The sequence below is a fragment of the Zingiber officinale genome, chromosome 5B (assembly GCF_018446385.1).
Source record: "Zingiber officinale cultivar Zhangliang chromosome 5B, Zo_v1.1, whole genome shotgun sequence".
Taxonomy (NCBI): Eukaryota; Viridiplantae; Streptophyta; class Magnoliopsida; order Zingiberales; family Zingiberaceae; genus Zingiber; species Zingiber officinale.
In genome coordinates, this window is record NC_055995.1 from 37,257,709 (window position 1) to 37,321,398 (window position 63,690).

General features: G+C 41.0%; 1 protein-coding gene and 1 pseudogene across 1 annotated transcript; both read left to right on the top strand.

The window, feature by feature from the left end:
* The first annotated feature begins 11,115 nt into the window (after window positions 1–11,115).
* LOC121986609 lies at window positions 11,116–58,316 on the top strand (annotated as a pseudogene).
* Window positions 58,317–58,926: 610 nt separating this feature from the next.
* On the top strand, window positions 58,927–60,362 carry LOC121984359 (probable strigolactone esterase DAD2). The gene is made up of 2 exons (XM_042537251.1): window positions 58,927–59,574; window positions 59,676–60,362. The coding sequence occupies exons 1-2, from the start codon at window positions 59,120–59,122 to the stop codon at window positions 60,109–60,111; spliced, it is 891 nt and encodes a 296-aa protein (XP_042393185.1). The 5' UTR covers window positions 58,927–59,119; the 3' UTR covers window positions 60,112–60,362.
* The last annotated feature ends 3,328 nt before the right edge of the window (window positions 60,363–63,690 follow it).

Consider the following 63,690-nt stretch of genomic DNA (forward strand, 5'->3'; position numbering starts at 1 on the left):
AGGATTGATGTGGAGAAACGTCTTGGTAAAAGTATCAAGACACTACGGTCTGACCGTGGTGGCGAATACCTCTTTGGAGAGTTTAGGAATTACTTATTAGAAGTCGGGATCCAATCCCAATTGTCTGCACCTGGTACACCCCAACAGAATGGTGTGGCAGAAAGAAGGAATAGGACTCTTATGGAAATGGTTAGATCGATGATGAGTTATTCAGAATTACCAAATTCATTTTGGGGATATGCTTTGGAAACAGCAGTGTACATTCTGAATATGGTACCTTCTAAAACAGTTCCTTCTACTCCCATGGAATTGTGGAATGAGCATAAGCCTAGTCTAAGTCATATCCGGATATGGGGTAGTCCAACACATGTGCTGAAGAGAGATACTGACAAGTTGGAATCACATACAGAAGTTTGTCTATTTGTGGGATATCCTAAGGGAATGAAAGGTGGTTTGTTTTATAATCCTAAAAATCAGAAGATCATTGTTAGCACCAATGCTCAATTTCTAGAAGAAGATTATGTAATGAACCATAAGCCCATAAGTGAAATTGTTCTAGAAGAAATTAGAGAGGGCACGTCTACTTTAGTACCAACAGTACAAGATGAAGTACCACATGAAACTGCAACACATGTCACAAATGATGCACAGTTACAGACAATGTCTCGTCGTAGTGGGTGGGTTGTGAGGCAACCTGAGAGATTTATGTTTTTGGGAGAATCTTCAGATTTTATCCTGGGTAAACATGAACCTGATCCCCGGACATATGACGAAGCACTCCAAAATAAAGATGCAGTATCTTGGTAAAAGACAATGAATTTTGAAATAGAATCTATGTATTCTAATAAGGTCTGGAAGCTTGTAGGACCACCAAATAGTATAAAAACCGTTGTGTGCAAGTGGATCTACAAAAGGAAAAGAGGGACAGACGGGAAGGTAGAGACCTTCAAAGTAAGGCTTGTTGCGAAAGGGTACACTCAGAAAGAAGGAATCGATTATGAGGAAACTTTTTCGCCGGTAGTCATGCTTAAGTCTATCCGGATACTCTTATCTATTGCCGCTCATATGGATTATGAGGTTTGGCAAATGGATATCAAGACAACTTTCCTTAATGGAAGTCTTGAAGAAAACATCCATATGAAGCAACCAGAGGGGTTCATTGAAAAAGGCAAAGAGCATCTAGTGTGCAAGCTCAATCGATTCATTTATGGACTGAAGCAAGCTTCAAGATCTTGGAACATCTGGTTTAATGAAGTAATCCAGTCATACGGATTTATTTAGTGCCCGGATGAGTCTTGTGTATACAAGAAGTATAACAGAAACGTGGTGGTATTTCTTGTACTATATGTAGATGATATTTTGTTAATTAGCAACAATGTCAAAGTGTTATCGGACGTAAGGGTATGGTTGTCCAAAAAATTCGATATGAAGGACTTAGGAGAATGTGCACACATTCTTGGGATCAAAGTCATAAGGGATCGCAAGAAAAGGATGTTGTGCTTATCTCAAGCTTCATATATAGATACAATCCTTGCTCGTTTTAGCATGCAAAACTCCAAGAAAGGTTTCTTACCTTTTCGACATGGAGTAGCTTTATCTAAAGAGATGTCTCCGAAGACATCAAAGGAGATAGAGGACATGAAGACAGTTCCTTATGCTTCGGCTGTGGGAAGCTTAATGTATGCAATGCTGTGTACGAGACTGGATATCTATTTTGCCATAGGCATGGTTAGCAGATATCAAAGTAACCCTGGATAAGGACATTGGACTGCTGTAAAGCATATATTGAAGTACCTAAGAAGGACTAGAGATTATATGCTAGTTTACCAAGCAGATGATTTACTCCCTGTGGGTTACACGGATTCAAACTTTCAATCAGATAAGGACAATATGTGTGAGGTAAGTACATTTAAATGTAAATAATTGATCACTATGTAGAGGAGATACTTTGGATTGTATGACGGGGGGCCTTTAGTAACAAAAGATATCCCTTTAATCGGACTTTTTAGAGTATCTCCTTAAAACAGGGCTTAATCTTCTACAAGGGATTGATTGACTTAATAGGTTTTTCTCAACATAATGTTAGAAAGTGACATATGTAATCTAGAGATTGTAAAATCGAGGGGCCCCTAGTGACAGAGAGTATCCCTTTAACCAAATTTTATATGTTACCTCTTTACTTAATAGCATTAATTTAACATTAAAAAGTAATCTATAAAACTCTAGAGATTATATGATAGGTGGACCCTTAGTGATAGAGAGTATTATTTTAACTAGACTTTCTAGAATTACTTTATTATTTAATAGCATTAAAAATTAGTGTAAACTCTCTAATGCAATCTTTGTGAGGTCGTATAGGTAATTTGGTTAGAATCTCTACAAGAGTATAAGCATGGAGGTAAGGAGATGAAAAATGCATATGGTCATTAACTAGCATCATAGCAAAACTAAAATCCATATGGTAATTATAACAAAATAATTAGAATAATTCTAATACTAATTTGATTTGATTTGATGATTTTATTCGATCAATACTGATAATTTTCTTTTATCCTTTGACAAACTTAACGGGAGATCTTTGACATTGATTTTGTCTGTTAATTTATTGAAACATTATCTGGATAATGGTTCAATAAAGATATTAGCGATTTGATCTTTAGCAAAAATATAAGAGACAAATAACTGTTGAGTTGTCACACGTTCACGAACAAAATGAAAATCAATTTTTACATATTTTGTACGAGTATGAAAGATTGGATTAGTTGTAAGATGTGTTGCTCCAATATTGTCGCACTAAATTTTTGGCACAATATTTGATGTAAGATGAAGTTTAGAAAGAAGTGATTGAATCCAAATAATTTTAGATGTTATATTGTCTATAGCTCTATATTCGACCTAAGTGCTTAAACGAAATACCGTAAGTTGCTTTTTCAAATTCCATGAGATAAGATTTTGTCAAAGAAATATTGCATATCCACTTATAGAATGTCTATCTTCAAGAGAACTTGCCTAATCTGCATTTCTATATGCATGTAAATTTTGAGATAATTGATGATATAAAAGAAGACCATGTAAAATAGTATATTTGAGATAACGAAGTATTCTTTTTGTATTATCCTAATTTTTCTCAGTTGGAGCATGCATAAATTAACAAGCACGATTTACTGTAAAAGTAATATCAGGTTGTGTGATAGTGACATATTGTAAGGGTTCAACAATGTTTCAATAAATCTGTAGATTGGACAGAGCAGGAGAAGATGAAGTTATAGAGTTACTTATAGCAATTGGAGTAGAAACTGGACGTGCTCCATCCATTTTAGCTCTTTAGAGAATTCTAGTAATATATTTGCTTTGAGAGAAAAGATAGTCTTCCTCATGTGGTGTCACGCCCCAGGTAGTCCCTGGCCGAAGAAATTTTGGCAGCATCTCCCCTGTACGGGTGACAATATGAATCTCAGTATACATATATCTATACCTCGGCCACACTCGGCCGGAACAATACAATACAAATAAGAAACAACCACGCAGTTTATATCAATATTCCACACAGCTCAACATATAATCAATCCACGCAGTTTAATAGGGAAGAACGATATAAAACCAACGAAGATATACGTACACATCCTACTCCACTACAACGAAGAAAACAAATCCACGAAGTAGTGTGAAACTCTGCAGCAGAAAACAAAAGCAGCAAACCCAAAGGTTCGACATAAAGTCCACAATACAAACCCACAATACAAGTATACGTGTAAAAGTGAATACAGAAAACGATATCTAGAAATCCTCGCGACCAAGGGGCTAGCGACTGGAATCTCTCCTGACGGCCTCAACCTGAAAAAAATAGTAACAACGGGGTGAGTTCAAGAACTCAGCAGGTAAACCAATAGACATGTACAGCAATATATATCCACCAGTAATAACCTATGGTACAGTACACTAAACCATAGAGCCTACAGTACAGTCTCCTAACAGTACAGCCTACGGTACGGTCTCCTAACAGTATAACAGATATGCATAGCTGAAATAAACTGTAATAACCAGCAATAGGCATAAAGTACAGTCTATAGCAAGAATAATAAGAAATGCATAACTGAAATAAACTGTACTCACCTGCGAGGCTTGGGCAACTGACTGTCAACATACAGAGATAAAATAGTCAGAGCAAAAGCATGTATCTTGTATGCATGTCAATCATATGCAATCACCAAAATGCATCAATCATAACGAATGCAATCCGTGCATATGATGCAATATGACATGGTCACCCCTGTCAACCAGTCAGCCATCTCACACACAATGGTGAGACCGAGTGGGTAGGATTGTGACACCGTGCACTCTGCCATCACTGCCCCTGAAGAGTGACCGAGTGGACGGGATGCTGTCGGAGTACACCTATCCTCCTACCTCAAACATAGTGAGGGAGCGCAATGCTCTCAACTCCCGGTACGCGATGACGGGGAGGGATCCCTGTCTGCTACCACGCTGCAGTCACACTACCCATGAGCGGACCAGCGGAGCACTACAGAGCTACTGCCATACACACCCTACTGTGCTGGGCCACTACCCATGCAGTGAACACGTTGTGTGCAGGCCTATGTAGCCGGCCGACGAGCTCAACAATAATGGAGTCGTCAATCGCCCAGCATGCAATCATGCGATATGGTGCATGCGGCTACAATATGTCATACCTGAACATAGCCTCCTCCATATATGTGTGTGTCCAAAAGGTAAACGCATATATATATAACCATGATATAAACAGCATGAATCCAAAGACATCACATATAACAATGATATAAGCATCATGAATCCAAGAGCATGTATCACACATGAACAGCAACTAATCCAGTAGAGTAGAGCACTATAGATATGCATCTCTATGAACATATATACACATGGCAAGAGATATAATATCCAATCATGAAGTAAAGCAACTAGCAGATGAAGCATGTGATAGGTATCAACTAGCTAAAACCAGGGAAGAAATAATCTACTATCTACCACTAGTAAATATATATAAGCTACACATATCATAAGACATTATCAAAAGATAAGTCAAAGGGTACCCGCCTCAAATAGAAGGTACGATCAAGCAATCCAAGGCCAAGACGCCTGTCTCGAATCAGAGTCCTGTGTCAAACAAACAATATATATTTTATTTAGCTAAATCCAAAGGAATAGCTAAATAAAATCCCTAAAACTAAATTAGGGCAAAACCCTAATTCATACAATCTCAACCTACCTAATTAACTCTAACGGTCAATTAGGATTAGTTACCTAATCCCTAATCACCAATAGGTTAGAAATCTAAACTTAGATTAAATCTAATAGTTGACTAGGGTTAAATGTCTTAACCCTAATTATTCCATTAGATTAATCTAGGTAAGTAAATCTAGTCACAATCAATAAAATCCTTAATTCAAATGTACACATCATGCATCAACTAATCAGGGATTAATCCAATGGCTTTCTAATCCAATACATGACTCTACTTCATCAACATGAAACCTAATTCCTCTAGAACATGTATCAATTAATACACAATACCTCAAGCTCCGCCAACAAGAGTGCTGCCGAAAGGAGGTCCTGCTGAATGAGCTACTGGATCAGTGAGCAACCCACAGCACCATTTCAAGCCTCGGAACAGATCCTCACTGGAAACTATCTTGACAATCCGATCAAGTTGAGGAGATCACTGATAGAGTGCAAACCTCCTAGACTCTGCCCGACAACTCAAGAACAACCTCACGGAACCCCTCCAATCTGTGACCTAATTCAGCCACAAAAGAATGAGGATCAAGATCTGATAGGATAAAAATCTAGCACCAAAGATCCAAAGGGCAAAGCTCCGGCGATGGATTTAAGGCATGGATTGAAACAAGAACGCAACAGAAGGTTCGATTGCTTACCTTTGAAGCCCTAATCGCCCCTTCCACGCCGGCGATCGGGTGGCACGGCTCGATCCAGATCCGGCCAAGGAAGAGATGGATCGCACTGTGAGCAGTGCGAGGAGAGGGAAAGCGAGGTCAATTAATTGAGAGACGACGTGAATCTGGCTTCTCACCGTGCCCTAGCCACCAAGGAATCCCCGTTCGGCCGCAGGCACCACCGGAGCAGACTCCTCAGCCGAAGATTTGAGAAGAGTAGGTCAGGATGATTCGAACCTCCTGGTTCGATCGCCGGAAAGCTCCAGCGATAAGCTCCTCTGACCTCGGCGCCGAGTCGTCTGCGAGAGAGAGGGAGAACAGAGGAAGAAGAGAAGAGTCGGGGAAGAGATCAGTTCGGGTTCGGCTATGGGTTTAGGGGAAGAATAAGAAAATAGAAAAGTATTTATATTTAAAACTTTTCCTCACTTAAACGGGTATCCCAAACAGGCCTATTCCGCGCATACCGAACGATCCCCTCAAAACCCTCCGTACGAGTTCCGAAAAATTCCCAGAAAATTTCTAAAAATTCCGGAAAAATTCTATAAGGCTATTTTCCAAATAACCCTATTAATTAAATTTTTCGAGATCTCACATCCTCCCCTACTAATAAAAATTTGGTCCCCAAATTTCGCTATAACCAAAGAAACACTAAAATATAACCAAACAGTATAAATGCTGAAAGGAACTCTAACCCCCATACCTCAAGTAAAAAGATGAGGGTATCGAGCTCGGATCGTATCCTCCAGCTCCCACGTAGCCTCCTCGTCAGAATGATGCTGCCATCCGACTTTAACCAGTCGGACAGTCTTGTTCCGCAGCTGACGCTCTCTACGGTCCAGAATCCGTACCGGAACCTCCTCGTAAGTAACATCAGGCTGAATAGGAACAGATATATCTGACAGAACATGTGCCGGATCGGATACGTATCTCCTCAGCATAGATACATGGAACACATCATGAATGCCGGCTAGAGATGGTGGTAGCGCCAGACGGTAAGCTACTGCTCCAATCCTCTCCAAGATCTGGAATGGTCTAATATATCGGGGAGCTAGCTTACCTCGGAGACCAAATCTCTTCACCCCTTTCGTGGGTGAAACTCTAAGAAATACGTGATCACCAATGGAGAACTCCAGAGGTCTCCGTCTCTGATCAGCATAACTCTTCTGACGGTCCTGAGCCTCTGACATCCTCCGTCTGATAGTGCGAACTAACTCGCATCTCTTGAGCTCTCGAGGTCCTATCAGTTTGGGCCTCCCCAACCTCTTCCCGGAGGATGGGTGTCAAACAAGGCCTACCATACAACGCCTCAAGCGGTGCCATCTGGATAGCGAATGATAGGCGTTGTTGTAGGCGAACTCCACTAATGGCGGTGGTCCTCCCAGCGCCTCCGAAGTCCATGACACAAGACCTCGGCAAGTCCTCCAATGTCTGAATAGTCCGCTCACGGCGCCCATCATGCGGATGGAATGCCGTCTTGAAGCAGTGTGTGCCCAAGGCTGCTGAGACTGCGAATCGGGACGTGAACCGTGGGTCTCTATCTGATATGATGCTGAAAGGAACACCATGTAATCTAATAATCTCACGACAATATAACTCTGCTAATCGATCCAGAGAATCAGTCTTCCGGATCGCTAAAAAGTGTGCCGATTTGGTTAATCGATCAACGATTACCCAAATCGCATCATGGCCTCGTCGAGTCCTAGGCAGTCCTACCACAAAATCCATAGTAATATGCTCCCACTTCCACTCTGGAATAGGGATCCTCTGAAGTAAACCAGCAGGTCTCTGGTGCTCAGCCTTCACCTGCTGACAGATAAGACATCTAGCAACAAACTCCGCGATGTCCTTCTTCATACCGTTCCACCAATAGGAACGCCTCAAATCCCGGTACATACGGGTCCCACCTGGGTGGATAGCAAATCTAGAACGATGAGCCTCCTGAAGTAACTCCTCCATGACCGGGTGAGACTGAGGTACACACAATCTGCCTCGGAAATAAACAATACCCTCGTCATCTCGTGTAAACTCGGTCTGCTGTCCGGAAGCTATCTGGCTGCTAATGAACTGTAAATGCTGATCTCCGGCCTGGGCCTCTCGAATCCTCATCCTGATCGACGACTGAGCAACCATGGTAACAAGAATACCCTGCTCTGTCCGTCCCTGCTCCTCAAGGCCCAACTCGGTGAATCCCTGAATCAAGTCCGTGACTGTAACTCGATGACAAGCTAAAGTCCCTCTGGACTTCCTGCTCAGTGCATCAGCAACCACATTAGCTTTACCCGGATGGTAGCTAATAGTACAATCATAATCCTTCAGGAACTCCATCCATCTCCTCTGTCGGAGATTGAGTTCCTTCTGGGTGAAAATATATTTGAGACTCTTATGATCAGTAAGAATCTCAAAAGTAATACCATAAAGATGATGTCGCCAAATCTTCAAAGCAAAGATAATAGCAGCTAGCTCTAAATCATGTACTGGGTAGTTCTTCTCATGCTCCTTCAACTGACGAGAAGCATAGGAGACTACCCTACCGTGCTGCATCAAAACAGCGCCCAAGCCCTGAAGAGATGCGTCTGTGTAAAGTACGAATCCGTCATCACCAGAAGGTAAAACCAAGACTGGTGCTGATACTAATCTCCGCTTCAGCTCCTGGAAGCTGGTCTCACAAGCCTCTGACCACGTGAATTTCACGCCTTTCCGGATGGCATAGCAATGCTGGAGAAACCCTCAACGAATCGTCGGTAATATCCAGCCAAGCCCAAGAAACTGTGAATCTCCTGGACTGACTTCGGCTGCTCCCAGCTAGTGATAGCCTCGATCTTCTGAGGATCTACTGAAATACCTCGGCTAGAAACCACATGTCCTAGAAAACCAACTGAGGGAAGCCAAAATGCACACTTACTGAACTTCGCATACAGATGATGTTGTCGCAGAGTCTCCAAGACTATACGAAGATGCTGCGCATGCTCCTCCTCGGAACACGAATAGATCAATATATCATCGATAAACACAATAACAAACTGATCTAGGTACTCCAGAAAGATACAGTTCATCAGATCCATAAATACTGCAGGAGCATTGGTAAGCCCAAATGACATTACCAAAAACTCGTAATGTCCGTATCTGGTGCGGAATGCTGTCTTCTGAATATCAGAATCTCTGACTCTCAGCTGATGATATCCAGACCGCAGATCAATCTTGGAATACACTGATGTATCTCTAAGCTGATCAAATAAATCCTCAATTCGTGGCAAGGGGTACTTATTTCTGACAGTCACTACATTCAGCTGCCTATAATCGATGCACAACCTCAGAGTACCTTCCTTCTTCTTGACGAATAGTACAGGAGAGCCCCACGGAGATACACTAGGGCGAATAAATCCCTATCTAATAACTCCGGAGTTGAACCTTGATTCGTCCAACTCTTTCGGTGTCATACGATATGGAGCTTTCGATGTTGGTGCAGTCCACGGAATCAGCTCAATAGCAAACTCCACTTGCCTTCGAGGAGGCAAACCTGGAAGCTCGTCTAGAAATATGTCCGGATACTCTCGGACCACCAGAACGTCTAAGAGTTGAGGACTACTGTTGTCATCCGCATTAATCAAAGATAATAGAAATCACTGACATCCATGTGATAGCAGTTTCTGCGCCTGTATCGCAGAAATGGTCGATATCCCATCGTCTCGATGCGGTGAAATCCCAAGAGGGTTGGTTCGGAGGTCGAACGTAACCACCCTCTTCGGCAATCAACTGTGGCATGATAAGCAGACAACCAATCCATGCCAAGGATAATATCGAACTCGACCATTTCCAATACTAACAAATCTACCATGAGTATAATGCTACCAAAATCTAACGGACAACCTCTGACCTCCTGAGTGACATCCAAGGTATCACCAGATGGTAAGGAGACGGTCAGTCGTCGCGGTCTTTGAGAAGGTAGTCTACCAATCTCTCTCATAAATGCACAAGATATAAAAGAATGTGAACTACCTGTATCAATTAGCATATCAGCAGAAAATGCATAAAGTAAAATCGTACCGCGGAAAACGGATCCGTCGGCCCGCTGTGCATCCTCTCTGGTGACTGCGTGAACTCGCCCAATATCTGACGGTGGGAGAGGCGGTAGCACTGCCAAAGGCTGCTGCATCTGAGTCTGCGCCTGCCACTGAGTCGGTACTGGATACTGAGTCAGAGCTGGGGCTATGGGCTGTAGTATGTACTGAACTGGTGGCTGGGGCTGTAACTGATACTGACCCTGAGTCAGATACTGCGGTCCAGAAATAGAACTCTGAGACTCCATAAGAACACCGGAATGCTCCTGACCATACATGCCATATGCAGCTGCCGCAGGCCGGACTGACCAAACTGTCCTCCCGCAACAGAAACTCCGGAAGCTACATGCTGAGTCTTCAGCGAACAGTCTCGGATGACGTGGCCAGGCAGTTTGCAATAATAGCAACCTGACTGTCCCAAGGAGCAAGCAGAAACCATGTGATCTCGGGATCCGCATCGGGTACAGTGAGGATCACCGGTGGACCGTGTCCGGTTCCGCTGAGTAGACCGGGAACGTCCAGATGAAGATCGTCCTGACTTCTGGGGTCGGCCAGATGCCCCAGAAGTACCCTGACCCGTCTGAGTGCGACTGCTCTGCTGCTGTCCCGTAGTCTGTGGCTGCTGGCTCTGTCCGGAAGTCCGATCAGTCTGCTTCCTCTTCTTATCTGCATTCACTCTCTGATGAGTAGACTCAATCATGAGAGCTCTATCCAGTGTCTCGGTGTATGATGACGTACTAAAACCAGACATCTTCAGCTGAAGATGCCCGTCCAGTCCCTGGACAAACTGAAGCATACGAGATCTGTCATCGGCCACTAACTCAGGACAGAATCTGGCCAGCCGATTAAATTCGGCATTATAATCCATCACTGAGCGGTTATTCTGTCGAAGACAAAGAAAATCCTGCCGAAGAGTCATCTGATATGCTCGAGGAAAATACTGACTCTCAAATGCCTCCCTAAATCTCGTCCAGGTAATATGCTGGTCGCCTATGATAGAGCGCTGTGTGTCCCACCAGATCTCTGCCCCATCTCGCAGGTGGTAAGCAGCCAGCTCGGCCTTCTCCCACTCGGAGCAAGCCATGTAAAAGAATGCCCGCTCCATAGTCTCAATCCAGGACTGAGCTATGCTCGGATCAGTCTCCCCGCGGAATAATGTGAATCGGCTCTTCGCCGACTCTGCTAAGGCTGGGATCCGTGCACGTGCTGTAACTATGTCAGTGGGCATCGCTGCAGCACTGGGCAGAACCACTGGGACTGCTCCTATAGGTAGTACTGATGGCGGAACTACTGAGTAGACATATGTAGGGGCCACTGAGGGTACGGTGGGTGGTACCGGGTAAGAAACAGCCGGTGCTGCCGGTACTGGTGCCGAATATGTAGTAATCGGCACATGTGTCTGCGGTGCCGAGTACGCGGTAGCAGGCACAGCTAGAGAGGGTGTCGGGTACTCTGCGGGTACAGCTGATGGGGGAGGTGCTGAATATGCCGACGGGGGTACCACGGGTGGTACAGTCGAGGTAGGTACCTCTGACGTCGGAACTATCGGGATCTGATACGCAGACGTACCCACAATGACCTGAGGAGTCTGCCCCTGGCGGACAGGCTCAGCTCTAGCAGACCTCTCTGAAGACTCTGTCTCAGGAGAATCTAACGGCCTCTTACGTGGCCGCCCACGTCTCGGTGCCGGTACACGTGTAGGTGGCATATCTGTAAAGAAATGTTACCCAAATATCACTACAAGTATAAGAACTGAAAAATTACCTAAATTACCTATTTGCCGTCTGGAGATATCCTGTCGCTGCTTAGCCCCGAATAGATCCAATAAAACCTCGTCAAAATGCCTCGGAATTCCGAAACGAGAAAATCGACGGAAACCCGTACAATCCGAAAATATCCAGATACGCACGCAAAACTCGTAAGAACCAGTATCAGAACTGCTCTGATACCAAATAAATTGTCACGCCCCAGGTAGTCCCTGGCCGAAGAAATTTCGACAGCATCTCCCCTGTACGGGTGACAATATGAATCTCAGTATACATATATCTATACATCGGCCACACTCGGCCGGAACAATACAATACAAATAAGAAACAACCACGCAGTTTATATCAATATTCCACACAACTCAACATATAATCAATCCACGCAGTTTAATAGGGAAGAACGATATAAAACCAACGAAGATATACGTACACATCCTACTCCACTACAACGAAGAAAACAAATCCACGAAGTAGTGTGAAACTCTGCAGCGGAAAACAAAAGCAGCAAACCCAAAGGTTCGACATAAAGTCCACAATACAAACCCACAATACAAGTATACGTGTAAAAGCGAATACAGAAAACGATATCTAGAAATCCTCGCGACCAAGGGGCTAGCGACTGGAATCTCTCCTGACGGCCTCAACACGAAAAAATAGTAACGACGGGGTGAGTTCAAGAACTCAGCAGGTAAACCAATAGCCATGTACAGCAATATATATCCACCAGTAATAACCTATGGTACAGTACACTAAACCATAGAGCCTACAGTACAGTCTCCTAACAGTACAACCTAAGGTACGGTCTCCTAACAGTATACAGATATGCATAGCCGAAATAAACTGTAATAACCAGCAATAGGCATAAAGTACAGTCTATAGCAAGAATAATAAGAAAATGCATAACTGAAATAAACTGTACTCACCTGCGAGGCTTGGGCAACTGACTGTCAACATACAGAGATAAAAATAGTCAGAGCAAAAGCATGTATCATGTATGCATGTCAATCATATGCAATCACCAAAATGCATCAATCATAACGAATGCAATCCGTGCATATGATGCAATATGACATGGTCACCCCTGACGCCAGTTAGCATCTCACACACAATGGTGAGACCGCGTGGGTAGGCTGTGACACCGTGCACTCTGCCATCACTGCCCCTGAAGAGTGACCGAGTGGACGGGATGCTGTCGGAGTACACCTATCCTCCTACCTCAAACATAGTGAGGGAGCGCAATGCTCTCAACTCCCGGTACGCGATGACGGGGAGGGATCCCTGTCTGCTACCACGCTGCAGTCACACTACCCATGAGCGGACCAGCGGAGCACTACAGAGCTACTGCCATACACACCCTACTGTGCTGTGCCACTACCCATGCAGTGAACACGTTGTGTGCAGGCCTATGTAGCCGGCCGACGAGCTCAACAATAATGGAGTCGTCAATCGCCCAGCATGCAATCATGCGATATGGTGCATGCGGCTACAATATGTCATACCTGAACATAGCCTCCTCCATATATGTGTGTGTCCAAAAGGTAAACGCATATATATATAACCATGATATAAACAGCATGAATCCAAAGACATCACATATAACAATGATATAAGCATCATGAATCCAAGAGCATGTATCACACATGAACAGCAACTAATCCAGTAGAGTAGAGCACTATAGATATGCATCTCTATGAACATATATACACATGGCAAGAGATATAATATCCAATCCTGAAGTAAAGCAACTAGCAGATGAAGCATGTGATAGGTATCAACTAGCTAAAACCAGGGAAGAAATAATCTACTATCTACCACTAGTAAATATATATAAGCTACACATATCATAAGACATTATCAAAAGATAAGTCAAAGGGTACCCGCCTCAAATAGAAGGTACAAAGCAATCCAAGGCCGAGACGCCTGTCTCGAATCAGAGTCCTGTGTCAAACAAACAATATATATTTTATTTAGCTAAATCCAAAGGAATAGCTAAATAAAATCTCTAAAACTAAATTAGGGCAAAACCCTAATTCATACAATCTCAACCTACCTAATTAACTCTAACGGTCAATTAGGATTAGTTACCTAATCCCTAATCACCAATAGGTTAGAAATCTAAACTTAGATTAAATCTAATAGTTGACTAGGGTTAAATGTCTTAACCCTAATTATTCCATTAGATTAATCTAGGCAAGTAAATCTAGTCACAATCAATAAAATCCTTAATTCAAATGTACACATCATGCATCAACTAATCAGGGATTAATCCAATGCCTTTCTAATCCAATACATGACTCTACTTCATCAACATGAAACCTAATTCCTCTAGAACATGTATCAATTAATACACAATACCTCAAGCTCCGCCAACAAGAGTGCTGCCGAAAGGAGGTCCTGCTGAATGAGCTACTGGATCAGTGAGCAACCCACAGCACCATTTCAAGCCTCGGAACAGATCCTCACTGGAAACTATCTTGACAATCCGATCAAGTTGAGGAGATCACTGATAGAGTGCAAACCTCCTAGACTCTGCCCGACAACTCAAGAACAACCTCACGGAACCCCTCCAATCTGTGACCTAATTCAGCCACAAAAAGAATGAGGATCAAGATCTGATAGGATAAAAATCTAGCACCAAAGATCCAAAGGGCAAAGCTCCGGCGATGGATTTAAGGCATGGATTGAAACAAGAACGCAACAGAAGGTTCGATTGCTTACCTTTGAAGCCCTAATCGCCCCTTCCACGCCGGCGATCGGGTGGCACGGCTCGATCCAGATCCGGCCAAGGAAGAGATGGATCGCACTGTGAGCAGTGCGAGGAGAGGGAAAGCGAGGTCAATTAATTGAGAGACGACGTGAATCTGGCTTCTCACCGTGCCCTAGCCACCAAGGAATCCCCGTTCGGCCGCAGGCACCACCGGAGCAGACTCCTCAGCCGAAGATTTGAGAAGAGTAGGTCAGGATGATTCGAACCTCCTGGTTCGATCGCCGGCAAGCTCCGGCGATAAGCTCCTCTGACCTCGGCGCCGAGTCGTCTGCGAGAGAGAGGGAGAACAGAGGAAGAAGAGAAGAGTCGGGGAAGAGATCAGTTCGGGTTCGGCTATGGGTTTAGGGGAAGAATAAGAAAAAAGAAAAGTATTTATATTTAAAACTTTTCCTCACTTAAACGGGTATCCCAAACAGGCTTATTCCGCGCATACCGAACGATCCCCTCAAAACCCTCCGTACGAGTTCCGAAAAATTCCCAGAAAATTTCTAAAAATTCCGGAAAAATTCTATAAGGCTATTTTCCAAATAACCCTATTAATTAAATTTTCCGAGATCTCACATGTGGAATAAGTTCGATACCAAGAAAAAAATGAGCATTATCCAAATCTCGAGTAAGAAATTCTTAATTGAGAAGACTTAATAAAGTTATGATACCTTATGATCATTACCGGTTATTAGGATGTCATCCACATAAATAAGAAAAAAATATCATAAAACATCATTTATTTATAAAATATAGACGAGTCAATCTTTGATTCAGAAAATCGTTGAGCTTGTAACCAATTAGATATTCGATGAAACCATGCACGAGGAGCTTGTCGAAGACATATAAGGATTTCTTAAGTTGACAAACATGAGATGGAAATTGTAGATAAATGAACCTAGGTGATTGTTCCATAAATACAATTTCCTCAAGATGACCATAAAGAAGCGTATTTGAAATGTCTAATTGTCATACAGGCCAATTAAAACTAACAGATATTGATAACAATAGTCTGACAGATGTAATTTTGATGACTATGCTAAAAGTGTCATTGAAGTCAATACCTGGTTGTTAACTAAATCTTTTGGTTGCAAGTCGAGCTTTGTGCCTTTCAAGAGAATCATCAGCTCGATGCTTAAGATGGAATACCCATTTAGATCCCACAACATTCATGAAGGGAGTGCGTGGAACTAGGCTCCATGTTCCATTGCGAAGAAGTGCATCAAATTCTGTAGTCATTGCACTACGCCAATTTGGATCCTTGCTCGCTTGTATAAAATAAGTTGGTTCAATAGATTTTGAAGAGACCACTAGAGCTATTAGAAGGGGATGTCGAGTTGTCATCGATGGGCATCGTGCATATATATCACTCAAGGGAAGCATGCTACGAGGAGGATCGATGGGCATCGTGCATATATATTGTTGATGCAATCGACTTCCTAGGTTTTAATGTCAGAAAAATATGTTTAAGTAAGAATGTTTTAGTATGGAGCTTGATCTAGTGAAGTCCTAGTTGTAGGCTAGGCAAGGGAAGTCCTAGTTGGAGGCTAGGCAAGGAGAGAAATCTCGATATATCGTGGAAGCCAGGTGGATAGGTCTGGAGGACTTGATCCCTGGGTAGTCGAATACTGAGTCCTAGTTGTAGGCTAGGTAAGGGAAATCTTGGTATGTCGTGGAAGCCAGGTGGATAGGTCTGGAGGACTTGATCCCTAGGTAGCCGAATACTGAGTCTTGGTGAGTGAAGCCAAGTGGAGAAAATCGTATGGGGTGGTAACCTTAGGTAACGAGAAGTCTTGGAGGAGTGAACTCCAAGCAAGGTTGATCAGATGGTTCTGGTCGACCGCGCGCGATCGATCGGACCAGCGGATCTTGGTAAATCTAGGTTTAGGTTTACTATTATTGCTGTTGACTAATATGGTATTGCAGGAAAAGTCTTAGTGGATCAAGCGATCAGACACTGAGCAGACAAAAGACCAAACATGTCTAGAGGATCATGTTTGGCAGGTAAGTTGAGGTATGCAACTGGAAGAGCGACAGTGAGGTCGGGTTCCTAAAGGGAACAACCTAAGGTCGCTGATCCAACTAAAGAAACCGGGAAGGTTTCTAAGTTGAGATCAAGACAGTCCTAACTGTCATACTCATGCATTATATATTACTGTGCTAACCTTTGTGTTGCAGGGATACTTTGCTTAACACTGTGTTGCAGGTTTGGCCGGATCGGTCGACCGAACCAAAGGATCGGTCGACCGAACCAAAGGATCGGTCGACCGAACCAAGATGACTCAGCACATATCAGTTTAATCAGCAACGATCAGATGTAGAAGGAAAATACACTGATCGGTCAACCGAACCCGAGGATCGGTTGACCGAACCATCAATATTAAAGGCGCAGTAAATGCAGTTCACGGCAAATCTCGACGAACAGGGAAGGAACCTGTTCGGTCGACCGAATAGAGGGATCGGTCGACCGAACCATTGAAGGCAAATTAAAGCACAATTACGAGCCAGCGTCAGATTGCCAGCTGGAGGTGATCAGAGCTGGTTCGGTCGACCGAACAAGGGATCGGTCGACCGAATCTTCAGTACCCCTATAAAACCAAGCTCGAAGACAGAGGCAAAGATAACTCTTCTAATCATCTCAAAAGTTCTTCTTCACGTACGGATTGTGCTACACATCTTCAACAGCTCAGCAAGTCACTCCGTCCGGAAGTACTGACCAATCTACATTCTACGCATACTATTGTCGGTATACTTATTTTATATTGCACTTAATTGTAAATAAGATAATAGGCTTGTTACTATCTTATTCCATTGTACTTGTACGATCTGCTTCTCTCCAAGGACTTCAGAGAGAAGAGTTTTAGTGCTTTGCCCATTGGTGCGGTCAAGGACCGCGGGCCTTCGAGTAGGAGTCGAGTTAGGCTCCGAACGAAGTAAATCAACGTGTCTCTCTCTTTACTTTCCGCTGCACATTTCTGATTTGAATTTGAAAAGAAAAGTTTTTTAAAGGCGCGATATTCACCCCCCCTCTATCGCTTCAAACGATCTATCAATTGGTATCAGAGTCTCGTTAGCTCTGAAATAACTTAACTATTTTTCAAAGCATTTTAAAACTTTTTTCTTTTCTTTTAGTATATTCTTTTTTCTTCTTATCTTTATCTTTCAAGCACTACTAATCCCAAGGCGAAAGTCTTGGAAATATTTTTCTTTTAAATCTTTTCTTGCAAGAATGTCGATATCATATCAAGAAGGACGAAGTATCTATGACCCTCCACCGTACGATCAAGTCTACTTCAATTCCTGGAGGCAAATGATGGAATGCTTCATTGGAAGCAACAATTTCGACAACTGGATCGCACTAAGACAACCTTCTCGAAACTCAGAATCGAACACAAAGGTAATGAATATGTTGATAGATATTTTGCCTAATGAAGTCTTGTGTCAATTAGAAGGTTACAAGAACGCATTCGAGATGTGGACCAAATTGATCAAGCTTCACGAGACTCCGTCGAGGCTAGAAGATCAAGGCAAAAACGAATTCGAACTTGAATCCCAATCCGAAGAGCTATCCTCAAAACCAGATCTAGAAGAACAAGATCAAATCAGCTTCATCGCACTAGTGGCTGAGGAGGAGGCTGATGGATTCGAACCTGAGTCCGACCAAACACTCGAGCCTAAATCTGAAATGACAATGGTCAAGGGGGAGAATCCTAATATGGATTCAAAAGGTAATCTTGTAAATACAAAATTTAAAGAACACATAATATGTTTTAATTGCAGTGAAAAGGGGCACTACAAAAATAAATGTCCAATGAATAAATTCGCACAACTGGAGGCAAAGGAGGAACCGATGCCTGGAGTCCGGAAAAAGAAGGACCACATCGAATGTTTCAAGTGCAAAAAGATGGGGCATTACAAATCTCAATGTCCAGAGAGAAGACCCAAGGATTCAGGGGGAGCAAATATGGTAAATAAATTTATGTTACATGAAAAATTGAATGCTTTAGATCCTTTTTGTTTGAATTATAATTTGAATTTGAAAAAGCATGAAAATCCTACATTAACATTACTTAACAAAAATAATAAAAACTTAATTAATTCAAACATAATTAAAATTGACCAAATTAACTCAAACCTTACTCAAGACTCAGATCTATTTAATCAATATATTCAAGATAATTCAAATCAAAATAATAATTATCGAAAATTAACTAATAGTAAACAGAACTTAACTAAAAATTTAGAAAGTAAAAACAAGAAATTAAACTATAAATCAAACTTTAGAAAACTAGGAAAACAAAATAATGTTTTGAAAAATAAAATTAATAAATTAGAAAACATTATTAATAATTTTATAAACTCACAAAATCTAGATTTAAATTATAAATCAAAACCAAATTTAAAGCAAAATTTTCATAAACTTAATTATAATAATGTACCTTTTAATTATTAAACTAAATAATATAATAATAATAATAATAATAATAATAATAATAACAACAATAACAACAATAATAACAATAATAATAAATAAATATGAAAACAACAAGGCTAAATAATAATAAATAATAACGATAGTAATATTAAATAATAACAATTTAAATAAAACAACAATAACAATAAAAATAAAACAACAATAACAAAACGAGAATATTAATAAACAATTTGTATCATGAGTTGTTTGAATTGTTTGACTTGCCATGTTCATGCATACTTATCTATTATTTAACATGTCATGCATCTTTTCTATATGCTAATAGTTTAGAACGGTTAGTTAAAAAGGTTTACCAAACCCTAACAACATAGCGCCGGAATGGATTGGGATGATAGTACGTCAAGGAAACTTTGTCGAAGGCATGCCTAGGCTGAATATGGAATTCTACCTGGTGCACTAGACTTAGTGGATCTGACCGAAGCTACCCCAGTTAAACATGGGCTAATTAGACCAAAGCTTAGTATTAAGTTTTTTGGGCAGGAACAGTTTGGAAAGTCTTCAGCAAGTGGTCTAATGATATTCAAGTAGGTCATATGCCTCGCCACTGAACTGAAACTTATCCTTAGGACGCCTGCTTGATTAACCCAAAGTTAAGTTTGAATCTAACATGGGTTCAATAACCTTTTTCAATAAAATCTAATTCAAACTAAATTAATTCAAATTCAATTAATTCTAACTTAATTTAAACCTAATTCAAACCTAATTCAAATCTGATTCAAACCGAATTATTTTTAAAACTTAATTAAAACTATTTTAAAAACTTAATTAAAATTATTTTAAAAACTTAATTAAAATTTATTTTAAAAAACTTAATTAAAATTATTTTAAAAACTTAATTAAAATTATTTTAAAAACTTAATTAAAATTTATTTTAAAAAACTTAATTAAATTTATTTTAAAATATTTTAAAAACTTAATTAAAATTTATTTTAAAAAACTTAATTAAATTTATTTTAAAAACTTAATTAAATTTATTTTAAAAACTTAATTAAAATTATTTTAAAAACTTAATTAAAATTTATTTTAAAAAACTTAATTAAAATTATTTTAAAAACTTAATTAAAATTATTTTTAAAACTTAATTAAAATTTATTTTAAAAAACTTAATTAAATTTATTTAAAAAAAACATAATTAAATTTATTTTAAAAAAATTAATTAAAATTATTTTAAAAACTTAATTAAAATTATTTTAAAAACTTAATTAAAATTATTTTAAAAACTTAATTAAAATTATTTTAAAAACTTAATTAAAATTATTTTAAAAAAAACATAATTAAAATTATTTTAAAAACTTAATTAAAATTATTTTTAAAAAAATTAATTAAAATTATTTTTAAAACTTAATTAAAATTATTTTAAAACTTATTTTAAAACTCAATTAAAAACTTAATTATTTAATTATTTTAAACTTAATTAAAAACTTAAAATTAATCAAAATTATTTTAAACAATAAATAAATTAATTTAACTTTAACCTTTAAAAAGTAATTAATTAAACTTAAATAATCATACTCAATTGAAACTAACTTTTAAATTATGTTTAAACCAATTATTAATCTAACAATCAACCTACAACCATAGCAATTAAAATTAATTCTTAACCTAATTAATAATCATTGAATTTTAAATTAATCCTTTATTAATTAGTTAATAAATTTAAATCTGTAAACTAAATATTAGTTCAAATAATGTTACCATTAATTAATCATTCATTTTAACCCAAAATTAATTTAAGTTAAACTAAAATTCAATTTAAGTAAAGTCATCTCACACAATTATATGATTACCATACTTGAAAATTTAGAATGAGTGAGATGCTAAGAAAATTAAAATTTAAACTATTTTCTTAAAAAGGATTTTGAAAACTTATAAATCTATTTTCTTATGAAATATTTTTCAAATCTTGATTGATGATTGATTGGGTGTATTATATATATAATTATTATTCACCGCCTAAGTCTTTAGAACTTTAAGTCAATCATGACCCTTAGACACACATAGAAAAGTCTTCCTTGTGGGTAACAAGGATATCTAAAAAATAGTGTCCAGTTAAGGGGGAGAGACTTTGTTGAAGGACATATTTTTTATTCAAAATCATGCTTTTGAAAACATATTCCAAAAAAAAAAAATGGTTCAAAACACTCTTTGAAAATTGCTTGATAAAACTTCTTTACAAATCTTTTTGAAAAATATCTTAAAATCTCTTAATCAAATATTTTTTTTTAAAAAAAAATTATATATATATATATATATATATATATATATATATATATATTACTTTTACAAAATTCTTCTTCAAGCATTATCTTTTCAAAATCATATTCTTCAAACTTTTTGAAAATTCCTTGAAAATAAAATTTTACTTAGAGAATTTCATTGAGATTTCCTTGAAAATTACTTGAAAATATTTTTTGAACTCAGCTTTAACAAGGATGCTTGATAAAAACTCTTTATAAATATTTTTGAAAAGTATTTTATAAAAATATCTTTCAAAGAAATTTTGCAAGCATTAAGTCTTCTATATCATGGTTTTGCAAAAATACTTTAAGTCTTGAAATACTTTTTGTAACATATTCTTGAGAGATTTTACTTAAATTATTTTGAAAAAGATATTGCAAATTTACTCAAATTATTTTCATGGAATGAGACTTTTTCAAAATCTCTATCATGTTTGAAAACTCTATTATACATCAAATGGGTAAGGGAATACCTTAGGCATATCTTGAAAATATAGACAAGTATTCCATCATTGTTGGTGCAAAACTTAGGGATCCTTAGCAATTAAAAGTCATTTATGAAGGGTTCTTTTTGTTGTATGACAAAAGGGGGAGAAAAGAGGTTTAAGTTAGAAATCTAAATCTTTTTGAATTGACCTAACTTAAACATATTTGTCAAACATCAAAAAGGGGGAGATTGTTGGTGCAATCGACTTCCTAGGTTTTAATGTCAGACAAATATGTTTAAGTAAGAATGTTTTAGTATGGAGCTTGATCTAGTGAAGTCCTAGTTGTAGGCTAGGCAAGGGAAGTCCTAGTTGGAGGCTAGGCAAGGAGAGAAATCTCGGTATATCGTGGAAGCCAGGTGGATAGGTCTGGAGGACTTGATCCCTGGGTAGCCGAATACTGAGTCCTAGTTGTAGGCTAGGTAAGGGAAATCTCGGTATGTCGTGGAAGCCAGGTGGATAGGTCTGGAGGACTTGATCCCTGGGTAGCCGAATACTGAGTCTTGGTGAGTGAAGCCAAGTGGAGAAAATCTTATGGGGTGGTAACCTTAGGTAACGAGAAGTCTTGGAGGAGTGAACTCCAAGCAAGGTTGATCAGGAAACACTCAGTAGCACATTGAGTGTAATCTGATCGGTCTGTAGACCGATCAGGAGATGCGATTGCGAAGAGAAGAAGGAAGGATCGGTCATGGAGACCGATCCAGCTGCGGCCGGATTGGTCTCCACGACCGATCAGGTAAGATGTGGACCGATCAGGATATGTCCTGATCGGTCCGTGGATCTGTCTGGTGACCGATCCACACACAATCAGTTTGTTCGATGTTTCTGCGATTCCTCCACTGCAACTGATTTGCCTGATTCATGTGATATAACCCTCTGTGCTGTTAGCTTTTGAGTTTGCAGGATTACAGGCACCATTCCAAGCATAATTTCAAATTAAGTCCATAAGAGGAATACGACAAATGGACTTTCTGCTGTGATTCGCGGCGCATGGTGCATTTGAAGCATCAACGGCTACTGATGAGATCTGGCTGCGATCCGCTCGACTCCTGGTGATTGGTTCGAGCTCAGAAGACACCAGTGAAGACTGTGATTTCATTGGTGTGAGTTCAGAGGATTAGGTAAGGAGGAAGAGGGATTGGCTGCAGCGATGATTTTATGCAGATTTACCACGATCCGTGACAGCAGAGAACAGGGGCTTAAGAAGCAGAAAACAGCGAGAGTAAAGAAGTAGAGAAAGCAAGAAAGTGAAAAACGTTCTGTTGATCGTTGTGGTGTTCTTGAGCTCTCGGGTGAAAAACTGCGATCTGGGAGTTCTCTGTTTCCACTGATCCTCGCGTGGTTGTAAGCTTTATTTCATTCTTTTTTGCCACCGAGCTCTGTAAGTCTTGTGCTTTAACATATATATTTCTTGAGACTTTGTGGAGAGGTTACTCCACCGAGAAGGAGAGCTTCATTAGCCGGAGTCATCCGGGGTGTGATCTACCGAAGATCAAGGGCTCGTCCACCTTACGGACACGCCGAGGAGTAGGGGCAAGTTATCCCCGAACCTCGTAAATCAGTGTGTTAGTGTGATTGTTTCCTTCTTGTTTTAGTTTTCTAATTCCGCTGTGCTACCAAGTTTTTTGTAGAAATTTGTGTTTAAGTTTTTAAGAGGCTATTCACCCCCCCCCCCCTCTAGCCATCTAAGATCCCAACAAGTGGTATCAGAGCCTGGTGCTCTTCATCTGGACTAACATTCCAAGGAGCAACAAGATGGCCATGAAGGAAGGATTCAGCACCAATAGACCACCCTTCTTCGATGGAGCAGATTTCCATTATTGGAAGAGCCGCATGGAGTATTACCTCAAGACTGATATCTCCATGTGGTTCTCGGTCAAGGAAGGATTCACACCACCGAAGGACGAAGAAGGTAAGGAACTCAATTCATCAAGGTGGTCTACTGAACAAACTCGTAAAGGGCAAGCCGATGCCAAGGCGGTAGTCACCTTACAATGTGGGATTGCCAAGGACCAACTCGTCAAGGTAGGTCCATTCTCGAGTGCAAAAGATTTATGGAACAAGCTTATCGAGCTCCAAGAAGGAACTCGAGATTCTCGGATAGCCAAGAGGGACCTATTCTTGAATCAACTCCAAAACCTCACCATGAGGGAAAATGAAACAGTAAGTGAGCTACATGGAAGATTCAAAGAGATCATCAATGGTCTCCATTCCGTGGATGAACGCGTGGAGAATCGCGATCTTGTAAGGTACGCTCTAAAAGCCTTTCCGAGGAGTGCTTTGTGGTCATCTATGGTAGATGCCTACAAGGTCTCTAAGGATCTTTCAATTGTAAAGTTAGATGAATTTTTTTGTGAAATGGAACTTCATGAACTTGCTAACAAAGGTCAAAAGGAGAGAGGTATAGCTTTGGTTGCAGGAGAAAAGAGCAAGGATGGGAGAAGAAGGAAAGAAAAGAAGAAGGAGAAAGAGATTCCTTCATCTTCATCCTCCTCCGAGTCCGATGATGAAGGTGGATCATCATCAAGCGAGATGGCCAACTTCGTGAGGAGAATTATGAGAAAAAGCCGAAGATACAAAGGAAAAGGTAAACCTAATGATCAAAATATTGATAAGTCTAACGTTACTTGTTATGAGTGTAGCAAGAAAGGTCACTACCGGAGTGAGTGTCCAAAACTCAAGAAGGAGGAACGGGCCAAGAAGAAGGAGGAAAGGGCCAAGAAAAAGAAAGCCCTCAAAGCCACATGGGATGAATCTTCCTCAAGCTCATCGGAGGAGGAAGAGAAGAAGGAGAAGAGTACTCGGCAATTGGCACTCATGGCAAGGGAGGAGTCCGAGTCCGAGAGTGATGACTCAAGCACTTCAGCCGCGGCTTCATCATCTTCGGATGATGAAGAGGTAACCTCTTCTCACGTAGAAAAATGCTATAAGACTATTACACATTTGTCTACCTTGCTTAAAAAATCAAAAACAGAAAATAAATCATTAAAAGAAGAAGTAGAAAACTTGAGAGCTCTTAGGGAAGATGAGGTTGATGACCTACATCTAGAGCTCCTTGAGGATGAGAACAAGGCCTTGAAGGGTGAGGTTGAGAAACTCAAGAAAATGCTTGAGAAATTCTCAACTAGCTCCAAGACATTAGACATGATTCTAAATGTCCAAAGGACGGTCTACAACAAGGCTGGATTAGGATACCAACCTAAGGAGTCTAGCTTTATTTCTTTAGTGTCAAGAACCCAATTTCATAGATCGCATGTTTCTAGGGTTCATGAGACTAGGAAGAAGGTAACAAAGGCATGGGTGCCTAAGTCTTTCATTGTAGATGCATTAGGTCCCAAGATTTGGGTACCTAAAACATCTATCTTTCGTGTCTTGTAGGCATTGGTAAAGGGGGAGAGTCTATCAACTTGGTTTGTTGATAGTGGATGCTCCAAGCACATGACCGGGGACAAGTCACTATTTTCTACCATTCAAAATAAAAATAGAGGTAATGTGTCATTTGGTAACAATGGTAGTCTTAAGGTTATAGGAGTTGGAGACATTCATATATCCGAATGCCTCCAAATCAAGAATGTCCTTCTAGTCAAGGGGATGACTTTTAATCTCCTAAGTGTCAGTCAATTGTGTGATACGGGTTACACAATTGATTTTCATTCAAGTCAATGTCTAGTCAAAAACATTGACACACTTGACACGGTACTAGTAGGCACAAGGGTAGATAACATTTATCAAGTTTCTTTTAAAAGTGCTATTAATGCTCTTGCTAAGTGTTTCATGTCAAAAGAAGAAGAATCGTGGCTTTGGCATAGGAGGTTGGCTCATGTGAACATGAAGAATATCCGGAAGCTGGCCAACAAAGGATTAGTACGAGGCTTACCAAGCATCAAGTACCAAAATACCAAATTGTGTGATGCATGTCAGAAGGGTAAGCAAACTAAAGCGCCTCATAAAGGTAAAAGCGCTGTAAGTACAACTACTGCCTTAGACTTATTACATATGGATTTGTTTGATTGCAGTAGTGTTATTTCATTAAATGGAAGTAGATACTGTTTAGTGATTATTGATGACTTTACTAGGTATACATGGACCTTCTTTTTGAAAACTAAGGATCAAACCATAGATATTTTTATTTCCTTTTGTAGAAGAACTGAAAATGAAAAATCAACAACAATTAAAACCATTAGAAGTGATCATGGTGGAGAATTTCAAAATCATAGGTTTTTAGAATTCTGTCAAGAAAAGGGATATAGGCATGAGTTCTCTACTCCAAGGACCCCACAGCAAAATGGGGTTGTGGAGAGAAAGAACCGAGTCTTACAAGAGGCTGCACGAAGCATGCTCAATGAGTACTCACTACCGAGCTACTTGTGGGCTGAAGCTGTGAATACAGCTTGCTATGTGCAAAATAGAATCCTGATACATAGGTTTTTAGGAAAGACTCCCCATGAACTTTGGTTTGGTAAACCCCCTACAATTAAACATCTTAGGGTGTTTGGTTGTAAAGTGTTTATTTTGAACACCAAGGACCATCTTGGAAAATTTTCGGCCAAGGCTGATGAAGGGATACTGGTCGGGTATTCGTTCACCAGCAAAGCCTATCGAGTCTACAACAATAGAACTAAATTGATTGAAGAGTCCTCTGATGTAGCTTTTGAAGAAATCCCTAACTTAAATGATCAATCAAGGGATGTAGGAGAAATTCAACTTGAACTTAGAAATCTAAGTTTGAATGATCAAAATGAAGAACGAGTCGAAGTTGACTCTGATGTTGATGAGCAAAGGCAACAAAGAACTCAATCTGATCCTTTGCCTGATATTGAGTCCTTGCCTGTGCCTAGTGAGACCATTCATGAGGCACCATCAACACCAAGATAATCTAGGATAGCCACTAGTCATCCCCAAGACCAAATTGTGGGAGACATCCAACAAGGGGTTAGGACTAGGTCATTCTTTAGAAATGAGTCTAATGAAGTCGCATTGATTTCAGAAATTGAACCAAAAATAGTTGATGAGGCATTGCACGATCCTGATTGGATCTTAGCTATGCAAGATGAGTTAGGTCAATTTGAAAGGAGCCAAGTGTGGGACTTAGTTCCTAGACCTAAGAAGACCACCATTATTGGAACTAAATGGGTCTTCAAAAATAAGTTAAATCAAAAGGGAGAAGTTGTAAGAAACAAGGCAAGACTTGTAGCCAAGGGCTATAGTCAAGTCGAAGGTCTTGATTATGATGAGACTTATGCTCCCGTGGCACGATTAGAGTCCATTCGTTTGATGCTAGCTTTTGCTGCACATAGAGGTTTCAAGCTCTATCAAATGGATGTTAAATCTGCCTTCTTAAATGGCTTTATTAAAGAAGAAGTCTATGTTGAACAACCACCGGGGTTTGTGAATACCGAAGCTCCAAACCACGTGTACAAGCTCAAGAAAGCACTTTATGGGCTTAAACAAGCACCTCGAGCTTGGTACGAAAGGTTGTCAACTTACCTACTAGAAAAGGGTTTTGTGAGAGGTCAAATAGATCCAACACTATTTCTGCGTAGAGATGGTGAAAATATTTTTGTAGCCCAAGTGTATGTCGATGACATAATTTGTGGCTCAAATAACAAGGACTATTTGAATGAATTTATCACCCACATGGAGAGTGAGTTTGAGATGAGTCTAGTAGGAGAATTGACATTCTTCCTTGGACTTGAAATCAAACAAACTCGAGATGGAATTTATGTCCATCAGACGAAATACACTCAAGAGATGCTCAAGAAATTCAACATGAGTGACTCTAAGGAAGTGTCCACACCAATGGCAACAAACACTCGTCTGGACAATGATGAGAGTGGAAAACCAGTTGATCTAACGCAATATAGAAGCATGATCGGTAGTCTTCTATATCTCACAGCTAGTCGACCGGACATACTCTTTGCTGTGGGCATGTGCGCTAGATATCAAGTCTGTGCCAAGGAATCTCATTTAATTGCAGTTAAGAGAATTCTGAGATACCTTAAAGGCACAATTAGAGTAGGGTTGTGGTACCCTCGTACGGAGTCTTTTGATTTGATAGGCTATACCGATTCCGATTATGCTGGATGCAAATTGGATCGGAAAAGCACTAGTGGGGGTTGCCAATTTTTAGGATCATCATTGGTTAGTTGGTCAAGTCGGAAGCAACATTGTGTTGCTCTCTCCACGACCGAGGCTGAATACATTGCCATGGGAGAGAGTGTATCACAATTGTTGTGGATGATTCACACTCTAGAAGATTATGGACTTTCATATAAGGGAGTGCAAGTGTTGTGTGACAACATTAGCACAATAAACCTAACGAAAAATCCAGTCCATCATTCTAGGACCAAACACATTGAAGTGCGTCATCACTTCATTAGAGATCACGTAGCTAGGGGAGACATTGCACTCACATATGTTGAGTCAAAGTCAAACCTAGCCGATATTTTCACCAAACCCCTTCCGGAAAATGAATTTAGTCATTTAAGGAGGGAATTGGGAATGTGTTTGGCTCAATAAGTCATTTTGACCACATCATGATCAATAAGGACAACTAAAACTACAAGAGAAATTGGGAAATTAATTTGGGCAACTTGGGAACATCTCACACAAACTATAAGGTTTAACAAAATATTTTTGTTTGCTAGAAATGGGGTGAGATGCTAGGATCAACCAAATTATTCAAAATGTATCATGCATCCCTTGAATAATTAGGTTGAAGAGACATAAATTGAGTATGGGGAAGGCCATTACATAATTCATGTGTATTTGGCTCCTAGATCTTACTCATATATTCCAACCAAGGAATCTTGGTTGGATCTGTGTCTAGAAATCATCTAACCTGGTTGATGTGTTGATTGATACCCTTGATTGATACTTTCCTGATTTTGATTGAAAATAGGACAAGTTGGTGAAGAAATTTGACATATTTTGACAAACTTGTAACTACTCATAGGAAGGATATATTTTGAACCGATAGCCTGAGTCAGATTTATTACCTTGGTTCACTATAAATCATAGTTTCAGCAAACAAACAAAACAAACTTCTCTGGTTTTGAAACTTTGAGATTCAACACATTTGTTATGAAGTGTCTGAAACTTTCGAGCCCTTGATAATTCCAAATCATTAGAGCTCATCATTAGGAAATATTCATTGGTATCACTGAATATAATCTATGGGCTCTTCAGATCCTAGGTTCTTAACTTGGAAGTTGTTGAACCAAGTTTCAGAGCTGTCGATACGAATTTCAGAAACTGAAGTCACTGATTATCAGACACTGATCGGTCCAGGGACCGATCAGGATGATATCTGATCGGTCTCTACGACCGATCAGGAGAGTTCTTCGATATCTGATCGGTCTGCAGACTGATCAGTGGTTCTGGCACGTATCAGTAGTTACTGATCGACTTCTGATCGGTCCGGGGACCGATCAGGAGCTTCCCTGATCGGTCTCTACGACCGATCAGGAGGATTGGCACACTGATCCACCTCTGATTGGTCCGGGGACCGATCAGGAGGCTTGGCACGGAAGCTCCCTGATCGGTCTCCACGACCGATCAGGACTCTCCCTGACCGATCAGGACGTTCCCTGATCGGTCAGGATTTCTCTGATCGGACAGCCGTCCGATCATTTCATCGACTGTATACCCATCAGTAAACCATTAAAACTTCCCGATCTCTTCTTTTCCTCTTTCACGCGGAACCCTAGCCGACTCCTTCCCTCACCTCACTCCTCTTCTCGTTGCACGCGGACCTCTAGCCGAACCCTAGCTGAAGCTCTAGCCCTCCGAAACTCTAGCCAAAAGTTCAATGGCACCAAGGTAACTCTCTACCTCTCTAGAACTTTGGCAGTTTGGTTTCATTTCTCACTATATATGTTTTTTTTTGTGCTGGTGGCTCCGGTGCTCACTCATTCCCCCATTTTACCACTTTGTTAACCCTTAGAAAGAAAGCAGTGGGTGAAGGGACCTCTAAATCTAAGTCACCTGAGAAATCCAAGTCCCAGGCACCCTCCCGACCTCAACCTTCCTCTTCTTCAAGATTCCCGAACCGCCAGTTTGAGCAAGCATTTCTACAGAGGACATTCAAGCTACTTCCATGTCGATCTGTGGATCGAAAGTACATGGATGAATTTTGTCCCTCTGTATCCGAAACCCTAGCCTATTATAAACTTGACTCGGTAGTCTACTTAGAAAGGGACATCAACCTTGACCTAGTTTCTGAGTTCTATAACAATCTTCATCAGAACAGTGATGGTGTTTATAAAACCCGAGTCGCTAAAAGAACTATCGATTTCTCCATCAGAGAATTCTTTGGGTATCTAGGTTGCCGTATGTGTTCAGGAGATCCTTTTCCCATTTATCCTGATTTACCAGAGTCACTACCTCCTCCACTTGATGTATCACCTGACACTATCTATGAGTATTTCTTTGGACACCCTAGACCTGATGGACTAGATGAGCTAGATGTTGACTTCCCTACTTTTGCAACCTTGAGATTATCTCCTCAAGACTACATTCTTCTTAAGATCGTCACGAACTGCCTTCTACCTATCACATCTAAACCATTATCTGAGATCCGATCATATCATTGTCTTATGTTTTATGGTTTACGTCGGCGTCTCGATTTTGATATCATGTCGAGTATCTACTCTTCGATCATCTCTTATTCTCAGCCTAGCAGCTCCACTGTTTATATGCCTTATGGGCATATAATTACAGATTGGCTCGAGACCCTTCAGATTGATGTCTCTAAGGGTAGAATAGTCAAGATGGTCAGACAGGATTGCAGACTTGGGAAGCGGGCATTCTCCAAGTCTGGAATCATAGGACAAAATGGGGATGTTCGGTGGAAGGATGGGAGAGCACTAGGTGAGTTACCACGGGGACCTCCACGACAGGTTACTCCTGTTGCTGCTCCTCCTGCTGCTGACGATGGAGAGGCCGATCCTGATCTGCGCTGGCAGATCGCCGAGCTGGAGAGTCGCTTTGATCGACACGATGAGCTACTGGCTGCTGAGCTCCATGGACTGCGTGTTCGGATCGACCAGCGCTACGATGACTTACGCAGTCAGCAGTTACTTCTGGGCTGGATGGCCAACTACCCACCTCCGCAGCATTTCTCGGGTCATCCACCTTCGAGCTCCAGCATGCCGCCTCAGGATTACGTGCCTCCCGCAGATGATGATGATGCTCCTCATGTTGAGGACATTGATTGATACATTCTGTTTGACTGTCTGTGTTTTGGATGCTATTCTGTTGGATATTTTTGTATGACCTGGATATTTGCTTATTTCATCTATTTATGCTGCTCATTTTCCTGTTTTTCTTTGTGTGTCATTTCCTATTGACTATTAATATGTTGTTCCTATGCCATGACTTGATTGTATCTTATCTCTTTCTTACTGTCATATTATACACTTAGAGGGAACTCTAGGTGCAAGAAAGTATGGGTTAAGGGGGAGTCTTTTGAGTTTTGTAACCTCATTTGCACCTTTTCGGTGTTTGACAAAGGGGGAGAGGATATCTAAGTTTAGAGATGTATGAAGGCTTGATTTTAGGAGAGAAGATAACGGGAAGGATCTTGATTCCCGTTATTGACTTAGTGGTGTATCCATCTTAGGGGGAGGATCTTGATTCCCCTAAAATTATGAAAATAAGAACATTTCTGATCTAAACTTAAATCGTGTTGTCAAACAACAAAAAGGAGGAGATTGTTGATACAGTCTGACCTGGCTGTTGTTTTGATGTTGACACTGATTTAAGTTTGTATCAGATGTTAATTGAACTCGGTTTGATTAATGATCAAGGTTGATCAAGTGGAAGGGAAAAGTCCAAGTTGGAAACTTGGCACGCGAAGTCGGAGAGGGCTTGGTAGCTCGTTCTCCGGACTAGGTCAGAGAGGGCTCAGTAGCTCGTTCTCTGGACCGGACAAAGTCGGAGAGGGCTCGGTAGCTCGTTCTCCGGACTAGGTCAGAGAGGGCTCGGTAGCTCGTTCTCTAGACCTGACGAAGTCGGAGAGGGCTCGGTAGCTCGTTCTCCGGACTAGGTCAGAGAGGGCTCGGTAGCTCGTTCTCTGGACCTGACGAAGTCGGAGAGGGCTCGGTAGCTCGTTCTCCGGACTAGGTCAGAGAGGGCTCGGTAGCTCGTTCTCTGGACCTGACGAAGTCAGAGAGGGCTCGGTAGCTCGTTCTCCAGACTAGGTCGGAGAGGGCTTGGTAGCTCGTTCTCCGGACTAGGTCAGAGAGGGCTCGGTAGCTCGTTCTCTGGACCAGACGAAGTCGGAGAGGGCTCGGTAGCTCGTTCTCCGGACTAGGTCAGAGAGGGCTCGGTAGCTCGTTCTCTGGACCTGACGAAGTCGGAGAGGGCTCGGTAGCTCGTTCTCCGGACTAGGTCAGAGAGGGCTCGGTAGCTCGTTCTCTGGACCGGACGAAGTTGGAGAGGGCTCGGTAGCTCGTTCTCTGGACCTGACGAAGTCGGAGAGGGCTCGGTAGCTCGTTCTCTGGACCTGACGAAGTCGGAGAGGGCTCGGTAGCTCGTTCTCCGGACTAGGTCAGAGAGGGCTCGGTAGCTCGTTCTCTGGACCAGACGAAGTCGGAGAGGGCTCGGCAGCTCGTTCTCCGGACTAGGTCAGAGAGGGCTCGGGAGCTCGTTCTCTGGACCGAATTAGGTCAGAGAGGGACCTAAGTGGACATTCCATGGTACATTGGATCGGTCGGCAGACCGATCCAGTGATACATAAGATAGTGGATCGGTCGGCAGACCGATCCAGTGAAACTGTGAAACTGAGTTTCCATGGATCGGTCTGGTGACCGATCAGGAAACACTCAGTAGCACACTGAGTGTAATCTGATCGGTCTGCGGACCGATCAGGAAACACTCAGTAGCACACTGAGTGTAATCTGATCGGTCTGCGGACCGATCAGGAAACACTCAGTAGCACACTGAGTGTAATCTGATCGGTCTGTAGACTGATCAGGAGATGCGATTGCGAAGAGAAGAAGGAAGGATCGGTCATGGAGACCGATCCAGCTGCGGCCTGATCGGTCTCCACGACCGATCAGGTAAGCTGTGGACCGATCAGGATATGTCCTGATCGGTCCGTGGATCGGTCTGGTGACCGATCCACACACAATCAGTTTGTTCGATGTTTCTGCGATTCCTCCACTGCAACTGATTTGCCTGATTCATGTGATATAACCCTCTGTGCTGTTAGCTTTTGAGTTTGCAGGATTACAGGCACCATTCCAAGCATAATTTCAAATTAAGTCCATAAGAGGAATACGACAAATGGACTTTCTGCTGTGATTCGCGGCGCATGGTGCATTTGAAGCATCAACGACTACTGATGAGATCTGGTGATTGGTTCGAGCTCAGAAGACACCAGTGAAGACTGTGATTTCATTGGTGTGAGTTCAGAGGATCAGGTAAGGAGGAAGAGGGATTGGCTGTAGCGATGATTTTATGCAGATTTACCACGATCCGTGACAGCAGAGAACAGGGGCTTAAGAAGCAGAAAACAGCGAGAGTAAAGAAGTAGAGAAAGCAAGAAAGTGAAAAACGTTCTGTTGATCGTTATGGTGTTCTTGAGCTCTCGGGTGAAAAACTGCGATCTGGGAGTTCTCTGTTTCCACTGATCCTCGCGTGGTTGTAAGCTTTATTTCATTCTTCTTTGCCACCGAGCTCTGTAAGTCTTGTGCTTTAACATATATATTTCTTGAGACTTTGTGGAGAGGTTACTCCACCGAGAAGGAGAGCTTCATTAGCCGGAGTCATCCGGGGTGTGATCTACCGAAGATCAAGGGCTCGTCCACCTTACGGACACGCCGAGGAGTAGGGGCATGTTATCCCCGTACCTCGTAAATCAGTGTGTTAGTGTGATTGTTTCCTTCTTGTTTTAGTTTTCTAATTCCGCTGTGCTAACAAGTTTTTTTGTAGAAATTTGTGTTTAAGTTTTTAAGAGGCTATTCACCCCCCCCCCTCTAGCCATCTAAGATCCCAACAAAAAGTTCTTCTTCACGTACGGATTGTGCTACACATCTTCAACAGCTCAGCAAGTCACTCCGTCCGGAAGTACCGACCAATCTACATTCTACGCATACTATTGTCGGTATACTTATTTTATATTGCACTTAATTGTAAATAAGATAGTAGGCTTGTTACTATCTTATTCCATTGTACTTGTACGATCAGCTTCTCTCTGAGGACTTCAGAGAGAAGAGTTTTAGTGCTTTGCCCATCGGTGCGATCAAGGACCGCGGGCCTTCAAGTAGGAGTCGAGCTGGCTCCAAACGAAGTAATCAACGTGTCTCTCTCTTTACTTTCCGTTGCACATTTCTGATTTGAATTTGAAAAGAAAGTTTTTAAAGGCGCGATATTCACCCACCTCTATCGCTTCAAACGATCTATCATATATCACTCAAGGGAAGCATACTACGAGGAGGATTATCATCTGAATTACTTGTTGATGGCGATGAGGAAGTAGACTGACATAGTGATTTTAATGATGAAATTATATTATCTTCAACTAGTGAAACTTTAGAGATTGGATCAACAATTGGAGGTGATCTGATGGTATATAGGAGTTGTTAGAGAGCTTCGGAGTAGGTGTCACGCCCCGGAGGAGTCCCTGTCCGAAGAAATTTCGGCAGCATCTCCCCTGTACGGCGGACAATCTGAAACTTTTTACATCGCCCTCTGGGCCACGTATACCTCGGCCAACACGGCCGGAACAATAACAATAATATAAACAATCACCCACGCAGTTAATAATTTAACAAACTGTAACAATGATAATATGACTCAAAAACAACCCTACTCAACTACACCCATAAAGCACAAAACCGATGTCCTACTCCACTACACTCATAAAGCTCAAATCCGACGATAAAATCAACTTACCTCTTCTGCCGTCTAGGCAGGCATGTAGTAAAACAAATCCAATAAAACTCGTAGGCAATAAGAATCCATACAAAATCCAATTGTATCAACACAAACAAGTCAAAACATAGTCTAAAACAAGAAACACTAAAAGTTCAACATGACGTCCTCGTGGACTGCATGGGACTAGCGACTAGAACTCTCTTGACAGCATCAACCTGAAAATAGTAAATATCCACAGGGGTGAGTCAACTCCTCAGCGGGTAACAACTGATATGCATAATAAAGAAAATAACATCTAGCACTAATCATGCGTACAGTCTCATGATACTAGAAGGATAAATATAACTGAAATAAGCAGGAGAAAACTGTACTAACCAGGACCAAGGTATAAGGATATCAAGGTCATCAGACCGGAAGTGTCATAAATCCTGTATGCATGTCAAACATATGCATCCATCCAAATGCAGTAAATAAATGCAGCAAACACAAACAGTGGGTAGGGCTGTGACAACCATGCATTCTGCCATCACTACACCTGATGAGTGACCGAGTGGATGGGATACTATCGGAGTACACTTATCCTCCTTACCCCAAATCATAAATGGGGGAGCTCAATGCTCTCATCTCCCGGTACACGATGACGGGGAGGGATCCCTGTCCTGCTACAACGCTACGTCACACTAACCCATGAGTGGACCAACGGAGCCCTTGACAGAGCACCTGCTGCAACACACCCTGCCTGAATATACCACTAACCCATGAGTGGTCGTGTGTGCAGATACATGTAACTGAAGACGTGCTCAACAACAATGGAGCTAACAATCGCACAGCATGTAATCATGCGAATGGTGCATGACACTAAGCATGGCAATATCATGAACCAATCCATATATATAAAATGTGTACCCTAGAATAAATTGACCTAATCAATGGTCTAGGTACACAGGTCAGATAAGGAATCAAAAACCCTAGGTCCTGAACATAATAGAAACATGGTTGTGTCACTACCCCTATAAGCATGTAAAATCAGGTAGGTACTAGCATGAAGTGCATAATAAGTAAACAACCAAGCACGTAACAGATCAGGTAGTGACCAACCGAAACAGATAACAAAAACACAATCATTGCTATATGTTATAAACATTACTATGCATATCAAATGACATAAAGTCAAAGTACCCGCCTCCAAGCGAAAAGTCCAATCTGTCCAAATACGAAGTCGAGATACTCGTCTCACGTCAAAATCCTGTGTCACAATATTTAGTTTAGTTAATCCTATCATGCATCCATTAACTAAAATAAATCCTAATCCATTGATCAATTAGGGTTAACTTCATTAACCTTAACCCTTCCCTTATTCAATTGATCAGATCTATATATAACCAACCTACTCAAATAAACTCGAATATATTTTATTCTTAACCTTTCTTAGTTCAAATCCTGAGCATGCTGCTACAAAAAAAATCTTCCATTCCTTACCTCTCTTCACAGCCGCTGCGGAAACTAGGTACTGCTGGAGGGAATTTCTGCCGGAAATCCCATAGAACGAAACCTTGCCTCACTGGAATCAACCGGATCCTGAAGACAAGATTAGAATCCAACACAACAACCTATCACCAACACAAGTTTAATTTGACCTCCTTACCACAGATGAGTGTTAACAATGCAAGGACCAATGATGGCACAGATCCGTTGTCGCGTGGAAGCAAGGGAGAAGGAACCGACTCAATCTGGTGGCGCCGGACCAAACTAGGGTTTGTAGGTGGCACGACAGAACTTTGTGATCAGCCTTGTCCTCGGCGCACCCTCCCTATCCCCGATGATCTAAGCACGGGTCGCTGTGAGGAGGGCTCGGCTCTGATGAGAGGAGATCGGGGAATTAGGGCACGGTGTGGTGGTGGCCGGCGCTATCCTATGCGACGGCGATGCTCTGCAAAGGAAGAGAGTGTCGGTGGTGCGGCTCAGATCTACGGCACAACGGTCGGCGCTCGGGAGAAGTGAGGAAGAGAGGAAAGGGGATCGACAACCCTAGGCCTCGGCTTTAATCGCGAGGAAACCATCGCGTGCGACAGTTAGGGCACGCAAGGGGATGGCGGCTCGGCGTGAGGAGGCGTCGGCGCGAGGAGAAGTATTGGGTGAGGGGCTCGGGCACGCGGGTGAGAATGAGAGAAAAAGAAAAAGAAAAGGAAAAGGAAAATGGAAATAAAACTTTTCCTCATTAAAATAGGGTAGCCTAAACAGGCTTTCCCGGGATCCTAATTTTATCCCCGTTAACTCGTCCATACGAGCTCCGAAAAATTCCCGAAAAATTTCCAGAAATTTCGAAAAATTCCCTTATTATTATTCGTCATTTTCTGGTATTTTACATTCTTCCCCACTAATAAAAATTTGGTCCCCAAATTTTGTTATCTACCATCAGCAAGTACTAACAATAGATATAGAGTATAAATACTGACCGGTAAATTAAATCACATACCTCAAGTGAAAAAGTGGGAATATCGAGCTACCGATCCAAACAACCTAGGAATACCGAAATAATCCAGTCCATGAAAACATCTAGGGCTTTGTAAGCCTAAATGGTAAAACCTAGAACTCATAATGCCCGTACAACAGACATACTCAACTATAAGATCCCCGACAACAAGTCTGAAATCTAATCACCAACAATATAAATCACCAAAGAATAAATCCTCCAGTGTGAGAGCAACGCTCCATCACAGGAAATACCACATATGTGGGAGCAACGCTCTACCACAAGAAATCCTCAATATGTGGGAGCAACGCTCCACTACAACCATCCATAACATGTGGGAGCAATGCTCCACCACAACAATCCATAAATACCGCTAGAGCATTGGTAAAGCCCAAATGACATTACCAAAAACTCATAATGGCTGGAATGTGACCACCCTCGTCTGGCAATCAACTGTGGCATGATATACTAACAAACAGTCCATGCCAAGTATAATATCAAAATCGACCATTTCCAATACTAAAAGATCCACCGTAAGTATTAGGTTGCTAAAATCTAACGGGCAACCTCTGACCTCTTGGGTGACGTCCATGGTGTCACCGGAGGGTAGAGAGACGGTCAGTCGCTGCGATCTGAAAGTGGGTAATCTACCAATCTCCCGCATAAAAGTACGAGCTATAAAAGAATGCGAGCTACCAGTATCTATCAGTATATCTGTAGATAAGGCATAAATAGAAATCATACCGCGGAAAACGGATCCGTCGGCTCGCTGCGCATCCTCTCGGGTGACCGCATGAATACGCCCAGTCTCTGGCGGAAGAAGAGATGGTAACGCTACCTGCGGCTACTGTGTCTGGGTAGGAGCCTGCCACTGAGGCAGTACCAGATACTGTGCCATAGAAGTCTGAGAGGGCGACGACTGATACTGTACCGAGGGCTGGGACTGCGTCTGATACTGAGCCTGTGGCTGGGGCTGCAGTTGATACTGCCCTTGAGTCAGATAATGAGGTCCCGGAACGAAGCTCTGAGGTACTATAGGAGTACTGGGGTACTCCTGTCTGATCATGCCAAATGCAGCTGCTTTAGGGGGAGCAATCCGCTACTGTCCATGCGAAGGTTGAGCTCTTCGCCCTCCGCGATAAATTCCTGACTGACTGTGTTGTTTTGATGTCCGCTCAGTCTTCTCTCTTTTCTTGTCCAGATATGCTCTCTGCAGAGCTGACTCAACCATGAGGGCTCTGTCCAACGTCTCTAAATAAGATGCACTACCTAAACCAGCAAGCTTTACTTGCAAATGTCCATCCAGTCCCTGAACAAACTGTTGCATACGTGTACTGTCCTCAGCAACTAGCTCTGGACAAAATCTGGCCAATCGGTTAAACTCTGTGTTATACTCTGTCACCGACCGGTTGTTCTGACGCAGACTCATGAAATCCTACCAGCGGGTCATCTGATATGCTCGTGGGAAGAAGCGGCTCTCAAAAGCCTCTCTGAACCTGACCCAAGTAATGTTCTGCTCGCCGATGATGGAACGCTGAGTAACCCACTAGGTGTTAGCCTCATCCCATAAATGAAAAGCAGCCAGCTCTGCTTTCTCCCACTCGGAGTAAGCCATATAGAAGAAGGTCTGCTCCATAGTCTCTATCCATGATAGGGCCATACTCGGATCGAGGTCTCCTCGAAAGAGTGTGAATCGACTCTTCATCGACTCTGCTAATACTGGAATCCTAGCTCGTGACGCGACAAGGTCAGTGAGCTGTGTCGGAACGGCTGCAGGAACTGTCGGAACCACTGGAGCTGGTGCTACATGTGGTATCGCTGAATAGACCGGAGGAGGTACTCCCGGTGCTGCTGTATATACTGGAGCATATGTCGTCGGTGGCACTGCAGGATGAACATAGGTGGCCGCGGCTGGATGTACGGTAGGTAGTGGTACCGGATGTGGAGTAGCTGGCATCGCTGGTGCAGGTGCTGCAGGGTATACTGTAGGTACTGGGGGCACAGGTGCCGCTGGTATCGGGTACACTGTAGGCTGCGCTGGAGCAGATGTCAGGTATGCCAATAGTACGTCTGGTGGTACCGTAAATACGGTAGGGGTGGATACAGTCAGTGCAGCCGAGGTAGGTACCTCTAAAGGAGCCATCGGGATCTGAGAGCCCGACGTACCCGTAGTATCCTGAGTCTGTCCCTGACTGACAGGCTCAACACTAGTAGGCATCTCTGGCAAGTCCAGAGATCCCAAGGCCCTCGTACGTGGTCGTCCAGCACCACGTCTTGCAGCAATACGTGTAGATCTCCTCATATCTGTTACGTTATATCACATATATTACTACAAGTATAACAATTTTAAAATAAACATCTACCTATTTGCCGTCTGGAGATGTTCCATCGCTGTCCAGTCCCCAATTTGACCTCAAAATTCCGAATGAGAAAATCGTCGGAAATCCATATAAATCCGAAACAGAAGTGCAAAACATAACCATAACGGAAATCCGTACAAACCGAAATAGATATCCAAATATCCAGAACACCAAAAGCAGGTATCATAACCCACTCTGATACCAAATAAATTGGTATCAGTTAAATCTCGAAAATCCGTAACACGAAAATCAAACAAGTATCGCCAACCTAGCGCTCTGATACTAAATAAATTGGTATCAGGTTATCCCAAATATCCAAAACATGAAAACAAAGGATCGTATACCTGTGCTCTGATACCAAATAAATTGCCACGCCCCGGAGGAGTCCCTGTCCGAAGAAATTTCGGCAGCATCTCCCCTGTACGGCGGACAATCTGAAACTTTTTACATCGCCCTCTGGGCCACGTATACCTCGGCCAACACGGCCGGAACAATAACAATAATATAAACAATCACCCACGCAGTTAATAATTTAACAAACTGTAACAATGATAATATGACTCAAAAACAACCCTACTCAACTACACCCATAAAGCACAAAACCGATGTCCTACTCCACTACACTCATAAAGCTCAAATCCGACGATAAAATCAACTTACCTCTTCTGCCGTCTAGGCAGGCGTGTAGTAAAACAAATCCAATAAAACTCATAGGCAATAAGAATCCATACAAGATCCAATTGTATCAACACAAACAAGTCCAAACATAGTCTAAAACAAGAAACACTAAAAGTTCAACACGACGTCCTCGTGGACTGCATGGGACTAGCGACTAGAACTCTCCTGACAGCATCAACCTGAAAATAGTAAATATCCACGGGGGTGAGTCAACTCCTCAGCGGGTAACAACTGATATGCATAATAAAGAAAATAACATCTAGCACTAATCATGCGTACAGTCTCATGATACTAGAAGGATAAATATAACTAAAATAAGCAGGAGAAAACTTTACTAACCAGGACCAAGGTATAAGGATATCAAGGTCATCAGACCGGAAGTGTCATAAATCCTGTATGCATGTCAAACATATGCATCCATCCAAATGCAGTAAATAAATGCAGCAAACACAAACACAACCAATAAATGCATCATGCATATGATGTCAATGACATGTCATGGTCACCCCTACTCTCCAGTCAGCCGTATCACATACAATGGTAAGACCGAGTGGGTAGGGCTGTGACAACTATGCACTCTGCCATCACTACACCTGATGAGTGACCGAGTGGATGGGATACTGTCGGAGTACACTTATCCTCCTTACCCCAAATCATAAATGGAAGAGCTCAATGCTCTCATCTCCCGGTACACGATGACGGGGAGGGATCCCTGTCCTGCTACAACGCTGCGTCACACTAACCCATGAGTAGACCAACGGAGCCCTTGACAGAGCACCTGCTGCAACACACCCTGCCTGAATATACCACTAACCCATGAGTGGTCGTGTGTGCAGATACATGTAACTGGAGACGTGCTCAACAACAATGGAGCTAACAATCGCACAGCATGCAATCATGCGAATTGTGCATGACACTAAGCATGGCAATATCATGAACCAATCCATATATATAAAATGTGTACCCTAGAATAAATTGACCTAATCAATGGTCTAGGTACACAGGTCAGATAAGGAATCAAAAACCCTAGGTCCTAAACATAATAGAAACATGGTTGTGTCACTACCCCTATAAGCATGTAAAATCATGTAAGTACTAGCATGAAGTGCATAATAAGTAAACAACCAAGCACGTAACAAATCAGGTAGTGACCAACCGAAACAGATAACAAAAACACAATCATTGCTATATGTTATAAACATTACTATGCATATCAAATGACATAAAGTCAAAGTACCCGCCTCTAAGCGAAAAGTCCAATCTGTCCAAAGACGAAGTCGAGATACTCGTCTCACGTCAAAGTCCTATGTCACAATATTTAGTTTAGTTAATCCTATCATGCATCCATTAACTAAACTAAATCCTAATCCATTGATCAATTAGGGTTAACTTTATTAACCTTAACCCTTCCCTTATTCAATTGATCAGATCTATATATAACCAACCTACTCAAATAAACTCGAATATATTTTATTCTTAACCTTTCCTGGTTCAAATCCTGAGCATGCTGCTACAAAAAAAATCTTCCATTCCTTACCTCTCTTCACAGCCACTGCGGAAACCAGGTGCTGCTGGAGGGAATTTCTGTCGGAAATCCCATAGAACAAAACCTTGCCTCACTGGAATCAACCGGATCCAAAAGACAAGATTAGAATCCAACAAAACAACCTATCACCAACACAAGTTTAATTTGACCTCCTTACCACAGATGAGTGTTAACAATGGAAGGACCAACGATGGCACGGATCCGTTGTCACGTGAAAGCAAGGGAGAAGGCACCGACTCAATCTGGTGGTGCCGGACCAAACTAGGGTTTGTAGGTGGCACGACAGAACTTGGTGATCAGCCTTGTCCTCGGCGCACCCTCCCTATCCCCGGCGATCTAAGCACGGGTCACTGTGAGGAGGGCTCGGCTCTGATGAGAGGAGATCGGGGAATTAGGGCACGGTGTGGAGGTGATCGGCGCTGTCCTATGCGACGCTCTGCAAAGGAAGAGGGCATCGGCGGTGCGGCTCAGATCTACGGCACAGCGGTCGGCGTTCGGGAGAAGTGAGGAAGAGAGGAAAGGGGATCGACAACCCTCGGCCTCGGCTTTAATCGCGAGGAAACCGTCGCGTGCGACAGTTAGGGCACGCAAGGGGATGACGGCTCGGCGCGAGGAGGAGGCGTCGGCGCGAGGAGAAGGATTGGGTGAGGGGCTCAGGCACGCGGGTGAGAATGAGAGAAAAAGAAAAAGAAAAGGAAAAGGAAAAAGGAAATAAAATTTTTCTTCATTAAAACAGGGTAGCCTAAACAGACTTTCCCGGGACCCAAATTTTATCCCCGTTAACTCGTCCATACGAGCTCCGAAAAATTCTCGAAAAATTTCCAAAAATTTCGAAAATTTTCCTTATTATTATTCGCCATTTTCTGGTATTTTACAATAGGACCTAGGATGTCATCGCTTCTAACAATATTAGGTGGCATCAAGAAGGTGCCACCTATATATGGAGGAGAGATAGAAGAAGCTACTGAAAAAGGGAATAGAGACTCATCAAAAGTAACATGTCGTGAAATATAAATTCATCCTATTGGTATATATAAGCAACGATAAGCATGATACAAATTGCATTAGCTAACGAAAACACATCGTAGTAAATGAGAGTCAAGTTTATGTTTAGAATAGGGGTGTAACCACGGATAACATGCGCAATCAAAAAGTTGAAGGGAAGTGTAATCAAGAGTTTGATTATAAAGTTTTTCAAAATGACACTTATGATTGAGTAATGGAGAAGGAAGTCAATTTATGAGATATACGACAGTGCTAACAAATTCATCCCAAAATTTATGCGAAACTATTGCATGATGAAGAAGAGTTAAGACAATTTTAACTATATGTCTATATTTTCTCTCAGTAGAGCCATTTTGTTTTGGAGTGTGAGGACAAAAGACTCGATGAACAATTTCACAAGAGACAAGATGATGATAGAGAGCTTGATATTCACCTCCCCAATCAGAATGAAAAAAAGTATTTTATGATTAAAATATCGTTCAACTTGACTTTAAAAGTTATAGAATATATATAATAAATCAGATTTCCTTCTCATATGATAAAGTCAATTATATTTACTAAAATAATCAATGAAGGTAACATAATATTAGAAACCTTGGTTAGACAAAATAGGTGTAGGGCCACAAACATCTAAATGAATTATTTCAAGTGAAAAATTAGAAAAATGATTGGATGAAAAAAAGAATATATCTAATCAATCAGATTTCCTTCTCATATGATAAAGTCAATTATATTTACTAAAATGATCAATGAAAGTAACATAATATTGGAAATCTTGGTTAGACAAAATAGGTGTAGGGCCCCAAACATCTGAATGAATTATTTCAAGTGGAAAATTAGAAACATAATCGAATGAAAAAAAATGTAGCTTATGACTTTTAGATTCCATGCAGGTCCTACACGAATGAGATGGAGAGGAGGTAAAGGAAGTATGTAAACCATACCTATTAATGATTGATTGAGCAATGCGAAGAGAAGGATGACCGAGTCGAGTATGCCAAGCTGGTTTATTTGTGTGTTCACCAACAAAAGCTTTGATTGAATAACTTTGAAGATAGTAGAGATCATTTTTTATTCTCTCATAAAACATAATAGTATTTCTTCCTCTATCTTTTTTAAGATAAGATAATAGTTATGATAAAATTCAAAAACGGCATTGTTATCAAGACAAAATTGACGTATAGAAAGTAGATTTTTCGTAATAGATAGAACATGAAAAATATTGAACATGTGAAAAGTATGATTATCGATGCTGAGAGAAGATTTTATATGTCAGTGTTGTTGTCTACCACGAAGGAAGAAGAATAAGGCTCCCTCTAGCCGGCTGCACCAGGAAGTGTGGAGAAGAAGATAAATGTAGTATTGGGTGGTGAAGATGTCAGAGCTGTTGGTTGCTACTCGGAATATCGTACTGGTTCCCCTGTACAAAAATTTTGTACAAATCCCGAACCTTTCCTAACAACCTACTATGTTCTATAGAAATTAAATTTGGAATCGCAAACAGAATTTAACATTATTGATTCCAAATTCAACTTATCTGTTCTTAGAGGTTTAGACTTGGATCACAAACGATGCTTAACATTATTAATCCAAATCCACCCATGTTACAAAGTTAATTAAATATTTATTTCAGAGATCGGCTTCCAGGTTAAACATGGCGAGACACTAGGCCTTCTTGGGCATAGGATCATCCACAACTTCCGAGATAAAGACTTTCAACAAAATTATTCAATATTTAATCTCCTTATAGTAACTCTAGATAACCATTAAGAATAATCGAATCACAAGATCGAAAAACAAAAAATACACAAAATCGAAACATAAATTCGATTGTCTAGAATCGTTAGCCTCTTGTGTTTGGTAATTCAAAATCCATACAAAGAAAACTAGCATGATGCGGAATAAGACAACTAGTTATTCCTTTCTTTGTAGCTAAAGACCTCTTAATATTCTGTTGTATTCCTCGCCTCCTCTTGGACGTCGTGTGGGCGATGATCTACCAAGATGAATTCCACCGGGACCACTTCTTCTTCTCCAAGACTCTTGAGCCATCAAGGGATGCCAAAATAGGAAATTTTCTTCTCTTCTTCTTCCTCTCCAAGCAACCGGCCACCAAGATGATGAAGCTTGAAGAACCAATGGCCTCAAAGGAAGAAAACAAAAGAGAAGAGCATGGAAGAGATTCGGCCACCAAGGAATCAAGGCTTGTGTGCCGCCGTCCCTTAAAGAAACAATAAGGGTGCCGACCACACAATGAAGATAGGAGAAAGCCTAGGTTGTGTTATCTCATAAGGCACCCTCTCCATCTCTTTTATAATCCTTGATCTTGACAAAAAAGGAATGTTTAATTAAAACTTCCTTTTCTTCTTCCTATGGTCAGCCATATCATGGAGTCTAAAAAGGAAAAAAAATTAAAGCTTCCTTTTAAACCATGATGTCAACAAAAAGGAAAGTTTTAAACATAATTAAAATTTTCTTATTTGTGGTCTCCCTTTAAAAGAGGAAATTTTAATAACAATTAAAATCTCTCTTTTTAAATTTCCTATTGCACATGACAATAAAGGAAAGTTTTAAAAATTAATCTCTCTCTTTTAAAACATGTTGACAACTACAAAAAAGGAAAGATTAATTAAAACTTCTCTTTTTAAATCATGGTTACAAAAAAGGAGAGTTTTATCAAAAATTAAAATCTTTCTTTTAAACATTATAGACAACTACAAATAAGAAAAGATTTTAATAAAATTAAAATCTCTCTTTAATCTTTTGTAGATAACTATACAAGGAAATATTTTAAAATCTAAAATTCTCTTTTTAAAACCATGAAGATGACTATAAAAGGAAATTTTAAAAATAAAATTTCTTTTTTAAATCCCTTTTCATGAATGGCTACAAAAGGAAAGATTTTAACAAAAATAAAATCTCCCTTTAATCCTATGTGGTCGACCCCATGCTTGGACACCAAGCATGGTTTGGCCGGCCACTACTTGGGCTCCAAGCCTATGCTTGGCCGACCCCCTTGCTCCAAGCAAGGTTGTGTCCGACCCATTACTTGGATAAGAAGTGGACTTAGTGGATACAAGGTTTTATAGAGGCTATAATAGGGACCGAGAGGATAAATTAGTTTTGGTCTCCCGATGAGCTTGAGCTTCCTGTGTTCGCCCCGAACACCCAGCTCAAGTTCATCAATAATAACTCATACCACTAAAGAGTTATTATTGAACTACCGTACCAATCCCAAATTACATTATGAGCTCCTTCTTATTATGAGTGCATTAATCTCCCTATGTTTAAGATATAGAATGTCCACTAATTACATGAGTTACTGACAACTCACTTAATTAATATCTAGCTCCAAGAATAGTACCACTCAACTTTATTGTCATGTCGGACTAGGTCCACCTACAGGGTTTACATGACAATCTTTATGAGCTCCTCAAGGGGACATCATCAACCTAGTTTACTAGGACACAATTTCATTCTATAATCAACAATACACCATATAAATGATATCATTTCCCAACTTATCGGGTCTATTGATTTAACGAGTTAAATCACACCCTTTGATAAATTAAAGAAATAAATATTAAATATACGTGCTTGTTATTATATCACGATTAAGAGCACGTACTTCCATAATAACAGAGATTTTGTTCTCTTATATAGTCAGTATAAAAAGAAATTATCTCAAATGGTCCTACTCAATACACTCATAGTGTACTAGTGTAATTTTATAGTCTAGATAAACTAATACCAAATTACACTACAACCACTCCAATGGTTTGTCCATTCCAACTTGGTTGTGAGCTATTATTTATAATTTATAAGGATCTGATAACATGATCTTCTGTATGTCTCCTCACACCATGTTATCTACAATATAAATTAAATGGACAACTACACTTAGCATAAATGTAGGCATTTGACCAATGTGATTCTTATTTCTAAATAAATGTTTATACAAAAAGCTAGACTTTTAGTATACATTCCAACAATCTCCCACTTATATTAAAAGACTATACTGCCATATACCCTGCCATACATCTGATTTCCATCCCCTCAATATGCCCATTAAAAGCTCTTGCGTTAAGGGCCTTAGTGAAAAGATCTTGGTTATCCATTGATGCAATCTAGGCGACAACAACTTCTCCTCGTTATACGATTTCTCGTATTGGGTTGTACTTGCGCTCTATGTGTTTACTTGCCTTATGGGCTAGTGGTTCCTTCGAGTTTGCTACTGCACCACTTATTATCACAATACACTGTAATAATTTTTGGGCAAACCGGGAATCATGTCTAAGTCCATCCTGAAGTTTCTGAGCCATACAACTTCTATGGCTGCCTCAGAGGCTGCCACATACTCAGCTTCCATGGTGGAGTCTGAAAAGCATTTATGCTTAACACTCTTCCATTGTTATGACTTTACCTCCTAAAGTAAACACAAAACCCCAAGGTCGACTTACTATTGTCCTTATCTAATTAGAAGTCAGAATCCGTGTAACCCACATGGAGTAAATCATCTGCTTGGTAAACTAGCATATAATATCTAGTCCTTCTAAGGTACTTTAATATATGCTTTTCGGCAATCCAATGTCCCTGTCCTAGATTACTTTGATATTTGCTAACCATGCCTATGGCAAAACAGATATTCGGTCTCGTGCATAACATAACATACATTAGCCATCCTACAGCTGAAGCATAAGGAACTGCCTTCATTTCTTCTATCTCTTTTGATGTCTTCGGAGACATCTCTTTAGATAAAGATACTCCATGCTAAAAAGGTAGAAAACCTTTCTTGGAGTCTTGCATGCTAAAATGAGCTAGGATCGTATCGATATATGAAGCTTGGGATAAACACAACATTCTTTTCTTGCAATCCCTTATTACTTTGATCCCAAGAATATGTGCACATTCTCCCAAGTCATTCATATCAAATTGCTTGGACAACCATACCCTTACTTTCGACAACACTTTGATATTGTTTCCAACTAACAAAATGTCATCTACGTATAGTACAAGAAATACCACCACGTTTCCATCACATTTCTTGTATACACAAGACTCATCCGCACACTGAATAAATCCATACAACTAGATTACTTCATTAAACCGGATGTTCCAAGATCTTGAAGCTTGCTTCAGTCTATACTAAATGCTCTTTTCCATTTGCAATAAACCCCTCTGGTTGCTTCATATGAATGTTTTCTTCAAGACTTCCGTTAAGGAAAGCTGTCTTGACATCCATTTTCCAAACCTCATAATCCATATGAGCGGCAATAGATAAGAGTATTCGGACAGACTTAAGCATGGCTACCGGTGAAAAAATTTTCTCATAATCGATTCCCTCTTTCTGAGTGTACCCCTTCGTAAAAAGTCTTGCTTTGAAGGCTTCCACCTTCCCATCTGTCCCTCTTTTCTTTTTGTAGATCCACTTTCATCCAATGACTTTTACACCATTTGGTGGTTCTACAAGCTCCCAGACCTTACATAGATTCTTTTCAGAATTCATCGCTCTTTGCCAAGAAACTGCATCTTTATCTTGGAGTGCTTTGTCATATGTCCGGGGATCAGGTTCATGTTCACTAGGAATCAAGTCGGAAAACTCTCCCAAAAATATGAATTTTTCAGGTTGCCTCACAACCCTCCCACTATGACAAGGCACTGTCTATAACTGTGCATCATTTGTGACACGTGTTGTAGTTTCTTGTGATATTTCATCTTGTACTGTTGGTACTAGACTAAACGTGTCATCTCTAATTTCTTCTAGAACAATTTCACTCATGGGCTTATGGTTCGTTACATAATCTTCCTCTAAAAATCGAGTATTTGTGCCAACAATGATCTTCTGATTTTTAGGATTATAAAACAAACCACCTTTCGTTCCTTTAGGATATCCCATAAACAGGCGAACTTTTGTACATGATTCCAACTTATCAGTGTTTCCCTTTAGCACACATGTTGGACTACCCCAAATCCGAATATGCTTCAGACAAGACTTACGCTCATTCCACAATTCTATGGGAGTAGAGGGTACTGACTTAGAAAGTACCATATTCAGAATGTACATTGTTGTTTCCAGTACATATTCCCAAAACAAATTTGGTAATTCTTAATAACTCATCATTGATCTAACTATTTCCATAAGAGTCTTATACCTTCATTCTGCCACACCATTCTGTTGGGGTGTACCAGATGCAGTCAGTTGGGATTGAATCCCTGAGTTCTGATAAGTGACTCATAAACTCTCCTAAGAAGTACTTGCCACTACGATCTTACCGTAGTGTCTTGATACTTTTACCATGATATTTCTCCACATCAGCCTTGTACTCTTTGAACTCATCAAAGCACTCAGACTTGCGACGTATCATGTAAATGTACCTGTACCTCGAATAGTCGTCTAAAAGAGATGAAATATTTGAAACCACCTCTTGCCTGGATAGTCCTAGGTACAAATCAGAATGAACTAACTCCAACACATCTTTGGCTTTATATCCCTTAGTCTTAAAAGCATCTTGGTTATTTTCCCTCCCAAGAAAGACTCGCAAGTTGGAAAGTTTTCCACCACCAATGAACCCAAAAGTCCATCGGCTATTAACCTTTGAATCCTACTCAAGTTAATATGACCTAGCCTTAGATGCCAAAGATATATTTGGTTCATTTCTGAAGGTTGCTTTCTCTTATTAAAATTAGAAGATATGTTATTATTTTCCTTTTGTTGCATTGTGGTAGTATTGCGTACTAGAACAGATAACTTCCCTATTTTTCTTGATAACAACTTTGTCATCAAAATAGACAGAATATCCATCCTTAAATAGTTTTAGAAACTGAAATCAAGTTCTTTCTAAAACTTGGTACGTAAAGATAATCAATGTTTTATTCCTATCAAAGGATAAGCATCTCCCACTGCAACAGCTGCTACTTTTGCAGCAGTGCCCATGTAGACGGTATTTTCCCTTTCATATAGTTGTCGGGTTTCCTGGAACCCCTGTAATGAATTGTAGACATGATCAGTGGCTCCCGTATCTACACACCAAGTACTGGTAGATAACACCACTAAACATATTTCAACAACTAATGAATAAAATACACCTTTATTGTTCTCATTTCTGAGAGGACAGTCCACCTTAGTGTCCAAGTTTTATTTCCAATCATTATAATTTGGGACTAGTAAGTGTATTCTCTAACATCTAGGGGATTGAAAAATATTTAAAATCATAAAAATATTTTGTCAAGACCAACACCTCAAAATCCCCATGAATTTTGTATGTCACGTTAGTGTGGACGTATACAAATTCAATCATTTGTAAGAGGAGATTTTATCCATTAATTTTATTATCTTGTCATCCTACCTTTATGATAAATAAAATTAATAGTTGGTCTGTCTTCGATCAAATATTTGGTCAAAACTTTAGAAGTTAAAATAATATTGATTCCTCAAAATAATATCATTTAAATTCACCAACATCTCAAACACCATAAATTTTGTATGCCACGTTAGTGTGGACGTATACAAATTCAAACATTTGTAAGAGGAGGGTCTTACGCATTAATTATCTTGTCAACCTTAAATTACCTCTAACACCATAAATTTTGTATGTCATGTTAGTGTGGATGTATACAAATTCAAATATTTGTAAGAGCGGGTTTTACCCATTAATTTTATCAACATAACTTTATGACAAATAAAATTACCTCAAACACCATGATTTTTTGTATGTCACGTTAGTGTGGACGTATACAAATTCAAACATTTGTAAGAGGGGTTTTACCTAACTTTATGACAAATTAATAGTTGGTTTTCCTTTGGTTGCGCAAAAATAGCAGTGACTCCGTTAGAGAGGATATTATTAAATGTGTCTAAGTATATACCATTACTTGATACTTAGTCCATTAAATAAGATTGTAACCCTTCAGTTGGAGAAGATCACACGCTCCTAAATAATTTCCTATAATCATCCATAAAAGGAAGTTTGATCTTGTGACCCGCAAACAAACTCATCCGTTGTGGAAGAAGGCACTCAGAGCCAACACGCAAGTTTGTTTGCATCACTTTCAAACCAATAATAAAGACCGTGGAATTTATTTATAAATCCCTCTCCCACTTAGTTATTTAAGATGAGGATTTTAACATGCACACACACATCACAGCAAATAAAAGCAATAAATATGGAAAAATAATTTTTCAACTATTATGGCATCTTCCATCACTGTCCTCCGTGTGCTGCCAACCCTAGCTGCTGCCATCTTTAGCCACCGCAATCGGGTCTAGTCGTCGCATCTATCTTGCTTCTTATTCCGCTGCGCCTCTGATCCTCAAATAGTACCACAGCTCGCAAGAATATAATCCGCGACAAAAATAGAATTTTACATTTATCGATCCTATATTCCACAAGGGAATGTACATGTAATCTAGATCGAAACAAAAATGTAAAATCCTAAAACTAATACAACTCCTGCTGTATGTAATACATACAATCATGCACACGCATAAAATGCCCTCAACATGTCCGAGGGTCCAATCACACACAATCACATTAGGGTCATAATAGTTGGATCTAGGATGCCTGCAACCACAGAGTTAATCTATTTGCACATCCTACTATTATTCTGCCTAAAACATGTATAACATGTGCATAATTAAACTGAAGAACCAAACACACAGAGGCAATATCCTAGCTCTGATATCAATTGTTGGTTGCTACTCGGAATATCGTACTGGTTCCCCTGTACAAAAAATTTGTGCAAGTCCCGAACCTTTCCTAACAACCTACTGTGTTCTTTAGAAATTAAATTTGGAATTGTAAACAGAACTTAACATTATTGATTCTAAATTCAACTTATCTGTTCTTAGAGGTTTAGACTTGGATCGCAAACGATGCTTAACATTATTAATCCAAATCCACCCATGTTATAAAGTTAATTAAATATTTATTTCAGAGATCGGCTTCCAGGTTAAACATGGCGAGGAACTAGGTCTTTTTGGATATAGGATCATCTGTTGGTGCGGGAAGCATCCGACGATCAAACCTATGTTTTGATTATGTCAAAGGGTTCAAAGTTAAGGTGTTTTGGTTTCTAATATGTTGAACAAGTTTGCAGAAAAGTCCTAAGTGTACATAGGCAAAAGTCCTAGTTGCGGTTAGGCAGGTGGAAAACCATAGGGGGTGGTAACCCAAGGTCATAGGGGGTGGTAACCCTATGCGGAAAGTCTTGGTGGGTCGAGAGCTTCAGGCAAAAGTCCTAGGGGGTAACCCTAGGTGGAAAGTCTTGGTGTCACGAATCAGGTTAAAGACTAGACAAGCCGGGAAGCGGAAGTCCAGCAGAAAGTCCGGAAGCTTCGAACGCTGAGCAAAAGTCCAGTCAATCTGGAGGATCGCACTGGCAACAGGTAAATCTCTTGAGTGGAGTAGGTGAGGACGCATTCCCCGTAGAGGGAACAGTAGGCGTCGGGTCGACCTAGGGTTTCCGGTTGGAAATCCGAAGTCAGACCCGGACAGTACGACGACTGTCAAGTATTTCTATCATATTGTTTCTGTGCTAACTTTGTTTTGCAGGATTTGTGTTTGGGACTAACACATTTTGCAGGAACAAAGGAGCAACTTAGACCTCGGATGAACAGTGTCCGAGGCGCCTCCATGGGGCTTGGAGGCGCCTCGGGTACTAGCCGAAGCCAGCTGTCCAGAGACGCTGGAGGCACCTCGGAGGTCACTGGAGGCGCCTTGGACCAGGCGTTGGAGGTGCCTTGGAGAAGCTTAGAGGCGCCTTCAGTAGGATAAGGCTCGACCAGATCAGAGCTGATCCACGCATGCGACTCGGCGGCCTGGAGGCGCCTCGGACAGGCTTGGAGGCGCCTCTAGCATTGTTTAAAAGGGGACTTTGAGCAGCAGCTTAGAACAAGAATTCACAAGCGATCCTTCTGCGTTCAACTGCTAACGAGTTCATCCCGAAGTGTTGTGACGACATACCGACGACCCGGAACTCCAGATTTTGATATTCTTACTGTCGGTATTGGTTTCTTTTATAGTTCTAATTGTAATAATCTTGTAACAATCTTTCGAGCTTATAGTTGTTGCCCACCAAAAGTTGTCAACGACCGCGGGCCTTGGAGTAGGAGTCGGCACAGGCACCGAACCAAGTAAACGACTTTGTCCTTTTGTGTTTGCTCTGTTTTCCCCTTACTTAATTCTGTTTCATATATTAGACTCTGTTTTAAATCGAACGAAATAGCCATGAGCGTTATTCAACCCCCCCCCCCCTCTAGCGCTTCTCGATCCAACATCATCCACCACTTCCTAGACAAAGCCTTTCAATGAAATTCAATATTTAATTTCCTTATAGTAACCCTAGGTTTAACCATTAAGAACAATCGAATCACAAGATCGAAAAACAAAAGAAGCACAAAATCGAAACATAAATTCGATTGCCTAGAATCGTTAGCCTCTTGTGTTTGATAATTCAAAATCCATACAAAGAAAACTAGCATGATGCGGAATAAGACAACTAGTTATACCTTTCTTTGTAGCTAAAGACCTCTTGATCTTCTGTTGCATTCCTCACCTCCTCTTGGACGTCGTGTGGGCGACGATCTACCAAGATGAATTCCATCGGGACCACTTCTTCTTCTCCAACACTCTTGAGCCATCAAGGGATGCTAAAATAGGAAATTTTCTTCTCTTCTTCTTCCTCTCCAAGCAACCGGCCACCAAGATGATGAAGCTTGAAGAACCACCGGCCTCAAAGGAAGAAAACAAAAGATAAGAGCATGGAAGAGATTCGGCCACCAAGGAATCAAGGCTTGTGTGCCGCCGACCCTTAAAGAAACAATAAGGGTGCCGACCACACAATGAAGAGAGGAGAAAGCCTAGGTTGTGTTATCTCATGAGACACCCTCTCCATCTGTTTTATAATCCTTGATCTTGGCAAAAAAGGAAAGTTTAATTAAAACTTTCTTTTCTTCTTCCTATGACCGGCCATATCATGGAGTCTAAAAAGGAAAAAAAAATTCAACAAAAAAATTAAAGCTTCCTTTTAAACCATGATGTCTACAAAAAGGAAAGTTTTAAACATAATTAAAACTTCCTTATTTGTGGTCTCCCTTTAAAAAAGAAAATTTTAATAACAATTAAAATCTCTCTTTTTAAATTTCCTATTGCACATGGAAATAAAGGAAAGTTTTAAAAATTAATCTCTCTTATTTTAGACAGCTACAAAAAAGGAAAGATTAATTAAAACTTCTTTTTTAAATCATGGTTACAAAAAAGGAGAGTTTTATTAAAAATTAAAATCTTTCTTTCAAACATTATAGACAACTACAAATAAGGAAAGATTTTAACAAAATTAAAATTTCTCTTTAATCTTTTGTAGATAGCTATAAAAGGAAAGATTTTAAAATCTAAAACTCTCTTTTAAAAACCATGAAGATGACTATAAAAGGAAATTTTAAAAATAAAATTTATCTTTTAAATCCCTTTTCATGAATGGCTATAAAAGGAAAGATTTTAACAAAAATAAAATCTTCCTTTAATCCTATGTGGTCGGCCCCATGCTTGGACACCAAGCATGGTTTGGTCGGCCACTACTCGGGCTCAAATCCTATGCTTGGCCGGCCCCCTAGCTCCAAGCAAGGTTGTGTCCGGCCCATTATTTGGATAAGAAGTGGACTTAGTGGATACAAGTTTTATAGGCCTGCTACAACAGGGACCGAGAGGAGAAATTAGTTTTGGTCTCCCGATAAGCTTGAGCTTCCTGTGTTCGCCCCGAACACTCAGCTCAAGTTCATCAATAATAACTCATACCACTAAAGAGTTATTATTGAACTACCGCACCAATCCCAAATTACATTATGGGCTCCTTCTTATTATGAGTGCATTCTTCTCCCTGTGTTTAAGATATAGAATGTCCACTAATTAAATGAGTTACTGACAACTCACTTAATTAATATCTAGCTCCAAGAGTAGTACCACTCAACTTCATTGTCATGCCGGACTAGGTCCACCTACAGGGTTTACATGACAATCCTTATGAGCTCCTCAAGGGGACATCATCAACCTAGTTTACTAGGACACAATTTCATTCTATAATCAACAATACACCATATAAATGATATCATTTTCCAACTTATCGGGCCTATTGATTTAACGAGCTAAATCACACCCTTTGATAAATTAAAGAAATGAATATTAAATATACGTGTTTGTTATTATAATCACGATTAAGAGCGCACACTTCCATAATAACAGAGATTTTATTCTCTTATATAGTCAGTATAAAAAGAAACTACCTCAAATGGTCCTGCTCAATACACTCATAGTGTACTAGTGTAATTTTATAGTCTAGATAAACTAATACCAAATTATACTATAACCACTCCAATGGTTTGTCCATTCTATCTTGGTTGTGAGCTACTATTTATAATTTATAAGGATCTGATAATATAATCTTCTGTATGTTTTCTCACACCATGTTATCTACAATATAAATTAAATGGATAACTACACTTAGCATAAGTGTAGACATTTGACTAATGTGATTCTTATTTCTAAATAAATGTTTATACAAAAAGCTAGGATTTTAATATACATTCCAACAAGAGTGTTGAAGGCTTGAAGCTGTAGACATGAGTGGCTTAAGGTTGAGGGTTCAACACGTGGATGAAAAAGAAATGGGGTTGCTACCTTTATTGGTGAGAGCAGTGAGAAAAGAGGAATGTGGGCTCTGATACTATGTAAGAAGAAGAAGAAGAGGGTAAGAAAGAATATGAGAGGAATAATTAATCTTATTGTTCATTCATATTTGTTATAACGATAGTACAATATATAATGTTTAAAAAATATTTGGTCAATTAACCAATTAATAAATAACAGAATTAGTCTAATGATTATAACAAAATTATTAGAATAATCCTGATACTAATTTGATTTGATGATTTTATCTGATAAATCATGATGATTTTCTTTTAAACTGCTCTAACGAAGGCCAAGGTGAAGCTAAAGCCAAAGCCCAAGTCAGTGGCAAAGGTCGTGAAGAAAGCTACTCCAACAATAGAATCGGGTTAGATGAGGAAGCCAGCGTCGAAACCAAAACCAAAGGCAGTTGCTCGGCTGACAAAGGTCGTTAAGCCCAAAAAGAAAGACACGTCGACAAAGAGACCTACTGCTCTTGACGATGCCTTGTATAATAGGAGGGGATGGATTATGCCAGTGTGTTCATTGAGCGAGGAGAGGGAAAAGTGTTTCAGTTGTAAAAAATATTAAGATATGGATGAAAAAAAATTGAAAATCTACCTTGTGAAAAAAAATTGTCGCAAATTTTTACAAAAAAATAAAAACTTATCGTAAATCTACGACAACAAAAAATTTCGTCATAGATTTGTGACAAAAAAAATTGTCGTAAAATTTATGATGAATTTTTATTTTTTAATCATAAAAGTTTATGATAACTTATTTGTAACGAAAAATTATTATAAAATTTGTCATAAAAAAATTTACAACAAATTTTTTTTCAGATCTTGTCATAAAATTCATCACAAAATTGACTTTTTTTTATATAGTGTCTGGTCTTCCTTAAATATCTGGTACTCGTTAATCCATCAACTTATTAGGCATCGGATATGTTAACCCGTCTAATCTGTCTATCTAATATTTTCTATCCGTCAAGACTTTCAATTTATTTAGTATCTTATCTAGCTGTCCAACTAAAGTATTTAGTTGTTTATAATTCGATTCAATTGGCCTACTAGGACTTACATTTACCTAGATTTACTAAGACTTTCATTTGTCTAATTTTACTAGGATTTTTTTTTGGCTAAAGTACCTATACATTTAATCAACTTTTATTAGATCATAATCAATCTTAATTTTAAATCTTTATTAATATTAAAATTAAATTTGATTATCTAGTATTTCAGCGCCGACGGATAAAAAAATTGAAAATCTACCGTGTGAAAAAAAATTGTCACAAAATTTTACAAAAAAAAAAATTTATCATAAATCTACGACAACAAAAAAAATTGTCATAGATTTGTGACCAAAAAAATTTTGTTGTAAAATTTATGATGAATTTTTATTTTTTAATCATAAAAATCTGTGATAACTTATTTGTAACGAAAAATTATTATAAAATTCGTCATAAAAAAATTTACAACAAATTTATTTTTTCAGATTCTGTCATAAAATTCATTACAAAATGATTTCTTTTTTTTTTTTATAGTGTGAGGTCTTCCTGAGATGTTTGGTACTCATTAATCCATCGACTTATTAGACATTGGATCGGTTGACCGTCTAATATTTCTGTCCAATATTTTTATCCGCCAAGACTTCTAATTTATTTAGTATCTTATCTAGCTGTCCAACTAAAGTTTTTAGTTGCTTACAATTTAATTCAATTGATGTACTAGGATTTACATTTACCTAGATTTACTAAGGGGGCGTTTGGTTTAAGGGAATAGAGGTAAGGAATAGGAATAGCAATCAATGTTAATGTTTGGATTACAACAATGGGAATGAAAATAAGGGAATGATTCCTTATTAGTGGGTAATGACTTATTCCGGTGCCCCACCCCTTCAATCACCCATTCCTGTATTTACAGCAATCACAATTTCTCATTAATACCAAAAATACCCTTAACCTAATTTCCCGTCTCATTTCTCTCCTTCTCTCCTCTTTGCTTCGAACGACGCCAACGCCGCCTCCTCTGGATGCTCAACGAGTTCGCCTCCCCCTACGGCGACTGCGAGCAGCACCTCCCCTATGCCTTCCTGCAGGCCCTCTTCTGCCGAGCCACAGCCTCCGATGACCACTACTACAGCACCTCCCTCGCCGTCACCGAACGCACCGTCTCCTTCGCCTCCACCCGCCGCCTCGCCCTCAAGTTCCAGGAGGCTGCCCCGTGGTCCACTTTCGGCCACGTCGCCACCAACGACGCCCTCCTCCAGACCCTCGACGGCGAGCCTGCTCTCCACATCGTCGACGTCAGCAACACCTTCTGCACCCAGTGGCCCACACTCCTCGAGGTCCTGGCCTCGCGCGCCGATGCAGACGCCCCGCGTGTCCGGCTTACCGTCGTCTCCTCCACTGCCGCTGGCGTCGTGGCCGAGATCGGAGCGCGCATCGAGAAGTTCGCGTGGCTTATGGGCGTGCCGCTTGAGTTCCGGGCTATCGCTGCCCCCACGCTGCCACGCCTCATCGACGCGCTGCGCCCCAAGAAGCTCGAGCTCCGCGAAGGGGAGGTCGTCGCGGTGAACTGCGTCGGCGCTCTTCATAGAGCCGGGTGCGAGGATTCGCGGGACTCGTTCCTACGGGCTGCGGCGGTGCTGCGGCCGAGGGTATTGACCGTAGTGGAGGACGAGGCGGACTTCGGCGCCGCAAGCGAGTTCATGGAGTCCTTCGAGGAGTGCCTGTGGTTCTACGGCTCCTATTTCGAGATGCTGGAGAAAGCTTCCCGGCGATGTGCAACGAGCGGCTTGCTCTGGAGAGGGAGTGCTTCCGGAGCCTCGTCGGACTGCTGGCGTGCGAGGGCGGCGCAGACGCAGTGAAGGCGTTGCTCAAGCGGTACCGGCCGGGATGGTCGCTGCTGCCGACGGAGGGGGAGACGTCGGACATGTACCTAACATGGAAGGATAAAATTGGAAATTTATTTGATTCTCATTACTAATGTTGATTCGAAACAAACATCATCAATTATAATCATATTCATTCCAGATTTTGAACCAAACGCTAATAATACAATCCTAATTCCCATTCCCATTGACTCCATAATCAAACCCATTATCATTCCGATTGATAAATTTAAACCAAACGCCCCCTAAGACTTTCATTTGTCTAAAATTAGGAGATTTTTTTGGCTAAAGTACCTATACACTTAATCAACTTTTATTAGATCATAATCAATCTTAATTTTAAATTTTTTAATATTAAAATTAAATTTGATTATCTAGTATTTCAGCGCCGACGGATAGATATAAGTTGCAATCTGGATTGATTAAAATGGATGCTTTTTTTCACTGATGGGAAATTATTGAAATGGATAAATTCGGGTACCACTGTGAGAACCGGCCCCGAGCCATCTAGTGCTATGTGACTTGAGTTGTCTGCTTCAACAAGAGACAAGAATCCTATACACATGTGTGGACGAATTTCCCAAGTGGAAAGGACAAGGCAAGAGAAATGCATCTTATCTTATCGGCACGGATAGTAAAATAACCAATGGGCAATGGCCCCTCTCTCGAAAAGCAGAATTAGACATGATAAAACAGGAGAATATGGAAGGCTTTCAAGAACCGCAGAAAGGAAAGAAGCAGCAAGCGGCAGCGACCGACCGAAGAGAAGAAAGGGTTTAACGATATATGCTCACCCCCCACCGTCGCCCAATTCCATATTGCGACTAGCGAGCGAGTGCTAAGGAAGGACTCAGGTTTCAGAATTTGGGGATCAGTTAGCTATAGCACAACGGAGGCCATGGGGGGCAGCAGCAATAATCAAAATCAAAATCATAATCATAATCACGGGGGGAGCAAAGTCACAGAGGCTAGCAGCGGCGGCAGCGCCAACAAATTGCTTCAGGTGCTGAACGTGAGGGTGGTGGGGAGCGGCGAGAGGGTTGTGGTGCTGTCGCATGGCTTCGGCACGGACCAGTCGGCGTGGAACCGCATCCTCCCCTACTTCCAGCGCGACTACCGCCTCATTCTCTACGACCTCATCTGCGCTGGAAGCGTCAACCCTGATCACTTCGATTTCCGCCGCTACACCACTCTCGATTCCTACGTCGATGACCTCCTCTCCATCCTCCACGCCCTTCGAGTCGACCGCTGCTTCTTCATCGGCCACTCTATCTCCGCCATGATTGGCATCATCGCCGCCATCCGCCGCCCGGACCTCTTCCTCAAGCTCATCCTCATCTGCGCATCGCCAAGGTGCATGTTTTCTGGATCCAGAAAAACCCTCTTCTCTTTCCGTAAGATAACTGATTTTGGTCTTTAATTTGTTCTATGTACAAATTGGGGATCCGATCCAGGTTCTTGAACGACGGGGACTACCACGGGGGATTCGAGAGGGGTGAGGTGGAAAAGGTGTTCTTCGCGATGGAATCCAACTACAAGGCGTGGGTGCAGGGGTTCGCTCCGCTGGCGGTCGGGGCTGACGTGCCGGCGGCGGTCCAGGAGTTCAGCCGGACGTTGTTCAACATGCGTCCGGACATCTCTCTGTTCGTGTGCAGGACGGTCTTCAACAGTGATCTGCGCGGCGTACTCGGCCTAGTGCGCGCCCCTTGCGTCGTCATCCAGACCGCTAAGGATGTGTCCGTCCCTCTCTCCGTCGCTTCCTACCTCAAGGTTCAACTAGGCGGCCGCACCACCGTGGAGCTCTTGCCCGTTGAGGGCCACCTCCCCCACCTCAGCGCCCCATCAATTCTCGTCCAGGCTCTCCGCCGCGCCCTGGCCTCCCACCGGTGAGTAATGTCGAGGGCGTCGGCTACTCGAGTTTGCATCCGGTTCGGCTGATGGCACGTGTAGACTGATGCCGTCCTTTAGTTTCTCACTGTGGAAAATAAAAAAACCAAGAACATCAAGAAGCAAAAGAGTTATCAACTTGAAGGTCACGCGCGTGACCTCACCTTTCCTTCTGTTCTTTTTTATCTCCTTACCCCGTCCCCGGATCATGGTATGATATTATAGGAAGATATTCAGGTTATCTTTTAAACATCCGCGCGGTTTGAATTTCAGCTATTATATATTTATAGAAATTTTTTTTCTAAATAAGAGACGTAATCAAAAGATGTTAAGATTCTAAAATGATCGTCACATATATTTCTCAATTTACTTTGATGATTGATGAAAAATTTTTATGGGATCAGATTGGTCATTTCAAACTCGACGTTATCAGTCTGATTAATTATTTTTTATCTCCTTATCCCTAATCATTTTTTATCCCCTTATCCCGCAGGGAGTGATCGATTCAATCAGATCGATTGTCCTCCAACTCTTGATCCATTGGCAGAATTTTATTGTCGGACTCAATTTTCAAAAGTAATATAGAAATATTTTCCTAAAACTATCATCTATAAAATGTGAGCTGGAAATATGCTTGAGAAGTAATTAAAAAAAAAGCTTTATCTCGTGTGGAATGATTCTCCATGGAAAACTAATTAAGATATGCTCGAGTAAATTATTCCCTGCATCCCTCGCCCACATGTGTAGACTGCCGCACCGCCTCGCTGTCGTCGCTGTTAAAGTGCTGTTGAAATATTATTATTCCACAATTTCCCGAAACATAGGGATGGTAATCTGAATTAAATTTATAATTAATACAATTCAGGTGATGGACTTCGTTGGTTGTCAAGCCCGAGTGGGAAGCTAATGTCAAAACGTAGTGGACGCGTAGCTCAGCTACAATGTCAGTCGAGTTTGAGAAGGTCGCTGGAGTTAAAGTGTCAAGTCGCCGAGTAATAATGAATAAGGGCCTAAGAAGGGTCAAAGGAGAAAAATGTCTATTAACATGGAGATCATGGTCAAAAATAGTTAAAGATCCTAGTCGGCTGATTGGATCGGATGATCGGGAACCCCAGTCGATCAGGTGAGGACGATAGCAATAAATAGAGTTAAGAGGTAAGCGGCAATCCACGAGCGTCCAGTCCGCACTGATCGAGCAATATGACCGGTCAGACAAAAGTAACTATTAGCAGGTGGGAAGTAAAGAAGCTGACAAGCCAGCAGCTCCGAACGACACAATCGAAAGGAGATAGTGAGCAGGATCCAGTAGACTTATAGTGGAACCTGATTGTGTATCTCATTGTACCCTTTTCGAGATTTATACACTTAACAATAGAGCATGTCTAGCAGCTAAATTGTATTTTATAAGCTTCTAACCTGCCACATTAGGGATTTATATGCTCGTTTAAAGAAATGTGTTAGCGACACTTTTTAACTTGTTTTTCCTACGACACTTTGGAAAATCTGTGTGCACTTGGAAATGCATGCACAAACACTACAATAACACTATAAAAGGGGGTTCTCATCTACAGACAGAGGTATGTGTTGCTTTACTGTTCAATACATTCATGGCTATAGCTTCCCACTATCTATTCCCCACTGAGTACTGACTTGAGCGTCGGAGGGTCAACACCGGGAATCCTTTCCCAGCTCAACACTAATGTCTTTTGTGTTGCAAGGCTGCGTTGAGTCTTTGCCCCATCAACCTGTGAGCCACATCCCTAGCTTGCTATCATCTCAACTTTCGGATAGGATCATATTTGGCTCGTTTGTGAGAACTCTACTTGAATCCAAAACGTGAAGATGGAGGATGTTGACGACTTACCATGGTGACTAACACAAGAAGATTTGGAGATGTTGATACAAGCCCGAGCTGCAAAGATGGAGTAGCAGCAGATAGCAGCCGGCTGCCGAGCATATAACCCCGCAACGTCGATGACAGGATAGCCAGCTGATCCCAGAGCCTGAGCGAAAAACCCCGTTGTTCGCAAGCCAAACAACAAGCCAATTGGGGCCTTCTGAGAGATACTAAATGCGTCGATCCCTTATGACCGAGCATTATTCCACACGCCCTTGGAAGAGCAAGGCTGAGCGGAAGGGACATAGAGATTTGTTGGTGCGAGAAGCATCTGACGATAGAACCTAAAGTTTTGATAATGACAAAGAGTTCAAAGTTAAGGTTATTTATTATCTAACGTGTTTGAATGAGTTTGCAGAAAAGTCCTAAGTGTACTTAGGCAAAAATCTTAGCTGCGATTAAGCAGGTGAAAACCCCTAGGGGGTGGTAACCCTAGGCGAAAGTCTTGGCGGGTCGAGGGATTCGGGCAAAAGTCCTAAGGGGTGGTAACTCTAGGCGAAAAGTCTTTGTGTCGTGAACCAGGTGGAAGACTTGGCGGGTGATGGAGCGGGCATTCAGCAAAAAGTCTTGCAGCCTCGGGTGCTGAGCAAAAGTCCAGTTGGTCTGGAGGACCGGTCTGACAACAGATATACTCTCCTGAGTGAAGTAAGTGAGGATGCGTTCACCGATGAAGGAACAGTAGGCGTCGATTCGACCTAGGGTTTCCGGATGGGAATCCGAAGTCAGAACCGGGCAGTCCGAAGACTGTCAAATGGTTTGTTTATCATGTTCGTATTATGCTAACTTTGTTTTGCAAGGTATGCTTAGTTTGTTGGACTAACATATCTTGTAGGAAGCGAATTAGACATCTTTGCCTCGGATGAACAGTACCCGAGGTGCCCTCCATGGAGCTTTGAGGTGCCTCGAGTCGCATGTGAAGACCGCCTCACAGCAGGGCGAGAGGGTGCCCTCATGGAGCTTGAGGGCGCCTTGGACACTGGCGCGAGGGTGCCTCCATGGGATTGGAGGCACCCTCAAGTGGATAGGTGGTGACCTGTTCAGAGCTCATCCACGCTACGGAATCGGTGGGATTGAGGGCGCCCTCCATGGTGTTCGAGGCGCCCTCCACATACTTTATAAGTAGATCTCGAGCAACAACTTGAACACAATAACAAATAGTGATCTTTCTTCCGTGTGCTGCTCAAAAGAACAATCCGACAAAGCTGCAATTCGACTCCGACGACCAGAAGCTTCAAGTGTACTGTTTCTTTTTGTCGTTGGTATATTTTACTGCATCTAATTAATTGTACTTCAAATTTACTTGCTTTTCTTAACTAAGTATGGATCTAAAATGCAACAACATTCATCCTAGAATCAACCAAGAACCATAGTTGTTAAACCTCCATAAAACTAGCTTTTATAAGCTTCCACGGAGTCGGGAAGAGTTGCTAGTCAACTGTTCAAACACCTTTATTTGATTGCTCCATTGTGTCATGTCAAAATTAGAACGTTAAGCTATAGATTTATCTTGATAATGATTCTTTCCTAGTTTCTTAGCTTAGTAGCAATTGACTGCTATTATCATCCTAGAATCGATTGGCACTCAAAGAAAATCACACAAAAATATTCTATTTATTCTCTTTTCTACTTGAGTCCACTGCTCGGTTAATTGCACCATCAATCAATTAGTAAAATAGTATCAGTTG

What these genes read in the sequence shown, in the direction of transcription:
- LOC121984359 (XM_042537251.1), top strand. Translation starts at nt 59,120, where the DNA reads ATGGGGGGCAGCAGCAATAATCAAAATCAAAATCATAATCATAATCAC. An exon ending in CTCATCTGCGCATCGCCAAG is followed by an intron (nt 59,575 to 59,675) that starts GTGCATGTTTTC and finishes GATCCGATCCAG; the next exon opens with GTTCTTGAACGACGGGGACT.